Source organism: Euphorbia lathyris, chromosome 4 (genome assembly GCF_963576675.1).
Source record: "Euphorbia lathyris chromosome 4, ddEupLath1.1, whole genome shotgun sequence".
In the NCBI taxonomy this organism is placed as follows: domain Eukaryota; kingdom Viridiplantae; phylum Streptophyta; class Magnoliopsida; order Malpighiales; family Euphorbiaceae; genus Euphorbia; species Euphorbia lathyris.
In genome coordinates, this window is record NC_088913.1 from 39,084,895 (window position 1) to 39,156,983 (window position 72,089).

General features: G+C 38.6%; 1 protein-coding gene and 1 pseudogene across 2 annotated transcripts; one reads left to right on the plus strand and one right to left on the minus strand.

The window, feature by feature from the left end:
- Positions 1-23,350: 23,350 nt before the first annotated feature.
- On the plus strand, positions 23,351-25,516 carry LOC136225835 (pentatricopeptide repeat-containing protein At4g15720-like). 2 transcript variants are annotated; one of them, XM_066013954.1, is made up of 2 exons: positions 23,351-23,985; positions 24,094-25,516. In XM_066013954.1, the coding sequence occupies exons 1-2, from the start codon at positions 23,691-23,693 to the stop codon at positions 25,485-25,487; spliced, it is 1,689 nt and encodes a 562-aa protein (XP_065870026.1). In that variant the 5' UTR covers positions 23,351-23,690; the 3' UTR covers positions 25,488-25,516. The 2 variants fall into 2 exon arrangements, with proteins under 2 accessions (XP_065870026.1, XP_065870025.1); XM_066013953.1 differs by having other exon boundaries at positions 23,352-25,516.
- Positions 25,517-25,846: 330 nt separating this feature from the next.
- On the minus strand, positions 25,847-31,894 carry LOC136226688 (cysteine-tryptophan domain-containing zinc finger protein 3-like; annotated as a pseudogene).
- Between the last annotated feature and the right edge of the window lie 40,195 nt (positions 31,895-72,089).

Genomic DNA, 72,089 nt, shown 5'->3' on the forward strand with positions numbered 1-72,089 from the left:
TCACTCTAGCTTTTACACAGAAATGGAAATTTGGTGTAAGATCTTTTTCTTGTTTTGGTGTGCCTTTGTATGTATGCTTTTTTTTTCTTTTTGTATTTCGGCCAAGGATCCAATGCATCTCGAAATTAACTCTTTGCGTAATTCCAAGGTTTCTATTATTGATGCAGACAGTTGTCGGATCTTGTCTTTTAGCAAACGGATCATTGGTGTTGTCCTTAAAATCATTCAGCATGACTTTGATAGCCGTTGTCTTTGATTGTTGCCAATACCGATACTGAGTTGCCTTTCACTCAGCTTCCACGGTTAGCTTCGTTCTGTAAGCTTCGATCCTGAAGAAGATTTTCCTTCTTTTGTACTGAGTCATTCTTTACTCAGCCCGTGCTATGTTATCATGCTGACTACGTTCTGTCTTATTTTGATTCCTGTTCTTAAATATTTTTATACTCAACATTGAACAAACGCATTAGTACAATGAAATCAAAGCACTTAAATTTAATTGTCTTAATCATGGATTAACTTAAATAATTTTGTCAAATCAAAATCATGTTGGAAAGGTGTTTCAATAACAAGTATCTACTGAAGTTCTATTATAAACATTCTTTGTCATAAAAGAATCAAACTTCTGATACCATTGCCTTGGTGCCTGTTTGAGCCCATAAAAACTCTTCTTCAACTTACAAACAAGCTTTTCTTTTCCCTTCTCTTCAAACCCTTCAGGTTGCTCTATATATATCTCTTCATGCTAGTCACCATGTAAAAAAGCAGTTTTCACATCAAGCTGCTCTACCTCCAAATTAAGACTTGCAGCTAAACTCAAAACAGTTCTTATAGATGTCATCTTGACAACAGGAGAAAATATCTCATCAAAATCAATGCCCTTCTTCTGATTGCAACCCTTTACCACCAATCTGGCTTTGCGCTTCACTATCTTATCACCATCTTTCTTGTTCTTGAAAACCCATCTGTTTTTCAAGACCTTCTTGCCTTTAGGAGGTTTCACAAGCACATATGTTTCATTCCTTTTCAAGGAATCCATCTCTTCCTTCATAGCATCAAGCCAAAGATTTTTGTCTTTACTAGACAACACTTCTTCAAAGTTCTCTGGCTCCCCCTCATCAGTGACAAGAATAAACTCCGAGCTTGGATATTTTTTAGAAGGTTTTCTTTCTCTTGTTGACCTTTGAACCGGTGCTTCTTCCACCAAAGGAGCTGGCTGCTCCCCCTGCTCATGAACATCTTCTACATTATTTCGATCATCATGTGGAACAACATCGAATTCAAGTACACCACCACCATCATTATCAAATTCTGGTGCATCACCATCTTCATTTGGTTGTACCTCCTCAACACCATCAAGTGTTGCTTCAACATTCTCATTTGTTGGCTACTCAACAGATATAGGAATAGAAACATAAGACACATCAGTAGTATCAAATGACAACGTATGAGTAGAATTGTATCTTGTACTTAGAAGTTCTTAGCCCATCTCGTGCTCAAAGAATACTACATCTATGCTTCTCACCACTTTCTTCTGCTCTGGATCATAGAGTCTAAAACCATACTCCTCATCACCATAGCCAACAAATACACAAGGATTAGTCTTGGAATCAAGCTTTGATCTTTGTTCTTTTGGCACATGCATGTATGTCTTGCATCCAAAGACTCTCAAATGTGAATAAGAATGATCTCTACCCTTCCATGCTCTCTCGGGTATCTCAAGGCCAAGAGGAATTGCTGGTGAACGATTGATCAAGTACACTGAAATATTAACAGCTTCAGCCCAAAATGTCTTTGGAAGATTAGACATTCTAAGCATACATCTCACTTTCTCCACAATTGTTCTATTCATTCTCTCTGCTACACCATTGTGTTGAGGGGTGTCGGGCACAGTTTTTACATGTCTAATTCCATGGTGTGAACAATAGTTCTCAAATTCTTTAGAAGTGTACTCACCACCATTGTCAGATCGAAGACACTTCAACTTTCTTTCTGTCTCCCTTTCTACCATGACATGAAACTTCTTGAAAGTTTCAAACACTTCACTCTTTGTCTTCAACATATAAACCCAAGTTCTCCGAGTAGCATCATCAATAAAACTGACAAAATATTTACTGCCACCAAGAGACTCCACCTCTAAAGGACCACGGACATCAGAGTGTATCAACTCTAACTTTCCTTCCTTCTTTGTAGACTTCTTAAAAAAGGAAGCTCTATGTTGCTTTCCTGCTAAACAATAATCACAAGGGTCAAAAGAAACAGATTTATCAACAGGAATAAGAGATTTACTGCCAAAAGCTTTAACCCTTTATCTGTCATGTGTCCCAATCTTCTATGCCACAAATTTGGAGAGTTCTTTTTGTCTACTGCATTTAGCTCACCAGAACATACATTAAAGTATATTTTATACAAAGAACAACACACAAATCACCTCGAGCAACTGCCAATGAACCCTTGGACAATCTCCATTTGCCATCTCCAAAGGTATGTCTAAATCCTTCTTATTCAAGAACATTTGCAGACAACAAGTTAAGGCGTAAATCAGGAATATGGTGCACATTCTTCAATATGGTTGAAAATGCTAATGTCAACCCATTGTCTAATAGTCCCTAAAGTCTTTCTTTTCAACTTTTCCCATTCTCTATCTTCCATCTTTTCAGGTTTGACCGGTTTAGACACACTACCATCCTCTTTAATTTTTGTATCAATTGGGTCATACAAGTCTTTGCAAAATAACAAATCTTCCATCATAGGTCTCCATACAAAATAGTTGGTTGATGTCAATTTAACCATGGAACTATTACTGTTATTAGACTCCATAGCTAACTTCAAAAATTAACCTTGCTCTGATACCAATTGAAGGACCCAAAAGATGGGTTACCAATAACACGCGGAATACCAATAACAACACCACAAGGATCTATCTCACAAACAATCAACCAAAGCATAACCCAAGTTCCAAATCAAAACAGCAAATATAACCACAAGAATGGAAATTTAAACCACAATCAACAACATAAGATTTATACGTGGAAAACCTCTTCGGTGTGAAGAGTAAAAACCACGGGACGTTAAGGAGTTCACCCTTCTTCTCTTATTATGATAAAATTGAGGGCAAAACAAACCCAACAAAGTCTTACAAATGTTTATAACCCACCAACAACAATTATAAACAATAAGAAATCATAAGAAGAAAACAAATACCACAAAGAAAAGAAACTATCTACAATCTGCCCGAGATCTGAACAGCTTTTCTAGACCTCCGAATGAGATGTCAAGAAGCTCCTGTCCAAAAATCGTGATGATCCGATGGTTCAATCTTCGGGAATCGATAAAAACGTGAACTGGCCTAAAGAGAAAAAGGCCAAAACCAAAAATCTTCTTTTGTGTGTCTTTTCTTCTTCCTTCACTTGTCTCAATAATGACAATTCATTCACTTAAATACATCTTAACCTAAGCTTCTCAAAGAAGCCAAAATTAATAATAAATAGACCTTAAATATGGGCTGGACCCATAACAGTTCTTGCTAAGTATCTTCTTTATATTTACTAATGGCTCCATCTTTTTAAAATGGTGAGGAAAATGAGGTCTTTTTTTTCTCTGAGTTGGCATTGGATTTCCATTACAACCTACACCATTTTCATTATCTCTTCCATGGAAATGGATTGATGATCTCCTTTTGTTACATTACGTGAGAATTGTGAAGGAAAATTATGATTAAGTTGATGAAACTAGGCTTGAGGAGCATTGTTAAAATGTTATACTTTTTACCGAAAAGTATCTAAATTTTAGCAAATTTGGAGGCTTCAAATAGTGCATAAAAGGTCAAGTCAGAACCGCCATCATCTAATAGGTAAACGTCCAGTTTTGAGGTGGATAATTATATGACAACCGATAAAACTATGTATATCACCATTGTTGGCCGCTCTATCATTGGGTCTGATGTGCATATGAATATATCTACTTTGGGTATATTTTCTCCACATCTATAATTAACATCAAGAATTAATAGAAATGATATATTTCAATATAATTTCCGGGTTCTAACTTAGTTTGTTGGTATTTCAGTGAAAAATTAAGTTTAGAAAAATTAGACAATATATATAAAAAAAATATATGTATAAAGGCATTTTGTTGTTATTAATTATTGGCTTGTTTCTATTTGTTTAAACACATTAATTGCCTTTTAGCATTTGTTGGTACATGTGCTAATTGAAGATGGATCTGGTTCTAAAAAAACATGGTTACTTCAGAGGCTTTAGGCCAAGTGTACTAGTGACAGCGTCTGTAAGCCACAACGAAAGTCCAGAAAAATTCATTCGTATGAATTTTAAGACTTGGTTATAAAAGAATATATGTTTTCTTTAGAGATGGTGATGATGATGATGATGATATGCAAAAATTCTATTTTTTGATATTCTCATACGTACAGATTGATTTACATTAGAAATGTGAAATGTTACAAATTGAAAAATTGGAGCAATGACGTTATCTAGCCGAGCTAGACAATGGTAGATGAAAATTAGTTGGATAGAAAATTTAATTTGTGAAGATCACTGAAAATGTAGAAATCAAATTGTCTTTAAACGAATATGTCACAATGAGGAAGTGAAACAAAAATATCATATATATTGGAGAAGTAAAATCATAAAAGGTTTGAAACAAACATAGAGGAATAATTGGTAAACATGAGGTATAAAAAGCTTCGAAATGATGAAATGCAGGTAGAAAATCTTCCATATTATAATATCATTAGACAATTGATCTCAACATGTATAAGCTTAATTACTTTTGTAGAATCAAATGATAATATCGCGGACGCGGCTTAATGTAATACTAATGTTGTCTTGTCTTTTACTTACCTCTATCTTTTTTATGGTTTCTCTCCAACCCATTACGCTATTTTCATCTCCATTTTCTATTTTCTAAACATCAAATTTTATTTTTTTTCCAACCCACTACACCATTTATTACACTAAAATTAGTATTCTCCACTTTATTCCATTTTACATAATACTTTTATTAATATTTTATTATTTTTTACGTATATTATTATTATCATCAATAATCTATAATAAAAAATTAATTAGAAAATAAAAAACAATTTTATTTAATTTTAAATAATTAATAATATATTTAAGGGTAATTAATTTATTAGTCCCTATATTTTGACAAAATACACTGTTTAGTCCTTGTATTTTCAAAAACACATGGTAAAGTCCCTAACATTTTTCTCGGTGAACTCTTTGGTCCTTGCCGTTAGACTCTCATGAAGATTCTATTAGTCAATTTGGATTTGCGTTCTTTTTTTCATTTATTTCCCTTTCCTTTAAACTCTAATGCATCTGAAATCAAATTTGAGTGTTTTTCTTCTTAATCGTTCAAATTCGTAAACATTGGGTCTGTTCTTTTTCTTGTTCTCTATACAAATAGCTTCTTCTTCTAAATTGGATTTCCTTTTCTGAAGTTTGAAGGTAAATAGTAAAGAATAATTTAGTCATTTCCAAAGTCATAAACGGTAAAAAAATCTAACAAATAGATGTAAGGACTAAACAGTTCACTGAGAAAAAGGTTAGGGACCTTACCATGTGTTTTTGAAAATACAGGGACTAAACAGTATGTTTTATCAAAATATAGAGACTAATAAATTAATTACCCTATATTTAACTACAAAATATAAAAAGAAAAAAGAAACCTTTAAATAATATTTATCTAAATTAAATAATTTAAAAAACATAATTTGAATTATTTTAAAATAATAAATAAATATATATATTAAAATATTGGTTCCACTAAAATAAATTTTAATGGAAACCAAAATCAACTAAAATTGGTTTATTTTAAAATTCTATGCCGTAATGGTATAGAAATTTGATGGTTGTTTGAAAAGCCCACTACCAAAATGGCAGGGTTGGAGATGCTTACCTTATCTAATCTCTTCACCCACAAATCAAACACCATCTTGTTTAGATTTTATTGGGTATTCCTATTCACCGCATCCAAATTCTGGTCCGCCGCCCCCTCTTTTACCATATTGCCCTTCTCATCTTATTTCATCCAAAACCTTAAAATCTCTCTCTCCCTTTCCCTCCCGAGCAAAAATCCCGGATTTTACAAAAATGGACCCAAGCATTTCCGAAGATAATGATTTCGAACACGAGATAATATTACGATTCTTAAATACGTGTCTGTTTAATTTTTTACTTTTTTTTTTTGTTTTTGCCTGAACAGGTAGCGCGTACTCCCGTTCCGTAGGCCGAACGAATGAACTACCCGTTCGGCCTAGGGAACGGGCAGCATGCGCCACCCATTCCACCGATGGAACGGGTGGTACGCGCCACCCGTTCCACCAACGGAACGACAGTACACTCTGCCCGTTCCCACTAATGGTGAAACGAGCAAGCTACTCGTTCAGGCAAAAAAGGGTAGAAATTGCCCCGAACTATTTTTTTTAATTTTTAATGTAAATTATGATAACCTATTATGCATTTTTTGTATATTCAGGTACCGTTAGAAGATTGGAAACCCGATGACATTGATTATAGTTTTCGTTTCATAACGGATACTGTTTTCCCTTCGTGTCAATATTTTATTGATTGGGCAAAAAAGATAACTATTCAGAATGGGTTCGAGATTGTAATATCTTCGCACAAACATGGGGGAAACAGAGGCTGTTGAGATGTTCACGGGGGTGAACGCTATAGAGGTGTTGTGAGAATTGATGAAGATCCTGCAGTAAGAAAAAGTAAAACTAAAGCGTGCCGCTGTAAATTTCAGATTAAAGCCTATCAACATGCAAACCTTTCTGGATGGGGGATACAGGCTAAGGGTGGGTTAACTGGAATGCATAACAATACAATGCGTGTGTATCCAGAGGGAGTCGGCAGATGAGCGGACTCAGTATCGCATCTAAACAAATTATGCGTGATATGACTTCAGCTCAAGCAAAGCCCTGTGCTATTTTAGCAGCAGTTAAAGAAAAACACCCAGAAGACAACCCAATAATTAAACACATATATAATTACAGGGAAAAAATGAGGAAGGACGGGTTTGAAGGTAGAGACTTGGCTAGTCAATTCTACCATATTGCCGTGGAGAACAAATATGTAAATTACACACAGGCTGATTCTTGTGTGATAACGCATGTGTTTATGGCACATCCAGATTCAATTGATATGTTCAGGACTTACCACTGCTATATCGGCATTGATTCAACGTACAAAACAAACAAGTACAAAATGCCGTTTGTTGAGATTGTGGGGATGACGCCATGCAATAACAACTTCAAGATAGCGTATGCTATAGTTAAAGACGAGACTGAAGGGAGCTATCGTTGGATTTTGCAAAGGCTGAGGATTTTGATTGGGTTTGATCTTAACCCGACCGTTATTGTTAGTGATAGGGATCTTGGGTTATTAAAGCCGATCAAAGAAGTTTTTCCACAAGCAGCGCACTTGCTATGCACTAGGCATATAAATAAGGATGTGGAAAATCGGGTGTATAGAATTTTGGGAGATAAAGGACATGCCTCTAAATTCAAGAATAGCAAATGGAAAACAATATTACAATCATTAAGCATTGAGGAGTACGAGACCAATCTTAGCATGATGAAGGATGGGATGAGTGGGTACAAAAATCTTATCTCGTATGTTGAGGAGACATGGTTGGTGAATAAAGAGAAGTTTGTTGTTGCTTGGACAAAGGAGTTCCTACATTTTGGCAACACAACTTCTTATCGAGTGGAGAGAGAACACGCTAGTCTAAAGCAATGGCTCAATACCGCAATTGGCTCCCTCGAAACGGTATGGCAGAAGGTTCACAAGCAGATTGAATCACAAGCAACTAATATAAGGTATTTGCAATTTGTTCTACTGCAATTTAGGAATTTGCATTTATGAATGTATCATTTCACTAACTAATAGTAATTTTGTCTTCATCTCAGGCACATGCTTGAGCAGTCCCGGCTTTGTCAATGAGTCACTTTCACCGGATTCCCATTAAACCACCTGGTATTCAATGTCTCTCACCACTGTATGAAGTTGCTAAATGAAGAGTTAGAGCGCATGAGATGGTTGAGCCATGAAGTGGACGTGCGTTGCGATTGTGTATTGAGAACCTCGCATCAGATACCATGTGCATGCGAGCTCAAACGAGCTTGTGATCTGAACCAAATGATCAGTATTGAGAGTGTTCATGTGTTCTGGAGAACACTTTTAATCAATTATGGTCACACTGATGAAAATGCAGGGTGTAATGATCTGAACGAGGATCAACGATATTTTCAGTCCTTAGTGGACCAGGTCTCTAAAGGCGACCCAACCCTAATACGTAATATTTCAATGCTTATCCATGATCAACTACATCCTGATCAAGCTCAATACACCGAACCCGATGTTAAAATTCATGTTCGAGGACGACCTAAGGCAAGCAAATCCACAAAACGTATGTCGAGTTCTTGGGAATACAATGAAACTCGTCGTGGATGTGCTCATTCTACTAGTTCATCTAGGAGTCGTGGTAGGAGTGGCAGAATTCGCTCTTCATCATCGGTACATAATGCTGCCTCATCAGTTAATGTTTATTTGATAAACCTAACTTCTTTTTGTAAATGTTTGGCAATATATAGTTCATTTACACTAAAATACATGAATGCAGATGGAAATACGTATTATGGTTCTGACTTCGTACATGCCGATAAAATAGTTGGCATAATTAAGCCATATGTCGAATCATACTACGACATTGTAGGTGATGGAAATTGTGGTTTCCGTACGGTTTCAACTTACATTTTTGGTAGCGAAGAAGCGTGGCAAACAGTTAGGCATAACATTCGAAATGAAGTAATTGCTAACCGTTGTCTGTATGAAAGAGTGTTTGTTGATAGTGTTGATGCAGCTATTCATAGGATAGGTTAGGACGGTGCGGGTTGTACGCCGGAGTATTGGATGCTCGTTTGGGATGACTTGTGGCCGGTTGCTACAATATATAATGCTGTTGTCATGTTATTCGGCTTCACGGGTGGGGAAACATTGGAGTTGTGTGGTACTATCTTACCCTTGTATGCCACATCCACTGCTACAAGACCAGCACGTGAGATATGTATAGCTCATTTAGGGAATCACTGCCATCACTACATACGTTTAAATTTATCGCCTAATTTTCCGGTGCCCCCTATAATACGTTGGTGGTTTCGGCACCGTGCTCAAAGCGTTGTAGGATGGGAGCGCTTCTATGAGGATAGGGTGGCATAGTGGACCAGATTGGCCAAACTTAGGGGATATTAGTAATTATTGGTATTGTGTAATGTTACAATTTAGTTACAGGTTTGTTATAGATGAATTCTGTAGGGTTCTGTAAGGTTCTGTAATGTTACAATTTAGTTACAATTTTGTTACAGGTTTGTTACAGGTTTGTTACAGGTTTGTTACAGGTTTGTTACAGGTTTGTTACAGGTTCTGTAATGTTACATTTTAGTTACAGGTTTGTTACACGTGAATTCTGATGAATTTTGTAAGATTATATTGTTGGAAATTAGGCTAAGGTATAGCAGCGGAAATATAAAAATTTTAACATATTTCCATTTAACCACAAGATCCGTTAACCGTTATTTCATATAAAGAAGGATAAGAAGAAATACCTTTTAGAAGTTCTATCTACCGTTGCAAACGAAGTGCCCACAACTTCAAAAGAGATAGAAACTGTCTACCAATCTGCCCCTATCCGAAACAGACCTTCCAGACCTCCGAACGACAATCCCTTCAGTGGAAACGTGGAAGAATATGTCTAGAAGCTTCTGTCCAAAAATCGCGACGATCCGACGGTTCAATCTCCGGTAATCCGCGAAATCGTGAACTGACCTGATGTAGGAGTAGTAAAACGAATTTCTCCCTTTTGTTTGTTTTTCTTCTTCGAGTTCCCAAACACGAAATAAAACACGGGAAGATTAATTTAATATCAACCGTTGAATAGCAACCAAAGTAGATTGCCTCTAACTAATCAACACAAGATCAAGAATAAAAAAAATAGATGAAAATAATTGATCAAACGAAGCCGTAGAGAAATCTCGTCCTCGAACTAGGGGTGTCGAATTTTCTCTCTCTTGGACTAGGTGAATTTCGAAAATCACAAGTAGGGTATGGCTTGCTTGGATTTCGAAAATCTCAAGGGAAGAGGTATTTATAATCTCTTGTATTTAATCCCTAGTTAGATAGAATTAGGTTACTGAATAGGAATTCCATTCGGAATAGAATTCCTAATTATTATCTCACTATATATCTAATATATTAAGGATAATAATAATAACCTTATTGGATAATAATAGGAGTATATTAATCTAATTAAAACTCCTAACTTAATTATCTCTTAATTAATTTAATTCATATTCCTAATCTAATTAGGATTAACAAAATCAAATTAATTATTCATGTATGTCACTACATGAATTTCGACCCCCTTATGTCCATGGGCCTTATTGGGCTCAATTGGGCTTCTATCAATTAATTAACATCTCTCTCTTTTTTAGGTTCCAAGTCTTATGTGTGATCCATTAGGTTCTTATTGGTTCTAACCGTATGCAACGTTATTAAATTAATTTTCAAAGAATTATATTTAATCTTTGCATAACGGAATGATGTACAGAGTATGTGATTAGCAAGTCCGTAATCATTCCCCCAGAGCTATAAGAAGACAGGTTGATTCTGTCGTTAACCTTTCCGTATTAGTTACAGTATAATTTGATCCTTTATCAACTACATCCTTGAACTGAATCTTATGACTATGGGTGATGTCAAGTCACATATAGCGAGACGTTCGTTTTACTTGTACAGGCCGAGTCAACTCAAAAAGATAGGTTAAGTGAAATCTGTATTTCTTACTCTTAAGCTATCACCTTGCAAGGATTTAGAGTCGAGTCTTCCACAAGCGATCCATGGATGTATCTCCCATTTATCGGGAGTGATAAATGCTCAATCCAATATATAACGACTCCGCAATTACTTCCTGTGATACCAACGTCTACTGTTCACACCCCAGAGTCATCTCTGTAAAGGATCGTGTTACACCAGAGTCAAAGCATCACATTCCGTAATCCAAAATACCAATTAATATTCCTTTGAGTCTGAGGATTAGTTATACCTATTAATAACAATGAGATGAACAGGTGACAAGGATGAATCTACCCATCCTGTTATCTCAAATCGGATCCCCAATCCTAATGAACAACGTTTCATTGGATCTATGTAACTGTCCAGATATCTGTATATATGAAGCTTGTGAGATTAGCTTTCTGTCGGACAGAAGACATTGTTACATACAAGTCTCAACAGTGATATGTCAATCCCAAACATATCACTTGACTTGGGGTGGTTTTAAGTTTATCAGTTTACTATAAAGTTTTGTCTCACTTCATGCTTGTATGAACACTTTATAATCACTTTAAATAAACTTACGGATTTCCTTTTATTAGACTTTATTTAGTGCTTAAAAGGGATTGCCTTTATATAGTTATAAAACATATATCTCATTAAACAAATGATATAAAGAACAATTCATTTACATTAAGTTTGTATCCTAGAACAATTGTCTATAGGACACTAAACCCCAACATACTCCCACTTGGACTAAAGCCAATTGTTTCTAAAACTTATCCCAGTAGAAGTTAAATGACGATCATGTATTCTCTGGGTTAAAGGCTTTATCAACGGATCTGCAACGTTGTCCTTTGTAGGTACTCTTTCTATTCTCACATCTCCTCTAGCCACAATCTCTCTAATGATGTGGTATCGCTTAAGGTAATGCTTGGATGCATTATGAGACCGTGGTTCCTTTGCTTGCGCAATGGCTCCATTGTTATCACAGTACAGTGTAATGGGATTGACAATGTCAGGCACCACACCTAGTTCTGTAATAAACTTTCTAATCCAAACCGCTTCCTTTGCTGCTTCCGCAGCTGCGATATACTCTGACTCGGTCGTAGAGAAAGCTACGCTTCCCTGCTTGGAACTCTTCCAACTGACTGCGCCCCCATTCAAGATAAACATTTATCCTGATTGGGATTTATAATCATTCTCATCTGTAAGATGACTTGCATCTGAAAATCCTTCTATTTTCAGATCACCTTCTCCGTACACTAGGAACATATCTTTAGTTCTTCTCAAGTACTTAAGAATGTTCTTGACGGCAATCCAATGCTCGTCTCCCGAATTCCCTTAGCAACGACTCGTTACAGATAACGCGAATGCTATGTCAGGTCCAGTGCATAGCATAGCATACATAATCGAACCGATTGCGCTGGCGTACGGGACTACAGCCATGCGTCGTTTATCATCATCGGTTTTAGGACATTGATGATTGTATAACTTTACTCCATATAACATGGGTAAGTTACCTCGTTTCGATTCAAGCATGCTAAACCGATTTAGCACCTTTTCAATGTATGTAGCCTGTGAAAGACCAAGCAGTCTTCTCGATCTATCTCTATAGATCTTTATACCAAGTATATAAGTTGCTTCACCAAGGTCTTTCATTGAGAAGTTACCAGATAACCATACTTTCACTTACTGTAAGAGAGCAACGTCATTTCCCATTAATAATATATCGTCCACATATAGTATGAGAAATGCTATAGAGCTCCCACTTGCTTTCTTGTAAATGCAAGCTTCTTTGCAATTTTGTTCAAAACCAAATTGTTTTATGGTTTCGTCAAAACGCTTATTCCAGCTTCTAGATGCTTGCTTGAGTCCATAAATGGATCTCTGAAGTTTGCAAACTTTATTTGCATCCTTCGATATGAAACCTTCAGGCTGCATCATATATACATCCTCAAGCAGGTTTCCATTTAGGAAAGATGTTTTCACATCCATTTGCCAAATCTCATAATCGTAGTGAGCGGCAATTGCAAGCATGATTCTGATTGATTTGGACATAGCCACAGGAGAGAAAGTTTCGTCATAATCAATTCCTTGCTTCTGATGATATCCTTTCGCTACTAACCTAGCTTTGTAGGTGCTAACTTTTCCATCCATGTCTGTCTTCTTTTCGAAGATCCATCTGCACCCAATGGGTATTATCCCTTCGGGTGGATCAACCAAAGTCCACACTCGGTTAGTATACATAGAATCCATTTCAGAATCCATGGCCTCAAGCCATGCTTTAGAATCTGGACTAGTAAGAGCCTCTTCGTAGTTTTTGGGTTCGTCGTCTAACACGGGAACCTCATTATCATCTCCCACTAGAAAACCATATCTAACTGGGAGTTCACGAACTCTTTGTGATCTACGAATAGGTGGCACTGGAGTCTCATCTAATGGGACTCCTTCGGGTACCTCAACCGCCTCTGTTGTTTCAGTCGGTGTTTCTTCTTCTTGAACTTCGTGAAGTTCAATCATGCTTCCCTTTTGTGTTTCTTCGAGAAACTCTTTCTCTAAGAAGGTTGCGTGCTTGGATACGATTACTTTCTGATCATCTGGATGATAGAAGTAATATCCTATAGTTTCCTTAGGGTATCCAATGAAGAAACATTTATCAGATTTCGAATCTAGTTTGTCGGACGCAATGCGTTTGACAAAGGCTGAACAACCCCATATTCTCATAAATGAAAACACGGTTTCCTACCAATGAAAAATTCATATGGTGTGGAACTAGCGGATTTAGTTGGTACTCGATTTAGGGTGAAGAGGGCAGTTTCTAAGGCATAGCCCCAGAACATCTTTGGAAGTAAGGCCATGCTCATCATGGATCGTACCATATCTAATAGGGTACGGTTTCTCCTCTCGGACACACCATTGTGTTGTGGTGTATAGGGAGGTGTCCATTATGAGCATATCCCACATTTAGTTAGATAATTCAGAAAATCATCTGAAAGATATTCGCCACCTCGATCAGATCGAAGCGTCTTTATTTTCTTTCCTAATTGATTTTCTACTTCATTCTTGAAGCATTTGAATTTCTCAAAAGCTTCTGACTTGTGCTTCATCAAGTAGATGTAACCATATCGGGTATGGTCATTTATGAAGCTTATGAAGAATCTGAATCCTCCTCTTGCTTGGACTGACATAGGACCACATACATCTGAATGAATGAGTCCTAGAGTGTCTGATACACGCTCACCTTTATTGCTAAAGGGTGTCTTTGTCATTTTACCTTTTAAACATGATTCACATGTTTCCAATGATTCAGGATCAATTGGATCTATAAGCCCATCTGAATGTAGCTTTAGCATGCGTCTCTTGTTTATATGGCCTAAACGACAATGCCACAAGTAAGTTGAATTATCTAGCTTATGTCTTTTGGTATCAATTGCAAAACATGAATTATGTCACATAAATCCCATTTTGTGATATTCCTGAAAGATCGAATCTTTATAAAAATTGCAACGTTTGTCTTTTATTGAAATATGAAAAGCCGTCGTCAACAAGGCGGCTAATAGAAATAATATTTCTAGATATTCCTGGAATATCCTCAGGCTGCATCCGGTATCAAGTACCAAAAGATTCAGACTGTGAAATTTCAATATAAAACATACCAGATGTTGAAGTCCCAGCTTCTTCCCTTTTTTAGGAAGGCTAGGTACACCAACAGTTTCTTTTCCAATACCCATCTTTACCACAGAAGTGGCACTCTCCTTTGGGCTTCTTCACTTCCTTTCCTTTAGTTTTGTTGGGCACGGCTTTCTTACCTTTCTTGGGATGTTTAGGATTGGGAGAATTCCATTTCCTCTTCTTTGATCCCTCTATGACAAGAGCCGGTATGGCCTTGTCCTTTCTCATATTGGGCTTAACTAACTTGAGCATATTTGCAAGCCCTTCAACAGAGGTTTGCAAGTCATTCATCTGATAGTTCATAATGAACTGTGAATAACTCTCCGGGAGGGATTGAAGAATTAAGTCTACGCTTAATTCGTTATCCATCACAAATCCAATACTAGAAAGTTTGGTAATATAGCTAATCATTTTGACACAATGTGTTATGACAGATGTGCCCACTTGCATCCTGCAACGATATAGAAACTTGGATATCTCGTAGCGTTCTCACCTGGTCTGTTTCCCAAACAATTCCTTTAGGTGCATGATGATGGAATAGGCATCCATTTCCTCATGTTGCCTTTGTAATTCCGGTGTCATCGATGCAAGTATGATGCATTCGGCATGATCATCATCATCCTTGTGCTTCTGGTAAGCATTAATTTCCTCAATGGGAGCATCATCAGCAGGGACAGTGGGTATCGATGTATCAAGTACATACCCTATTTTATCGAACTTCAAAACGATTTTGAGGTTACGAAACCAGTCGGTGAAGTTTGAACCATTCAATTTGTTATCAGTAAGAATGTTTTGCAGATCGGTGTTAGTCATGATTATAAGAGTGGGTTTAATTTAAACCTGAGAGTGAGAAAGAGTAAACGTATGTCATTCATTTGCTTAAAGTATATCAATCTAAAATTATAGGCCTTTTAGTTTATTTTAGATTGCTCCCACTATTTTGCCAAATTAATAGCCCTCCATATTAATTCGAAGAATTTCACAAATCCTTTAGTGAGCTAGGATCCTAACTCCTGAGATTTCGCCTTAAGTTTACTCAACAAGCTAGTCTCATTCATTAGGTAGATTCATGTAATCAATCACATCTTTAATGTGATTCCTAGGTTATTGGGTTACTAACCACATTAGTAACTAATATGCTATTCATATTAATCCCAACCGTCTTGCCCATTAGTTTATGACAACATGAGTTTACTCATCCAATTATCATAATCTAATTTAAGTATTACCTCATATTCATGAAAAATGATTTTCGATAATCCAGGTGTTACCGAAAGGACCCCGAGCTTGAGTTTACTGAACAACCCAAAGGCCCTCAGCACTGCCGGCTGAATTATAATATTAGAGAGGGGCAACCGATTTTAATAACTTGTTTATTTACTTAACTTTTTAATGAGGGATTTTATTTTAGGTCTCATAATCTAACTTAGTCTTGATTTGCTTTAGCATACATCAGACACATATATTCACATACATTGGCGTTATGGACATATCATCTAAATTATTCCGTCGAGCCAGAGACGGAATAAAAGGGCAAACCTAAGGAAATACTAACTATTACATATTTCTCTTTAGGTCCTCCGTCTTCTCCATGGCGCCTTGAAATTACATATTAATTTCTATACTACTAAAGAAAACTTCAATTGAATTGAAGGGAATCAGATGAGAGGAGAAATTACAATAGATAGTAGAAAGGCAGGACTCGCAGACCCTATTTCAAAAATACCAAAAGACTAAAGAGGGTCCAAATATGTCCATAACTCCAAACATGCATAGACTCAATTAAATAAATTTAATTGGTTGATTACATAACTATCTTATGTAATATTTATGTTAATCACATTAACATATCAAATTAACTTTCATCCAATTTTACTTCTAATAGTTTCGTATCTTTTATATTAATCTTTAGATTAATATAACTATACAAAACTTTAATTATGCACGTCCCAATTATTTTGATTTTAATTCATTTAACATTTTGATTTACAAATTGGTAAAACAAACTTTTAAACAAATTTTCATTCGATAATCAAAACAGAAAACTATCAATTTCTGAAACATATATATTTAAATATAAAAACGATTTTAAATATATATATATATATATATATATATATATATATATATATATATATATATCAGTTCTAAAACGGTTTTAAAACGATTTTCAGAAAATAGGAAAAACTACTATAGATTTCCGTTTTATCTTTAGAATTAATAAAACTGATTTTATCAATCTAACTATAAAACTAATAGATTTCGTTATAATGATTATCAACCAAAATAATTAGGAACATATGTATAATCTATTTTAATTAACAATTAATTAAAACTTATTTATCTTTAGAATCAATTAATCAAAAAAATTTGTTAATTAATTCTAACTATAAATATTTATTCAATCCTATTGAAAAACTTCTAAATTTTCATATATGAAATAACGGATTTAACGATGGCTCTAATACCACTGTTGGAAATTAGGCTAAGGTATAGCAGCGGAAATATAAAAATTTTAACCTATTTCCATTTAACCACAAGATCCATTAACCGTTATTTCATATAAAGAAGGATAAGAAGAAATACCCTTTAGAAATTCTATCTACCGTTGCAAACGAAGTGCCCACAACTTCAAAAGAGATAGAAACTGTCTACCAATCTGCCCCTATCCGAAACAGACCTTCCAGACCTCCGAATGACAATCCCTTTGGTGGAAACATGGAAGAATATGTCTAGAAGCTCCTGTCCAAACATCGCGACGATCCGACGGTTCAATCTCCGGAAATCCGCGAAATCATGAACTGGCCTGATGTAGGAGTAGTAAAACGAATTTCTCCCTTTGTTTGTTTTTCTTCTTCGAGTTTCCAAACACGAAATAAAACACGGGAAGATTAATTTAGTATCAACCGTTGAATAGCAACCAAAGTAGATTGCCTCTAACTAATCAACACAAGATCAAGGATAAAAGAAATAGATGAAAATCAATTGATCAAACGAAGCCGTAGAGAAATCTCGTCCTCGAACTAGGGGTGTCGAATTTTCTCTCTCTTGGACTAGGTGAATTTCGAAAATCACAAGTAGGGTATGGCTTGATTGGATTTCGAAAATCTCAAGGGAAGGGGTATTTATAATCTCTTGTATCTAATCCCTAGTTAGATAAAATTAGGTTACTGAATAGGAATTCCATTCGGAATAGAATTCCTAATTATTATCTCACTATATATCTAATATATTAAGGATAATAATAATAACCTTATTGGATAATAATATGAGTATATTAATCTAATTAAAACTCCTAACTTAATTATCTCTTAATTAATTTAATTCATATTCCTAATCTAATTAGGATTAACAAAATCAAATTAATTATTCATGTATGTCACTACATGAATTTCGACCCCCTTATGTCCATGGGCCTTATTGGGCTCAATTGGGCTTCTATCAATTAATTAACATCTATCTCTCTTTTAGGTTCCAAGTCTTATGTGTGATCCATTAGGTTCTTATTGCTTCTAGCCGTATGCAACGTTATTAAATTAATTTTCAAAGAATTATATTTAATCTTTGCATAACGGAATGATGTACAGAGTATGTGATTGGCAAGTCCGTAATCATTCCCCCAAAGCTATAAGAAGACAGGTTGATTCTGTCGTTAACCTTTCCGTATTAGTTACAGTATAATTCGATCCTTTATCAACTACATCCTTGAACTGAATCTTATGACTATGGGTGATGTCAAGTCACATATAGCGAGACGTTCGTTTTACTTGTACAGGCCGAGTCAACTCAAAAAGATAGGTTAAGTGAAATCTGTATTTCTTACTCTTAAGCTATCACCTTGCAAGGATTTAGAGTCGAGTCTTCCACAAGTGATCCATGGATGTATCTCCCATTTATCGGGAGTGATAAATGCTCAATCCAATATATAACGACTCCGCAATTACTTCCTGTGATACCCAACGTCTACTGTTCACACCCCAGAGTCATCTCTGTTAAGGATCGTGTTACACCAGAGTCAAAGCATCACATTCTGTAATCCAAAATACCAATTAATATTCCTTTGAGTCTGAGGATTAGTTATACCTATTAATAACAATGAGATGAACATGTGACAAGGATGAATCTACCCATCCTGTTATCTCAAATCGGATCCCCAATGCTAATGAACAACGTTTCATTGGATCTATGTAACTGTCCAGATATCTGTATATATGAAGCTTGTGAGATCAGCTTTCTATCAGACAGAAGACATTGTTACATACAAGTCTCAACAGTGATATGTCAATCCCAAACATATCACTTGACTTGGGGTGGTTTTAAGTTTATCAGTTTACTATAAAGTTTTGTCTCACTTCATGCTTGTATGAACACTTTATAATCACTTTAAATAAACTTACGGATTTCCTTTTATTAGACTTTATTTAGTGCTTAAAATGGATTGCCTTTATATAGTTATAAAACATATATCTCATTAAACAAATGATATAAAGAACAATTCATTTACATTAAGTTTGTATCCTAGAACAATTCACTATAGGACACTAAACCCCAACATCTATAATGTTCTGTAATGTTACAGTTTAGTTACAGGTTTGTTATAGGTGAATTCTATAGGGTTCTGTAAGGTTCTGTAATGTTACAGTTTAGTTACAGGTTTGTTACAGGTGAATTCTGATGAATTCTGTAAGGTTCTGTAATGTTATAGGTTTATTAAAGGTTTGTTATAGGTGAATTCTGATGAATTCTGTAAGATTCTATAATGTTCTGTAATGTTATGTAATGTTACATTTTATTTACAGGTTTGTTACAGATGAATTTTGTAGGATTCTATAAGGTTATGTAATGTTACAGTTTAGTTACAGGTTTGTTACAGGTGAATTCTGATGAATTCTGTAAGGTTCTGTAAAGTTCTGTAATGTTTTGTAATGTTACAGGTTTATTAAAGGTTTGTTACAGTTTAGTTACAGGTGAATTCTGATGAATTTTGTAAGGTTTTGTAAGGTTTTGTAAAGTTTTGTAAAGTTCTATAATGTCCTGTAATGTTACAGGTTTATTAAAGGTTTGTTACAGTTTAGTTACATGTTTGTTACAGGTGAATTCTGGTGAATTCTGTAATGTTCTATAATGTTACAGTTTAGTTACAGGTTCTGTAATCTGTACAACTAATAATAAAAACACCAAAATAATAATAAAGCGTACAACTAAAAATAAAAATACCAAAATACCAATTCTGTAATCCGTACAACTAATAATAGTACTAAAAATCGTACAACCAGTATACAATCATAAATCACTTGGCCAAATGCCAAGCACCCATAATCTGCTCCAACGACTGTCTATACACATTCGCATCATCCTCGTCAAGATGACTCATATGATCCAAAACACCTTCACCCTAGGTAGATAAACGACTAACCCACTGTCAAAAGAAACGAACTAAAAACAGAGTAAATATCACTTCACACTTCAGTAAATATCATTTCATATTTATAGATCAGTAGAGAAAAACCAAAAATGACTTACAATCTCACTGTTCGAGCGAGTATAAACAGTCGGTCCGGGTGCAACAATCTCCAGAAGTAGACGAGGGTGTGAGTGACGGGTGTACCAATGCATGTACTGATCCTCACAGGCCGATGGAGTACGTGCTGGAGTGAATATAGACAATCTAAGCACGGCCGACTCGGGAAAAGAGTCCCAAATATCCTGCACCATCATAACTGGCACATCTACTCGATACTTCAAACTGGCCCAGGGACGCACAGCCTTGGAAGGCCGCAATATCAGTCTGGGGATGCTCTGCTCATATCCAAGCTGTCGAAGGCATCTCCCCGGCATGTATGGCTCGATCACATCCCGATATCGTATCCATCCAGCATATACCATCCTCGGGGTTCCCGTAACGGCATCAGGACCATACGGCATCCACATCACCTACAGATGTATAAAACTACATTAACACATACAAGTAATACAAATTTGTTTAGATTGAACATTATTTATAATTATATAGCAATTGCACCTCATCTGCCGTCAATCTATCAATCCGAGCACGAAATGCTCTCAGCCGCTCATCGCTCTTCTCAAGCAATATAGATGGCCACATGGAAGCCCTAGGAAGATCCGAGTCAACTGTAACTGCCTCTCGATGAGGCCTGAAGCAAGGAAAGTACTCATAAATCCATGAATGGAGCAATGTCAGACAACCCGTGATCTGCCCGCAATCTCTTCTGCTAGCAATACCAAGATGACGGTATAGATATGCTAGTGCAGCCGATCCCCAAGAGAGTCCAGCGGCTCCAGCTGCCGAGTCCTGCACCTCCAGCAGGCAAGAAGGTCGGATGCGGTCACCACTCTTATCTACGAATAAGGTGGAACCGAGCATCAGCCACGTCCAAACGATAGCCTGGGTCTCGGGAATCCGATCACCTCTACAATAATCCATGACGGAAGCGGCTCGTATACCGCTAGAGGAGTAGTGACCGGCATCTAACTCAGCCCGAGTCATCCCAAACAAATCCATCACGCAAACCTTAAGCTCGTCAATACTCGCATCAGCAGTCACTATGGCACCATCTACGGGGATGCGCAATATCTCCTACACATCATGCATCAAAATGCTCATCTCGCCGAACGACATGTGAAATGATGACGTGTCTGGCTGCCACCGCTCTACAAATGTCATGATCAGAGCAGCATCTATGTGACTGTGCATTATACCAGGTAGATGGAATATGCCAGATGACTCCATATGCAACTGAATCGTCCTGGAAGAACCACTGTACCATAATCTCAGCTTCGAGCAATACCCTGATCTGGTATGACACCTAAGGACGCCCCTATCCTGACCGCCCCAAATAGCACATGCAACATGTCCCAGAAAGCTTGGGATCACAGCACCATCAAATGGACCCCTGGGGACGGGGTCCTTCACAACCTAGTTATCATCTGTAGCACTCCTCGAGCGCTTGCTGCTACCTGAAATTACAGTAAACGATTTACATTAAATTTTTGGTATATTTTTTAATAATCACGAATAAAACAAATAAAAATAAGCACATTTAAATTTCTCTTACCAGAAGACGATCATGCGGTAGAAGAAAATCGTCCGTCTCGACCCCTCGTCACGACGCCACGAGGTACGGGGATAGTATCAGAACTAGGACGAGGCATAGAGTCATCTCCGTCCATCTCTACATCAGCCGCCACATCCTGACCTCCGACACGCTCCTCCTCTGCTGCATATGCCCTCTGGGTGTCCGCCATGAACCGCTGCTGCTCCGTCCGCTGCCGCCGAGCAGAGGCAGTAACAACACGTGAAGATGTATGCCTGCGGCCAGAACCCGCCTCAACAACATCATCCTGTAAAATATCGAAAAATTCAATTATTTATTTATTATATTCAATTTACCGTTTTTCTTATTTTTTGTGTTCGGGTCTGCCAACCACCGGCCCGAAATAATTTTTTTTTAAAAAAATCACAAACCGGCCCGTTTTTGGCCTGGGCGGGTGGTTTACACCACCTGGCCGCAGGCCAAATGGGTGTGGCGCACCAGTCGGCCCTAGGGCTGACTGGTGCGCCGCAAACGTTTGGCCCCTTGGTCAAACGGAAGGGGCATCCGTTTGACCGCGGGGCCAAACGGGTGCGCCGTGCGTTCCACCAGATGGTGGAACGCGCGGCGCACCCGTTCCACCATAAGGTGGAACGGGTAGCGATCTCGTTCCACCTTATGGTGGAACGGGTGCGCCTGGTGTAACGCGCGGCGATTCCTGTCTCCACCATAGGTGGAACAGACAGTTCGTCCGTTCCACCTATGGTGGAAACGGAAATCGCACCCGTTTAGTGCGATTTCTGTGTTTTTTGCCTCCGATTTCGGAGGCAAAAATCATGATTTCGCTAAGTTTTTTAAACAAAAACACTTGTCGGGACACCCATGAAGCCTTTGCCCTTGCCTACCCTTGGTGCCATGTCGTTTTAGCTCGGTTTTTTGAAAATGCAAAGAATGTAGAGAGGATTTGAGAGAATTTCACTTTTTTGTTAGAAAAAGTGAGGAGGGCAAATATGTCACAAATGGGCGGTGGACCGGAATTTCGGTGCGGTATATAGCAGCTCACATTCTATTTCACTTGATCTCGAATTCTCCCAATCAATATCACGGTTAGGCTATGTTTATTTTGTTGTTGACAAAGTAAGTTTTATTTTATTTTTTTCAAACAAAATACTTACTCTGTCGAAAACAAAGTAAACATAGCCAAATTGATCTCAATTTGGGGTTGTTTTATAGTTAAAATCCTAAACGATTGAACTACATTAAAATGAATGTTTATGAAAAAATATTTACGGAAACAAAATGAGACTATCTACAATAAAATGATTTACGAGACAAGACAATTCGCTTGTATAAAATTAAATTCCCCATAATGCAATTCATGGAGGTCAATCTCAAATTGAGCAATGAAGCAATCAGTGAACTGTTGGGAATTTTTCTTGATTGCGACAATTTAGCGGAAGCGATAAATCTCAAACATAAGAATTTTATTGAATTTATGAGGTTTACAAGAGGGTGTTCTCTAGAAACTTTCTAGAGTTACAATGAGATAAAATAAAATAGTAAACTCGGGTGTTTCCCAAAAATACCCAAAATAATTATCTTTACTATTTTTATCTCTCCCCAAAATAATTAGACCACCAATTGGTCAATCTTTGCCAGCAAAATTATTGCTGACAATGTCACTCTTTGTCTTATAAAAGTCAAAGAGGAGATAAGCATTTGAAAAGAATGAAAAAAGAAAAATGTAAGGGAGTTGAGAGCTTTGAGAAAGGGGCAAATATAATGTTTATATTTGCTTGTGAATTTTCGAGAGTTTATTTTAGAGGGTAGTCTAATTATTTTGGGGAGAGATAAAAATAGTAAAGGTAATTATTTTGGGTATTTGCGGGAAACACCCGAGTGCTACTATTTTTGTTTTATTTCATTGTAACTCTAGAAAGTTTCTAGAGAACACCTATTGTAAACCTCATAAATTCAATAAAATTGTTTTATCGCTTCCGCTAAATTGTTGCAATCGAAGAAAAATTCCCAACATGAACCCGCAGAAGAGAAGTAATCAATAGAAGAAGGAAAGGAGTTGGCGTACAGAGCATCTCGGAAGAAGATGAGACATTGGACCGGAAAAACTAAACAAACTTCTATTGGAAAACGTCTTCTCTCCTCAACTGCCTTTCATCTTTCGCGCCAAAACAGAAATTCCATCAATTTCACTTCTGCAACTTCAACCCACGCCTCTTTACTCAAATGTGGCCTTTTACTCGACAATTTCACTACCAACAATCTCATCAACAGCTACATAAAACTCCAACTAACCAGCCATGCGCATATCCTGTTCGATGAAATGCCTGAACCAGACGTGGTCTCCTGGACTTCGCTCATTGCTGGCTACGTCCACGCGGGTAATCCCAATTTCGCTCTTTCTCTCTACAGAACAATGCCTAAGAATTGGGTACCACCAAATGAATTCACTTTCGCTACATTAATCAAGGCCTGTTCCATGATTGCAGACCTCCAAACTGGTAAGAAAATCCATACCCATGTTGAGATTTTGGGGTTTCAACAAAACCTCGTCTTGTGTTCTTCACTAGTTCACATGTATGGGAAATGCAATGATGTCGATGGAGCAAGACGGGTTTTTGATTCCATGGAGTTCAGAAATGTTGTATCTTGGACTTCAATTATCACAGCTTATGCACAGAATGGAAGAGGAAATGAAGCACTTGAAGTTTTTAGAGAATTCACTTGTTTGACTGCTGAAAGGCCTAATCACTATATGTTAGCTAGTCTGATCAATGCTTGTTCTACCTTGGGGAAGCTGATTTCGGGGAAAGTTGCACATGGGGCAGTTATTCGCGGTGGCCATGAGTCGAATGATGTTGCTGCTACCGCGCTTGTAGACATGTATGCCAAATGCGGGTGTTTTGGTTACTCGGATAAGGTTTTTAAGCGAATCCCACATCTTTCTGTCATTCCATACACATCAATGATTGTTGCTGCGGCAAAGTACGGACTCGGACAACGATCGCTCGATCTCTTTGAAGAGATGATCCATAAAGGAATTAAACCGAACCATGTAACATTTCTAGGAGTTTTGCATGCTTGTAGCCACTCAGGACTCGTAGATGAAGGACTAAAACACCTAAATTCAATGTCTAGTAGACACGGAGTGACGCCATTGACAAAGCATTATACTTGTGTTGTCGACATGCTCAGTCGAATTGGCCGTTTAGACGAGGCTTACAGTTTAGCTAAATCGATTAATGTCAACCCCAACGAAGGCGCTCTGCTTTGGGGCACATTGCTCTCTGCGAGTAGGCTTCAAGGGCGAGTAGATATAGCTGTTGAAGCTAGTAAACGATTAATCGAATCTAATCAACAAGTAGCAGGTGCATATGTCACATTATCAAACACTTATGCATTAGCAGGGGAATGGGATAATGCTCAAACTCTTCGATCTGAGATGAAGCAAATCGGAGTTTATAAGGAACCAGGCTGCAGCTGGGTTGAGATTAAGGACTCGACATACGTGTTCTATGCAGGCGATTTATCGTGTGAACGAGGGGAAGAAGTGCTGAGTTTGCTTAAGGAATTGGAGAGGAGAATGAAAGAGAAGGGTTATGTTGGAGGAAGCAAAGGTTTGGTGTTTATTGATGTTGAAGAAGAAGCTAAAGAGGAGATTGTGAGTTTGCATAGTGAGAGAATAGCATTGGCATTTGGGTTGATAGGCATACCTAAAGGAATAAGAATCATCAGAGTGATGAAGAATTTGAGAATGTGCAAAGATTGTCATGAGGCTTTTAAGCTAATTAGTGAGATTGTAGAAAGAGAATTTGTTGTGCGAGATATTAACAGATTTCATCATTTTAAGGATGGATTTTGTTCTTGCAAGGATTTTTGGTAATTAGTATATATTATGGATTGCCTCCCAAACCCATTTAAGTCCATCTATTTTTAGACCGGATTTAGAATTGATATAAATAGAACGAACTAAACTAGCTATTAATATTTATTTTTGTATATATATTTAGATATTATAATTTTAAAAATAAAAAATATAATTTTAATTTGAAATGTCAAAGACTAAATTCTTAGTTTGGACAATTAAAACCAAAATCAATCAACTAAAGCCTAAAAATGCTCTTTGCTATTTCCAACTCATTGATGGACAGTATATCTGTAACAAAACTTTTGAAAGTTAATAACAAAAGAAAATTCAAAAGGAACCAGCCTTCAATGCAGACCAAATAATATTATCTGTGAGCCAAACAAATTACAGGCGGTAGCCAATATATACATTGCACGACAATTATACATGACAGCGAAGTAAATGCTAAAGTTTGATATCCAAATGGTAAAATTGGCACGTGGTTCAGCCTTTCCAGATTTTGATGCTTTGCCCTCATAGGCCACTGATTTACCCCAAGTAGTAGCAACATCTTTATAAATAAGAGGCAAACAGCAAAAGAAAATAAACTCAGGTGAATAGTAGATTCACCAATTGTTTTTGAAAGACGAAAATAAATGAAAAGTCTACCATTTTACCTTAAGAATCAGCTGCTTGTGTTCAATAGGTTGAATATGGCCCCTACTGTCAATAATGATCAGAAAATTAATAAATGTGCAACTGCTGTCTATAATGTAACTTTTGCATACCTTTCTGCAGCGACTAACGAGCAACTGGAAATTCTCCTTAATTTGACAATTGAAGATACATAAGAATTCCATTAATGTTCACATAAATGGTATGCTCTTGACAAAAATTGATCAGTCATCATTGTATTAGTATAATAGTATCCACCTCCTCAAAATGATTTTACATTCTCTATATGTGTTTTCTTTCCTCGGACAACCATCCTTTGACTTGGACCATCCTGGAAACTGACTCAATGTTTGGATAATACATTACAAATCTCACTTTATACACATGTACAAGCTGTTGGCGACCAGCGTTTATGCAGGCAGCAGGTTTCCAATTGCATCTTTAAGTGGGTGGCTATACCAATAGGCACGGACTTTCACTATCACCCGTCTAAAGACCGAAGCGTATGATGTTGATGGCCCGAGGTAGAGCACCTCTCCTGACTTGGAAGAACGATAGTCGATAGAGACTCAAGTAGCAGCGATAGACTAAGCAGTTCCCCATGCGCTCACCTATCCATCAACCAAGAGAGAAGACGACTTAGCCAATTGAGGCTGAAAATGCTTAGCCTTTCTTTTCCCAATGCCACTTTCCAAATGAAACATAAAAATGCTCAGTTGACTTATTCTCTTGCATTAACCAATCCTGCAGGGGTTACGGCCTCCGTTGCCTGCTGAACCAGATGTAAGAGCTCCTCTACATCTTGGAAGCCAAAATCAATGACTTTCTTCACCAATATAATACAATCTTTATTTTGTGCCTCTTCTAAAGCTTTAGCAGCTGAATAAGCATCCTGGGATTTCCTTGAAGCCTCCCCTGCAGAATTTACATCCTGTGTCTGCAAGAATCAAATAATCACAATTTCACCTCTTCTGTAGCAAAAGATAAGAATAGACATGACATGAGAGCTTCAAGGTATATTCTTCTAAGATACACAGTAGCAATTGCTCACAAACAGAACATAACCTCTGGACTACCATATATCAAAAAATACCACAATGTGACTGACTTAGCATAAACCTGATGATTGGATTGGATATACTATTCTCCCAAAAAATTTATAATAACTGACTGCTACACCAATATGCAAGAATCAGAAATAGAAAGAACTTGTCAAACAACCAAAATTAACTAAAGAAAAGATGCAGAGATTGCACACTCATTATAAATTAACTTACAAAGTCAAGCAGCCGAAGAAAATTTGAGTAGTTTCCTGCAACATTGATGGAATTCCCAGCAATATCTGATGCGGATGATGACGCCGATTCACCTGTATTAATAATCCAAGACATTGTCATACAATCATATTCTAGCCTGGCTTGTGATTGTGTGAGCAGTCATACAAATAGTTATTTCAAACGATAATCTATAAATTTAGTTTGCAGAAGAGGTTTTGATGAAAAGGAAGGATCAAAATAAGCCCATGCCAAACAATATTAAATGTATGTTTTAATACTTAGTCATTATAGCAAGTAAAAATGTCATTTAAAAAAATCTTTAGTGCCCTATTTCAATTGGCACACGTTCCACTGTAAAATGAAAAGGGGAAAATTTTTCTTTTTATATTTGAAGCTATCATTTCCTTAAGGAAGCTATGCCAGATATTATAAGCTACAAACATTTTGACTGCACCTTAGCTCAAGTGTGGATCGAATTAAGAGGTAAGACCAAAGTGTAAAAAGTTGACAGATGCACACTTTAGAAAGAAAGACTGATCAAAAGGCAACTCCACTTATCTCAAGATAGCAATATAAGTGGTATTTAGGACTAATTGTAAAATTAGAGATAACCCTCCATGATCACATAATTGTATGATTCACGCTGTTCATTTTATTACCTTGGGAGGAAGTTTGTAAACATGCTTGCAACTCATTCCGATCTCTGCTTAAGTTAGAATTTTTGCAGTAAACTATCCTCCAATGTGCAACTTCCAAGCATTTATAGGCCAATGCAGCAGAAGCCATTTCGCATCGTCTTTCATATTCCACAGCAGAACATCTGCCGATTACAGAGGTCAAACAGGAGCCAGACACTGATGGTGTAACACATATCTTGTGCAGTAAAAGAAATAATATATAATAGCCTCAAAAGCAAACAGAATTATCTACAGATGCATAAGAAACATATGATACCTTAATCAACAGACATACAAGAAATGCTCAAATCACTACCTATAATTTGATGCACATCAGTAACATTCATATATAGAATCAGGAGAGAGAGCAACACCAGGAGAGAAGCAGAATTCATCTATACAAGTTTGTTATGTTTACTCACTTGCAAAGTTTAGCTGTTATACTATATGCTTGAATCTGAGTCATCTCCCCCTGTCTGCCAACCTCATTGCTAGTTTCTAGGAGAGAAGCACCATGAAGAAACTTCCGAGCAGCTTGGAAGTTTGTTTCATTACTTTCAAAACCAAACCCCGACTCCTGAAAAGTAATCAAACCACAACAAGGGTGAGGACAACAAGGATATAGCTTTTTTTTCCAATTGATAGGACAACATAGGTATAACAAATCATTAAAATAAGATTAAAAAAATCAAAAGGAAACATAAGAAACCTTAAGAGTATCTGCATAATCTCTCAACTTTTTGGCCTCTTCAAGAATTTTTGTAGCAATTTGGCTGGAGGCAGGACCTGGAGAGACACTTTTTGCATCAAGCATGGTTTGAACGCCATTCATTTTCTCACAACTTCCAGGGCATATTGATGCCTTTGACACATCATCATTGCCAGGAGCATGAGCAAAATGCCCATCAGATGCTCTTTCCCGCTGAGAACCTCGTGCTAATTGGTGAACATGTCTTTCAGCATTCACTCCATCTACAGCATGATCATGACTTCCCGATGACAAAATTTGAGCCACCACCTCCTTTTTGTCTAATTTCTCTCTGCTGTTATTCATAATGGGAACCCCACTTCTTAAAATCTTGAGTTTCTTTACCTTCTTCAATCCACTACGGCTATTATCCTCATCATTCCCAATGCTGCTGTCAAGGCCATTCCCATCATCTTGGGACTCTTTCAATTTTCTTTTCTTCATAGAAATATTCCTTGTATCACTGGTTCCCACATTCAACGACCCACCACCTAATGAAATCTGAGATTGGTTGCAGAGCTTCTTCACAGAGACTAGTAATTTTTCCTTCGTATCACATTTAACATCCTCTGGAAAGGAGCAGTCATTTGGTTTCAGTATGTCTGTTCCATGTACCTTAATGGACAAACCACTTTTTGATTTGAGACCCATTCTTCCAAGAGCAGCTTCTGATAAATCTATTTTGATTTTCTTAGGATTCCCATATCCATAGTGATCAGCCTCCCTCTTGTTTTTCATCTTTACTTGCTTGGTGTTTCCTGCTGATAAACATTATAAAACAAGCGCACAAAGATTAGGTTTGGATTCTGACAAGTAAATGGAATGTCCAGTTATAAAAATGAACTTTTTACCTCCACCCAGAGGATTTCGTTTCACTTCTGCAACCAAGTTTTGAGATTTACTCAAAGTAAAAAGTCTAGATTTGTTCACTAGATTTGCTTCTGCGGGAGGCTGGTTCATATTGCTCAGGCTTCTGCTTTTCACAGATACCTGCCTTTGCTATTTCCTTCAAGCCATGTTTCTTCTTTGCCTGTGTAGGCCCTGTAAGGGAATTAAGACTCTGAAGGGTGTGCTCAACATGTTGGACATTCACTCCTGATGTAGTTCTGCTGGTATCATTTTGCATATTATTTTGACCCGTAGCAAGAGGAACTTGATACAAAGCATTGAGAGCTTTTGTTGTCTCTTCCTCAGTGATATCACACCGGTTCTTTCCAGGCCTATATGACAATGCCAAAAAACTTATGAATCAGCACAAAGATTTCTGTATTGCAGGAGATATCTTCTACACATCAACTTTTCTTTCAAAAAATAATTTAATCTCAGACTTTTGCCAGCCCTTTTGATCTATTTATAAGAATCCAAGTCAAGCAACATAGCTTTTCCATCTAAAAAGAACATAAACCCATCCGAAGATCTTACCTTTTTACAAATTTACAAGGTAAGACTTTAGTAAAACAAATTAACATTTACAAACCAACCCAATTAAGAGGATCTAGACTTAGTGAATTAATTCAATTATACAGATACATATTCAAAAAAGAAAGGGACAAAGTTATCATCTTCTATGGAGGCATTATTATAGCTGGAGGAGTTTCAAACGAAAACAATCCACTGTTTATAAAATTGCATCTCATGTTTATACGTGAAGCAAAGTAATAAATAAACTTACAGCCAGTTAAGCATACTGCACAGCCACTTCTCAGGGAGGTGCTCAGGCAATGTATCATAGGGTAACAACCGCCATTTCTGACAACTGTCACAGCAGACCCAATTTTCTACAGGATCTGGATTTGGAGCTGGTGGTGTCACTTTAGAAGCAAGTGCATTTCCAGCCGGAGAAATGTCTAAATTTGCAACATCCTTGACTGATGAATGTATGCGTTGTTTATCAACTGGTTTACCACTAAATCCTTGCTTGGAATTATGAAAAGATGCATTGTGTACCATCCCAAAACCACCAATGGTAGAATCCTTCCGCTTATTACCAGAAGGTCTCTCCAAGAAACGCATTTGACTGTTCTTTTTCTCTATTTCGGTATGATTTTTGACATTCTCTCTAAATTTACTAGTATCTCGAAATCTCAGGTTTTGCACCTTATCTTGAGTTTTGGAAACAGCATGAGTAGCCTTTGTGAAATCCCTAGATTGTCGATTGACGCCAATCTCCACAGTTCCATGAGCAACTGTCGTTTTGCTATTCTTGGAGGTATGCAACTTCTTGCCCTCTGACAATGGCTTTTCCTTAGCAGAAGACATCAAGAATTGTGTTAGAGTTTTTCGACGGTTAACTCTGATAATGGCTTTTCCTTAGCAAAAGTTGCAAGGTTGATTGGTAAATCAATCTAGGGTTAACTCTGCGTCGTCAGTCAGGGCAACGAGGTTATATGGGTTCTAGAAATTTAAACTTGTGTCTCTCGCTCTATCGGTCAAATTAATCTTAGTGTTTTGGTAATTATTTATTTTTGTAAATTGAAACGTTTTCAAAGTCTTAATTGTGGGTATTGACCCAATGCAATGGAAGGGAAGTCGAACGTTATTAGGGGTAATGAGATTAATAGTTTACCTTATTTGACAATCATAATGAATGTGGACGCATTGAGGATCAAATTTGACAGAAAACGTTGATTATGCCGAATGCAAGTCATAAAGAAGCTCAATCCATTGCTTATGCCCATTCCTCTCCACCCCTAACTGGAGCAGCAGTGCAAAATTCCAGGCTTGAGATCCAAAATTCTGGTACTCCATCTGTGTTCTTAGTTGCTTGCGAGACAAGAAACAAGTGGAAGTAGCCTTTCGAGTGCCAGAATTCCCCATATTGTCGTAGGCTTGGATTTTAGATGAGCCAATTTATATGGTTGCAGTGCAGTCGTCGATTTATGGCTCCTCCTGTGATTATGATTATGTGTTCATATATGCTTTTGAAACTTCCGTCGTTTGTAACCCTTAGCGGAAGAATGAGAGTGAGCCCTTAGATTACCTCCAGGTGCGTCATTAGGGTTTAGAGGTGTGGAAGCATCAATTTCAAAACTCATGTTCATTTCCAGAAAAAGATTCATAGCACACCAAGAAGATGAGGAAGACAATATCAGAAAAGAGAGAAGAGATATATATTAAGATTGTATGATTACAATTTCTTCCAACAGGACTTTTGTAGGTAGACTTTTCAGCTGCCCAATTACAAATTTCTTCCAACAAAATGAAAATCTAATTTTATATTATTGCAAATTTATCAATTAAAAAATGGAATTTCAATATGTAAATATTTTAAATGAACAAATAACCTAAATTACTAAATGTAGATTTTTTTTTAGAAAATTAACTATTAATTTAAAACAATTAAATAAAGAAGAAATTGTTGTGAAGTCTCAATTAATAAGAGACTATTTTTATAATTTGTAGTGATGAAAGATTGGTTTTGTAATATGTAATTTAAAAAAAAAAGTTAACCACCGAATTCAGTGGTCAAGTGAATTAATTGTGCCAGCAAATTGCTGACACACTTAATTGATAAGTTGGATCCTTGGCTTTTATAAGCCAAGGATTGATGCATTATATGATAAAAGAATAGATTGTGAAAAAAGGGAGAAAGAGAGTGGAATAATGTAGAGTGAGAGAGGCACAATTGTGCCTTGAGAGTTTATGAGAATTTATTTTAGAGGGTAGTCTAATTATTTTGGGGAGAGATAAAAAAAAAATAGTAAAGATAATTATTTTGGATATTTTTGGAAAACACCCGAGTGCTACTATTTTTGTTTTATCTCATTGTAACTCTAGAAGATTTCTAAAGAACACCCTCTTGTAAACCTCATAAATTCAATAAAATTGTATTATTGCTTCCGCTAAATTGTCGCAATCCAAAAAAAATTCCAACAGTGGTATCAGAGCTATGGTTCAATGTAGCGTCACGCACCAAATCAATTGGGCGTGAGAAAATGGAGAAAATGAGCAATCAGTTGAGGGAAGGACTGCTGGCAAGGAGAATCCTCAAATGTTTTATGTAAGAAGTTTGGGCACGTGCAATGGAATTGCATGAACAAGAGGAAAGAAAGCGTCAATGTGGCAAATCATGTTGACGAAGAAGAATTTACTTAATTTGGAGAGAAGTGCTCCAACAGTTGAATGTTGATGAGAAGTGCATCAACAAATCGATTCGGTGAGAAGTGCTCCGAGAAGTCGTTTGCGGAGAGAAGTGCTCCGTTTACAATGTGATAATGGGAAAGTACATCATAAATATATTACAAAAAAAAATGAAAGCTTTAAATTAATAGTTAAGGGGAAGATTGTTGAGAAAATTAACTATTAATTTAAAACAAGGGTTAAGGTGCAAAAATACCCCTAACGTTTTGGACCAGGAGCAATTTTTTTCCTAACGTCTAAAATGGTGCAATTTTACCCCTAACGTTGGAAGCCAAGAGCTTTTACCCCTAACGTTAATAAATTGGGTCAATTTGAGAAATAATTCATCAAACTATCTTCTCGGTCATGAATCTTGTTATCTACACTTCATACTTGTGTCATTTTATCAGTAACAAATCACAAATATTCGTTGGGATGTGAAAAAAAATAATAAAAAAATATATTGTCTTTTTTTTGTAAGGATTAGACAAAAAAAATTCAAAAAATCCACCGAATTTATAAATATTAATCTCAAATTCTATTATTAAATTATAAAAAACATAAAATCCTTTTTTTAGAATGAATTATTATGCAATTGGTGCTGAATAATGAATAAAAATATATGTGTTTTATAATAGTGTTTGAAATTGACCAAATTTATCAACGTTAGGGGTAAAATTGCTCTTGGCTTCCAACGTTAGGGGTAAAATTGCACCATTTTAGACGTTAAGGGTAAAATTGCTCCTGACCCAAAACGTTAGGGATAAAACAATTAAATAAAGAAGGAATTGTTGTGAAGTCTCAATTAAAATGGACTATTTTTATAATTTATAGTGATGAAAGATTGGTTTTGTAATATGTAATTTTTTTTAAAAAAAGTTGACCACCGAATTTGGTGGTCAAGTGAATTAATTGTGCCAACAAATTGCTGGCACAATTAATTGATAAGTTGGATCCTTGGCTTATAAAAGCCAAGGATGGATGCATTATATGATACAAGAATATTGTGAAAAAAGGGAGAAAGGGAGTGGAATAATGTAGAGTGAGAGATACACAATTGTGCCTTAGAGTGTTTATGAGAATTTATTTCAGAGGGTAGTCTAATTACTTTGGAGAGAGATAAAAAAAAATAGTAAAGATAATTATTTTGGGTATTTTTGGAAAACACCCGAGTGCTACTATTTTTGTTTTATCTTATTGTAACTCTAGAAAGTTTCTAGAGAACACCCTCTTATAAACCTCATAAATTCAATAAAATTGTATTATTGCTTCCGCTAAATTATCGTAATCCAGAAAAATTCCCAACAGTGGTATCAGAGCCATGGTTCAATGTAGCGTCACGCACCAAATCAATTGGGCGTGAGAAAATGGAGAAAATGAGCAAGAAGTTGAGGGAAGGACTGCTGGCAAGGAGAATCCTCAAATGTTTCATGTAAGAAGTTTGGGCACGTGCAATGGAATTGCATAAACAAGAGGAAAGAAAGTGTCAATGTGGCAAATCATGTTGACGAAGAAGAATTTACTTAATTTGGAGAGAAGTGCTCCAACAGTTGAATGTTGATGAGAAATGCATCAACAAATCGATTCGGTGAGAAGTGCTCCAAGAAGTCGTTTGCGGAGAGAAGTGCTCCGTTTACAAGGTGATAATGGGAAAGTACATCATAAATATATTACAAAAAAAAATGAAAGTTTAAAATTAATAGTTAAGGGGAAGATTGTTGAGAAAATTAACTATTAATTTAAAACAAGGGTTAAGGTGCAAAAATACCTCTAACGTTTTGGGCCAGGAGCAATTTTTTTCCTAACGTCTAAAATGGTGCAATTTTACCCCTAACGTTGGAAGCCAAGAGCAATTTTACCCCCAACGTTAATAAATTGGGTCAATTTCAAACACTATTATAAAACACATATATTTTTATTCATTATTCAGCACCAATTGCATAATAATTCATTCTAAAAAAAAGGTTTTTATGTTTTTTATAATTTAATAATAGAATTTGAGATTAATATTTATAAATTCGGTGGATTTTTTGAAATTGCTATTGGCTTCCAACGTTAGGGGTAAAATTGAGCTCATCGGATCTCTGCTGACCCATGAGATCTCCATGAAAAACTTTGAGGCCAAAGAAAAGTCTGAGGACAAGAAGCAAAAATCTCTTGTCATGAAAGCTGACTCAACGAAAGCTGATTCATCAGATGATGTGGAGATGGCTATGTTTACCAGGAAGATGAAGAAGCTGTTTAAGAAAAATGACAAAAACAGCAAAAGGCTATTCAAAAGAAGTGATAAATATAGAGCTGAGTCAAGCGACAGTATAAGAAGGACAGCTCCAAGCCTGTTACTTGTTTTGAATGCCATCAAGCTGGGAACATCAAATCAAGCTGTCCTACTCTGAAGAAAGAAAAGAAAGGTAGTAGAAAGGTAATGGTGGCCACATGGAGTGACAGTGGTGAGTCAACCTCATAAGAAGCTGATGCCACTGAGTCAGCAAACATCTGTTTTATGGCTGATGAAGCTGCTGACAATTGCCGATCTGAGCAAGTTGACCTCTCTAATGGATCTGATCATGAGGAACACTCTAATGAGGTGAGCTTGAGGTGCGTGGAGAAATCAAAGCTATGGTACATTGATAGCGCATGCTCGAGGCATATGACTGGTGATGAAACTCAGTTCATCACACTTGTGCATAAACGAGGTGGAAATGTAAGTTTTGGAGACAACAAAAAGGGTAAGATAGTGGGATCAGGTACTATTGGAGGAAATCTTACTATTGAGTCAGTCTCCCTAGTCAGGGGTCTTAAATATAACTTATTGAGCGTAGCTCAGCTGTGTGACAGCGGTATAAAGGTTGTATTTGATGCCACTAATGTCGGATACTCGAGGGTAAAACAAATGATTTGATTTTAACTGCCCCTCGTGTTGACAACGTTTTCATGATGAGTTTAGAAAAGAAGTTTTCAAAAAATATATGCTTAGTGTCAAAGGAAGATAATTCCTGGCTATGGCATAGGAGACTTGGTCATGTAAGCATGGACCTCCTAGCCAAATTAGCAAGAAAGCAACTAGTTGAGGGATTACCCAAACTCAGGTTTGAGAAGGATCAACTGTGTAATGCTTATCAGCAAGGTAAACAAACCAAAAAGTCTTTTCAAAATAAAAATATAGTCTCAACCAAGCGTCCATTAGAGTTACTACACTTGGATCTTTTCGGACCAGTCAATCCGCTGAGCTTGGGTGGTAAGAGATTTTCCTTGGTTATTGTAGATGACTTTTCTCGGTGCACTTGGGTTATCCTGCTGAGTAGCAAGGATGAAGCTTTTGAAATGTTCTCAACACTGATTAGAAAGCTTGAAAATGACAAAGAGCTAAAATTAGCTCACATCCGAAGTGATAATGGCGGAGAATTCAAAAACCAACAGTTTGATGAATTCTTTGAAGTTAGTGGCATTGACCATAATTTTTCTGCACCTAGAACTCCTCAACAAAATAGGGTAGTTGAGAGGAAGAACAGAACCTTAGTCGAAATAGCTAGGACAATGCTGAGTGAGAATAGGCTTCCAAAGTATTTCTAGGGTGAAGCTATCAACACAGCTTGCTATATACTCAATAGGGCTCTAGTTAGACCTATCCTTAAGAAAACCCCCTATGAACTTTGGAAAGGACGAAAACCCAACATTGGATATTTTCATGCCTTTGGTTGTAAATGTTTTATTCTTAATACAAAAGATAACCTTGCTAAATTTGATTCTAAAGCTGACGAAGCTATCTTCTTAGGGTACTCAACAAACAGCAAAGCATATAGGGTGTTTAATAAACGAACTCAGGTCGTAGAAGAGTATGTATATATTGAGTTCGATGAAACTGACCCTGTAGGGAAGATAAGTCAGCCTACCGAAGTTGACCCATGCTCAGCTTCCGCTGACCAAAATAGAGCCGCTGAGTCATTACCTCAAGGACTGACCGAAGGTAAAAACGAACCTCATATTACCTTTACTGACCAATATGAGCCTGCAGAGATTGTTGAAACACCAGTTCATGAAGACCCTACACTGCCAAAAGAGATCAAGGTTCCAAGAGGACACTCAGAGAAGTCCATTCTTGATGCTGCTGAGAACACCCTGATGACCAGAAATCAACTCAGGAGATATCTCAGTAATGTTGCGTTCGTCTCAGTTCATGAACCGAAAAACTTCTCAGAAGCTGAGCACGATGAATTCTGGATCAATGCTATGCAAGAGGAACTTGATCAATTCAAGAGAAACGAAGTATGGGATTTAGTGCCTAAACCAAAGAATCAAAAGACCATAGGAACAAAGTGGGTATTTCGCAATAAGCTAGACAAACAAGGTAACGTAGTCAGGAACAAAACCAGACTTGTAGCTCAAGGTTACAGTCAGCAAGAAGGTATTGACTATGGTGAGACCTTTGCACCCGTAGCTAGATTAGAAGCAATAAGAATCTTGTGTGCATATGCTAGCTTTATGAACTTTAAATTGTTCCAAATGGATGTTAAAAGTGCATTCCTTAATGGAGTTATAAATGGGGAGGTTTATGTTAGTCAGCCTCCAGGGTTTGAGAATTCAAAATTTTCAAACCATGTTTATAAACTGAAAAAGGCTCTATACGGCCTGAAGCAAGCACCACGTGCTTGGTACGAAAGGGTGACCAGCTTCCTGCTGACCAGGAACTATGTCAGAGGAAAAGCTGAAACAACCTTATTCATTAAGAAAAAGGGTAAAGATACCCTGTTGGCACAAATATATGTAGATGATATTATCTTTGGTGCTACTAATGAGTCTATGTGCAAGGAATTTAGCAAACAGATGCAAACTGAGTTTGAAATGTCAATGATGGGAGAACTTAACTTCTTCCTTGGACTTCAAATCAAACAAGGCAAGAATGACATCTTCATTAGTCAGACTAAGTATGCTAAGGAGATATTGAATAAATTTGATATGGAAAATAGTAAGCCAATATCTACCCCAATGGGTACTGACACGGTGCTCTGTGCTGATGAAAAAGGTAAGTCAGTAGATAGCAAATTGTATCGAGGTATGATCGGCTCTCTACTCTATCTAACGGCAAGTAGACAAGATATTCAGTACTCAGTATGTTACTGCACAAGATATGAAGCTGACCCTAAGGAATCTCATTACATAGCTGTAAAAAGAATCCTTAGATATTTGCAAAGCTCAGTGAATGCAGGTGTTAGACGAGGTGTCGCGGCCTAATCTCCCGGGAGGACCGGGGGGTGGACACCTCATGGCGATGTAAGCGGTGATTGGCGCCGAAAGCAACCAATCGTGGAATCAAGCTGCTCGGCAGGACCGGAGCTCGGAGTATGGAAGAGTCGCCACCCACGAATGGGAAAATGAACACCGATCCCTTACGGGAGACCGGTGGGGGTTCGGGAAACTTAGGTACGAGCCAAGAAGGCTAGCTCCTTTCCGGAGAAAGGCTACTAGGCACCCCGACATCGCCCGGTTATGAACCACCGGCCTCCTACTCAGCGTGTTAGGCGATAACGGATTAATCGCATATTTCTTTAAGTTTAAAATTCATTTGAAACCTTTTCTTTCTCGTTTTGGAAACCGTCTTGAGCATATATTATTGAAAGCCATTTTGGTAAAGAATCACCCATTTACATCAGTTCAAAATACATAGGAGAGAGAGGGGGGAAGAAAGAATTGATTTGTTTACAATGTGATTTATGCTTCGTATTACACACTAACTCTAAACTAAACTCACTTCCCAAAAATGAGTTTATTTACATGGTTCGTACCTTAATCGCCGTTGGAACGATTTAGGTACGTTTCAAAACCCCGTTTAATGACGTTCACTCGAATCGCCGTTGGAACGACTCGAGCGTTTGAAAATGTTGAGATGAAAGTTTTAAAAAGAAAACGTGATTAAGCATACAAGTCAATTTATTTTGTTCAAAAACCATTGAGTTAGGAAAACAATTCAAAAACTCTATTATTTACAATTAAAAGCAATTTTAATTACAATGTTCGCTTAATCCGTCGTTGGAACGAATTAAGGTTTTAAAACGTGATGTTTTGAAAAATGGTTTGAAAATGTCAAGAAAACGTTATTTACACTTTTAGGAATATCTAGAAAACTTTAAGTTTAAATAAGCGAATTAAACTCTCTTTTTGTGATTTTACTTTCCCCTTTTCACTCAAATAACCTTTAACATTATCATAATTATAACAATAAACCAACTAAACCAAAATTTACCCAACCAAATGCATTTGAAAGAATATACATATAAGTAGAAAATAGAGTGAATATATATAGATATACATGTGTACAAAAATAAGTAATAAAACCCATTAAAATATAATAGAGAAAATAATATACATTAATAAATAAAAATGGTGATGAAAATACTAATAAGTATAATAAATTTTTATTCTAATCAAAAGCACAAAAAATGAATAAGATTCATGAATAAGAAATTAGTATTTAATCCCTCCCAAAATGATGTATGATAAGTATGTATAGAAAATAATCCCAAATACTCCCAAAATAACCAATATGTATAATTTAAAACGAATTAAAGAGAAAATCTATAAATCTACATATAACCTTATTAAGTCAAATTAATGAAAAACAATATATAAATATGTTGATTAAATAGATACTATATAATTGAAAATGATTTGAAAGTATATGTTACATAACTATAAACATATATGTATAAAGGACCAAAAGTCTAAAAGTTGAGAAAGAGGGACCAAAACAGCATTTTTTACATTTCAGCAGCTTTACCGACGGAAACTCCGTCGGTAAACAGCCTTTAGTGACAGAAAACGGAAAATTACAGAACTGCTCCAACTGTTTCCAGATTTATTCAAAAGCTTTAAATTAAATCTATTCTATCGTTTTGGACCTCCGAACTACCGAGAACAGATCCTAGTCTATAACGGAGGTTCCTAAACAATGTTTTTTTATTTAAAACGTTATTTAGAAAAATTTTGAAAACTTATAATTACAACGTCTTTATTAATCCCGAACTACTTTTGAATCGGATCACGGTTCGTATTGGGATATTAAAACGAGGTTTTTATTTTAAAACAAAACCGAACGTTTATCTAATACGAGACGAAAATTAAATAAATACGAAAAATTAAATAAAACGTGATAAATAAATAAATAACTAAATAAATAAAATTATAACATAAAAATAAATAAATAAAGGAAATAAAATAAAACGAGTCTAGTCCTCGGATAATACCTCAAGATCGGTATCTGACAGTCGAAGTCGGTCGATTCCACGAGTTGTGATTTTCCGGTGTTTTTTGTGTTTTTCGTCTTTTTAGTAAAAATTTTAACTTTTGGAAAATTCGGACTTTTTGAGAAAAAAAATATTTTTCTCAAAAAATTTCACTTTCTCTCTCTAAAAATGTCTAGAGTGAGAAAGCTATCCAAAAAATCCTTCCCCATAAATGCATGGGGATCCGTGCCTTATATAGGCATGGATCCCCGGAAACTTTGGGCGACGTCCGATTAAAATTGGGCATCGCCCGAAGTAGGTTGGGCTATCACCTAACACTAGTTGGGCGAACGCCCAACCACGTTGGGCGTCCGCCCAACGAAGGTTGGGCGTTCGCCCACCGCTGTTGGGCGTTCGTCCAACGCCCGTTGGGCGTTTGCCCAACATCGTGGGGCGCCCGCCCAGAGGCTGCCGGACGCGTGCGCCCAGCGGCCGTCGGACGTACGTTCCGCGCTGTCGGGCGCGCGTGCCCAGCGGCCGTCGGGCGTGCACCCGCCGCTGTCGGGCGTGTGTCCAATTGTCGTCGGGGCACGCGACGACTGCCGCTAGGCGCTCGCACCACGTTGCTGAGCACTCGCGAGCCGTCCACTCGGCGATCGCGACTCCTACTGACCTCTCGTTTTCGTTTTTTTTATTATACATTTTTTCCCGCGTTAAAACTCTCGGAATCAACCGCTTCAACCGTCTTGTTTCAGGTTTTCGTCACAGGTCCTCCGACTCGGTGTCTACAGTTGCCCCTACTTTTCTATTTTGACAGTGATGTGTGTGTTTTGGAAAACGTTTTTTGCTAACGCAACACATGCAATGTAAATATATTAAAGTAAAAGACACGTAAAGAGTTGGAGGAGAAATACCTGATCTCCATGTCGCAAGTTCCTTCTTCGTCTTCAATCTCTACCTTGGATGTCCTGTTATTGCCTTTGAATCAGCTATCGACGGACGCTCCTTCTAGGGACCCTAGTCTCTAAATCGACTACATGTAAAATGGCTCAATAGCAACCCTGGTCCATGACCGTGGGTAAAATGGCTCAAAAGCAACCCTGGTCTCTAAATCGACCGTAGGCAAAATGGCTCAAAAGCAACCCTGGTCTCTAAATCGACCGCAGCCAAAATGGCTCAATAGCAACCCTGGTCCACGACCGCGGGTAAAATGGCTCAAAAGCAACCCTGGTCTCTAAATCGACCGCAGGCAAAATGGCTCAAAAGCAACTCTGGTCCACGACCGCTGGTAAAATGGCTCAAAAGCAACCCTGGTCTCTAAATCGACCGCAGGCAAAATGGCTCAAAAGCAACCCTGGTCCACGACCGTGGGTAAAATGGCTCAAAAGCAACCCTGGTCTCTAAATCGACCGTAGGCAAAATGGCTCAAAAGCAACCCTGGTCTCTAAATCGACCGCAGGCAAAATGGCTCAATAGCAACCCTGGTCCACGACCGCGGGTAAAATGGCTCAAAAGCAACCCTGGTCTCTAAATCGGCCGTGGGTAAAAAGGCTCAATAGCAACCCTGGCCTCTAAATTGACCGCAGGTGTGTAGTGATGCATATGGATGGGTGAATGTAGCCTAGTTTATGGATGCGTGTAACCACCTATGTGTGTGTGTGCAGGTGACCGTGCGTGCGTTTGAATGTGCATAAGTGAGGCCTGTGCGTTTCGCTTTATGCGGATGTATGGACATGTGTGTATGCAAACTATGTATGTGTGGATGAGATGGTCGAATGGATTCCCTTTTCATAGGCTGGAGGATTTCGGTAGCTTTAGATCGAGAAATGATGCTTCAGGCCATCCCCAAAGTGTGCAAGGATGAGGGTGAGGATAAGTTTGAAACCAAAGGTTGTAAGGATGAGGATTTGGTTTTGATGATCTTGTGTCAAGGGGAGGTATGTAGTGATGCATATAGATGGGCGGATGTAGCCTAATCTATGGATGCATGTAAACACTTATATGTGCATATGCAGGTGACTGTGCGCGTGTTTGAATGTGCATACATGTGGCCTATGTGTTTTGCTTTATATGGATGTATGGACATGTGGGAATGCAAACTATGTACATGTGGATGAGATGCTCGGATGGATTCCCTTTTCATAGGCTTGGAGGATTTTCGTAGCTTCAGATCGAGAAATGATGTTTCGGGCCGTCCCCAAGGAGTGCGAGGATGAGGGCGAGGTTAAGTTTGAAACCAAGGGGTGTAAGGATGAGGATTTGGTCTTGATGAGCTCGTGTCAAAGGGGCTCTCGCTTTTAACCAGAGTTTGACGTATTCATTTTTTCCCTAATTTTTGCCTGAGCTGCCCTTTTCGGGTTTTCAACTCAACGGGATCTCTCCGCTATTCTCTATCTCTCCTTTTGCATGAACTGCCCCTAGGCGTTTTCAATTCATCTTTTCTATATCTCACTGATTTTCTCTATCTCTCCTTTTGCTTGGATCGCCTCTTTTGAGGTTTTCAACCCAACCTTTTTGTTCAATTTTTCTTCTCCTTTTCTTTCTTTCTTGATTGTGAATGATACCGGATAGCATAGGGGGTTTATATCCACGAGCCATTTCTATGCTAATCATTTGACGATGAGTTCATGCTCGATGCCTTCGTTAATGGAGAAGCTTCCGGAGTGAGATGGACGTTGATCTGATTGTAGGGCCGTGCCCCCGATTAAAGTTACCGTCTTGGTGTAGGTTAGAAGTTGATGCGGGCGTATGCCCCTGCCAACTCGAGGTGAGATTTCATGTGCGCCAAACTAGAGATACTGCCGTTGGGAGTAGCTATGGAGGAGATACGCTTTGGTCAAAATTTGACCCTTGAGAGGACCACATAGGAGCAGAGGAACCAGACTTCATGGAGCATGAGAGAGAGGAATAGTCTTTTTTTTAGTTTTTCTTTTTTTATAGATTTTGGATCGGTTTATGGGTGTTGGGGTGATTTCAGTTGAGATGGGGTGTCTATTGATGCGGGTGTTTTCATTACAAATGCAACCGTCTAGCTTAAATAAAGCACCTGGCAAAGATACATTGAATTGTTTACTGCTCAGTTTATTAACCACTGTCACCAAAGCATGCCCTTTCGGGTTTTCACACTTCAGTTATTTTAACTCTCTCCTTTTACCCCGGAATTTTCAAACAAGCGCCCCGTGGGGTTTTCACTTATTGGGGTGTCCCTTATTGTTGCATAGGCCGCCCTTTGCGGATTTTCAACCTATCCGGATTTTCTTTCTTTATTTTTTTTTTTAATTTTCATGAGAAGGATTCCTCGGTTCCCTCGAGATTGATTAAAGTTCTGAACTTTGTCGCCGCCTTCGGCTTCACTTGACTACGCATTTGATCTTTCTTCATTACAGTGAGCTTCTCTCGTACATTTGATTACACATTTGTTGGACAATGTCAACCGCTCTTGCCACTTTGACGCCTCTTGGCTGATCACGTCAGCTTTTGATTTATTTTCTTTTACTTCCGATTGACTTGACTTTGCCCCTGGGCCTTTTTAGCATCATTTTTTTCTTTTTTTTTCTTCTTCTTCCCTTGTTTATCTTTGAGTCATCATAGGTCTAAACCCTTTCGTTGATCCTGGAACAAAATACTTTATCGCTGATAGGTTAGTTGCCCCTGCCTCGTTCTGAATGGCGCACTCCTGTACTTGTGTCCCCCTTTGGGGGGGAAGAAATCTTTGTTGGTGCCTCATTGTAAGTATGGCTCTGAGGGCTCGTTGCTTGCTCCTTCTTTCCTCTTCTTTTTCTCTCTTTTCGGACTTTGTTGATTGTCGCTGAGTCTTCTTTTTGGTACAAGCCGGTGAGGACCCCTCATTTGATGGGTCTATGCCCGACTTATCATTGTAGAGCCAGGGAATCGTTTCTCATGATTTTTTTTTTACTCTCTTAATTTTCTCTCTTCAGTGGTTAGGTACTGAGTAATAAGTATATTCTAGAGCTTACGTCTGTGCCATGATAGAAGCGGGAATATCTCAATTGAGTAGATATCAAATGTAAGTACGTATGTTTAGGATAAATTTGCGGAAACAAAATTTCATTGAATTCAAAAGGAGGTTAATAACATCTTGTGGAATAGAAGATAAAATAAAAGACAAGGATAAAGACTACAAGTGCACTCCTCTCTCTCATGCTACTTCAAGAAGCTTCAGATTCTCCCACTTCATAAGTGTCCTCAATCTCGGGAACTTCTTCTTTAGATTATCTTGATCCGTTGTAGACTTCGCCATTCAAGGAACAAGTCGAAGGCTTCATCTGTTGAGAAGGATCTGGATCACTTATCTTTCCAGCTTCGATGAGATCTTGGATTTCATGCTTTAACCTCATGCAAGTGCTTGTTTCGTGACCATATTTCTGGTGGAAGTGGCAGTAGCCCATGCGTTTGACTAATTTAGTGGTTTGACCTCCCGTGGCTGGTAGAGGGTGAAGTATGTCATGCATTCGTAGACCCTCCAACACTTCAAACAAGGGTTGAGTGAAAGTGGAGAATTCCCTTCCTTCCCTTCTATACTGAGTGGGCGACGGAGGGCGAACAACCCTGGTAATCTCATGTCCCCGATGGTGTGGATCTTGTTGTGTTCGTGAAATATGGTGTGAGACTACCCTTGGTGGAGTGAATGTTTGTGGATTAACTTGTGGCGCGAGCTGGAACATAGGTTTCTCCACAGCAGCTTTCGGGATCTCCGCAACCAGTGACTCGCTCAGGACCTCCCTGACCAACCTTTTCAGCTCTATCTTGAATTCATCTGAAGCAAGGATATCGGGAAGAACTCGCTCGATTTCTGCTCTGAGATTGAAATCTCCTATCATCTCTTGGGAATTTTCAACCCCCTCATGCTTAGTATTCTCCGGATCATTAAGAGCACGTTTGAACTCATCAGAAAAGATGTATTTGGCTAAAGCCCCTTGCACACGGCTCTCAAGATTGTGGTTTGAATTGCTGGACTGGGCCATGAGTTGGGTTTCTAACAAGGAAAGAGAAAGGATCGGTGAGTGGAGCTTTTTAGGCATTATGAATTTTGATGATGCAATGCACGTGCGATTCGAATGCTAAAGCTATCTACTTGTGCCTCCTATAGATGGATGTATGATTTATGCATGATTCGTGGTCTACGCTTTATTTCTTACAACATAAACACGATTTGACTGGAGCTAAACCCCTTCTTTTTTTCTTTTTCTTTTTTACCAGAGTCGTCGGTAGCACTTCGGTCGTCTGTGCTAACTTACCTGTTTGGAAGTGCGAATGCCTGAAACCATTTCAACTGTTATGCACACATTAGTACGAACCCTGCAAGTTTACCTTGCAATGCTTTACAAGATGTACAATGTAGAATGACGCTTGACACGACTGACACTTGTGAGATTGAGACGACCCTCATGATGAGTAAAATTCCCTAGGACGCTAGGTAGATGAGAGTGTACCCCGATGATATCCGTGACGTGTAGATATATTCAAGGGGTAGCGACATGAGTGGGGGGAATGACATACTTGGTACATCGATATGGCTCACGATCTAAAAAAACAACATAAGCGACTATGCATGAGGCGTATGTGAGGGATTGTCATCATCGGTTGTAATGACGTACTTCGAACATACATGGCGTTATCGGGCTGAGGTGACGCTCATGGTACATCTGAGGCTTAAACGGACCATGATGAAGACGTGCGGGGCATGGGTCCATAGTTTACTTAGTATCGATACTGATAGCATGGAACCGCATTTGTGGGAAACACAAGCTTCCTAAAATAGGCCGACATAAAGGATGTGTCCCAAACTAGAAGCAAGCAGGATGTGACCACCACATATGGGGCGTGGGTCAATGGTTAGTTTAAACCCAAGATACAAATACGTAGATGTACCAACGGAACCTTGGCGTGCTATGCAGAAAATGGTAACACACGGGGTGTGCCTCAAACAGGTTAAGGCATAAGGAAGACGCGAGTGACTATTACAATGATGGGTATTATCTGACGGGATAACGAACACGGAATTCCCGACACTCGAGGTACGAATAGGATGCATACGTCAACGCACGAGGTATGTGCCAATTATTAACTCCTACTTGGCTCACTAGTGCCTGGGCAGAGTGGTTTGAAACATGGTGCATTTAGGAAATACGGTGACGTACGTGGTATGCCTTAGAGGTAGCCAAACGGCATGATGGGAGTCCCACTTGATGTGCCCCCACGATTGATTTATACGCAACTCACGAACGATGTGATGGCTTGATTTTGGGATTTCGACCATCGTGGGGGAAATCCAACATGCTAGGTACGAGACACGAATAGGGTACGCATACGACACACGTATTATCTGACCAACTTTGGGCATAGATGAAGCACAGAGATGACTCAAGAGGTACCTCCTACAACATTGGAGGTGTCAGCTAGACACGACACCGACACGCGGGGTGCAGTCTAAGGATTAACCCACGCTAGAGACACACATACCTCGATGAATTCACGGACATCGGTGCGTCTGGTAGGACGAGAGGTGTCCTAAACCTATCAAGGTACCAACGAGATGGAAATGACGACTTACCTGGTATTCGTCAAAGGTCAATTTGTTTCATAGCGCAAACCCGACGATGGTATTTTTTATGAGAATCCCTAAAGATCTTACGTGGATATTTATGACATATTTGGTCCATCACTCATATTTGAGACACCAGCAATGACACACAGGGTAGACGTCGATAGTTTGACTAGAACCTATCACTATGAACGATTTGAGGAGCAACGAAGGTGCAAACCAAGACCTTAGAGGTAAGTGCCAAACATTGGACTTAGACGCGGTACGAACAACTCGATACTACTGATACGAGCGAGACCCAAATAGCGACACATAGGGCATATGTCTCAGACTCGTGAATAAGGAAATTCGGAGTTTGGGGGCACATGGATAACGGTACCAATGATATAGGGGGAGCGTGTCGAGGATTTGACAATATAAACAAACCGCTGTTTGAGGTGTACTCAAGACATGAGTGATGATTTATAGGGCGTACGTCAAGAGTTTGATAGGAACCTCACGACATGAACGACTCAGCGTGTCAAGGTATGAGCGGGACGCTAGAGACGGCCCATAGGGTACGTGCCTAAGGGTATGATTTAGACTCGACGACATAGATCCCTCTATATGACAGGTACGTACCAAAAGTTCAACTCGAACTTGACGATACAAATGACTCGAAATTGGAGATGTAAGCGAGGTGCACGTGATGACATATATGAACTTGCCCCAGATTCGACTTGAACTCAATGACATGAATGACTCGACATTTGACCTGCGAACAGGACGTACCAAACCGCGTATGGGGGTGTGTGCCACAAGCTTAACCCTGACTGGATGGTATAAACGACTCAGTCTTTGATATGTGAGTAAGGTGCGAGGGATGACACACAGAACGTGCGTCAAAGGTTGGTCCAGAATTGGATAGCCTAATGACATATTCGTGTGTTACAAATACTGCCGATGACAAGGCGACATGTGGGGCACGTTTTGACAAGGCCCAACGTATGATTAAAGCGCAAGCGGTGACATACGGGATATGTGCCAAAAGCTGATACGCGTTCGAAGCACTAGTGTCACATGTGTTACGATATACGGTGACACACCTGTTACGTCTCATATCGATTTGGCTATTTTGAAAATGTGACGGGGTGTCTCAAGAAGACCAAGGATGCGCGGGTTACCCTAGTACAATGACATGTTGACATACAAGGTACGACCGAGGGTACCAATGGGGTGTGACGATGACCTACTAGCCAAGAGGTTAGTACAATAACGCATAGATACATTAGATGTGACGAGGCGATATATAAGGCGCCCGTTAAAGCACGGATGTGACGTCGTGACTTCGTGTGAAGCGTGCGTCAGAGGGTCAATGTGAACCTGGGGTCCGGACAGTGGGATGATGTAAATACGAGGGGGCACTATGACGACCCATGTGGCGCACCTAAAGGTACAAATGGGAAGTGTGGACAACACACCAGTCAAGGGTTCGTTTCGAAGCTCAGGGTATTGCCCATACTTCTGAAATACGGAGGTGCTATGTATGGACTACCTCCCCAGATGCGAATGACGACAGATAAGTGAGATTTGCGTGAAACAGTTCACTCGACCCTAAGGTACCGATCGTATAACGACGTAACTTTGGAGTATAGGTGTATGGTGCGCCGACATGCGTGGCATGTCTTACAGTACGGGGGTCATGATGACAACTTACGAGATGAGGGGCACAGATAATAAAACAACGTAATTTGGAATCACCTGGGCATTGTGTATAGCGTGGCGACATCCGTGGGTATGTCGTGAGGCGTAAGTAGGACGCGTATGAGACATGTGACGAATGGTTAATTCGAGCCTCGGGGGAACCGATGCCGTGACATTTTTTTTTGAGCAACTGATATGTTTTCGGTGACGTGGCGACACACCTAGTATGTCTTGAGTTGACCGTGCGGACAGTATACGGGACCTGCCCCACGATGCGAATGTCAGGATAAGCGGGGTATGACCACCAAACAAGCCTAACCATGATAGAGGGATACTGGATACATCACGACATATGGGATATGTCTCCGGATGACGTAAACACCATGGTGAAGGCGCATGTGACATGTCACGATGCACCAGGTACATTCTCTAATGGTATGAACAGGATGATAAAGATATGTGCGGTGTATCCCCCACAAAGTATAACATGGTGAAGACATAGGGAATACCTTAGGGTCTAAAGGTGCTCCCCCGGACTAATATATGAGACACATCATAACATGCGGGGTAGACCTTTTGATGGGCATGCGAGATATGGTAAAGACGCGCGAGATACATTGAGATATATGGGGTATGTCTTCCGTTAGGCACCTAGCAAGGCAAGAACTCAAGTCATGATATACGGGGTATGGCTCTAGACTAGAGTATCCGACATGGAAAACGCATATGCGACTTATCGCGATGTACGACTTTGACAATACCCGGATGTACGCGGTGCACGGCGGCGCATCGAGTACACGTCTTGACTAGCGTATAGCTGATGTGATGGAGACGCATAGGACACTCCGCGATATGGAAGATGGGACGGGGTAAGGACGTATAGGCTACGTCACAGTCCAAATGGTATGCCTTTCGTCTAACGTACATAACATGGTGAACAAGCACCTGATATGCCCTGACATATGGGGCATGCAACTCATGCCCCTTGCTTGGCGCAAGGAATGAGGTGAAGATGTACATGATGCGTTATGACACACATGGTACCCCTTCTGACCGGTGTGTAATGACATGGTAGAGACACAAGGAATGGATCATAATATACGAGGCACAACAGGGAAAGGACATATGGTATACGTCATAGCATAACAGGTACGCCCCTCGATCGGTGTCTGAATGATTAATGGAAAATGCATGGGGGTGCGTTACGTCCTCAGGGGTACGACAAAGTAAAGATGCAAGGAATACATCACCACATGACATGTGGGACTCCTGACGGGTGGACGCGTGATGACACGACACAACAAGGACATAGGGGATACGTCACGAGAGAACAGTACGCCTCTTGACAGGGTAAGGACATATTGGAGGTGCCGTGACATACGGGGTATGCCAAAACAAAGGCGTATGGGATACGCCATGACATAAGGGTTGTACCTTCTGACTAGTGCCTGGGATACGAGAGAAATGTACGAGGTAAGCTACCATGCATACAGTATGCTAAGGCGAAGACGGATAGGATACGTCAGAACATAATGGACATGCCTCCTAGCTAGCATACAAATGACATGGTGAAGATGCACGAGACGTGCCAAGGACGCATAGGATGCGTCCCAACACCTAGGTATGACAAGGCAAAGACGTATGGGATACGTCACGACATAACTAGTATGCCTCCAGAATGACACGCGACGCTAGGATCGACTCTTTCTCACATTCCTAATAAACACGTCCTAAGTCTACAAAACTTAGAATGGCTGCACGCAATTTGGTTAGCATGCAACGCTCTATATGGTATGACTGCAATGATTCGTTAAGCATAGAATGCATTATAACTTAAATCTGACTCGACTGATATACAACAAGATATAAATCTATACAAACAAACTAGTTAGCGAAAATCGTACATAACGCGTAATTAGATCGCAATAAGAGAAAGAAAATGTTAGATATCAATCACAATTATCACGCCATCTCTCTTCCATCCTTATTCCTCCACACACTCATTGGTACAAGCCTCTTTCCTAGGATTTTGGCATGGGCTCACATCGTGGTCCAGAGGACGCGTGATGCCGTCGATTATTGCGGAAAAATAAATCATTCACCAAACAATACAATTTGTTTTTAACGCATCAGCGTTCAGTGACTAAGATATCGACCAAATCGGATTGTCCTTTCGAATAACTCGCCTTTCGTTATTTCGCGAGATGCATTAGTTCAGGTTTTGACTCCCTTTTAAGCGCATCTCGGATTTAGACGTAGTACGAGTTATTCTTTTGGTTCAATCGTTCGTTATTGACAATGACTCGTTCCCTTTTATTCGCGTGGGTTCATGTCTCGATTTTTGGATTACGACGGGATCTTTTGGATCTATCGAGAGACGTAACCACGTGTTTATTTAGTGATGAAATCACTTTTTATTTTAGGGAACGGACTCATCGCATAACGTGTTTGTTTTTAGTGTCAAGAATCCGTTTGCTCGTTTTGGCCACGTAAAAAGACGGCGAGTCTTATTTGAGCGCACGGTAGTCTTTCGGCTAACAACAACTCTTTATTACTTCCAATCTACGGGATATATCACCTTAGCGTGGTTATAGAAAATCAACGTTTCGTTGAATCGCATGTTTATTCGAAGCAGGGATATCACCGTTCTTTTTCAGTTAGGCACGATTAAGCAAACGCGCATATCGGGCCATATTTCTTGTAGTTTTGATAACGGTCGAAATGATCGAGTCGTTTAGTCAAACCCACAGTCTCGTCCATATGGCGCAATTATGTGGTTTAGCTTAATTCGGCTTTGTGATTTTAAACGGCATACATACCGGCTCGAGACACGTATTCAACGGTATTGGTTCATTTTCTTTAACTATCCTTGGGATGGGTATACATCGTAGATACGGAATGACTTTGGTCGTTTGTTTATTTTTGCTTTTCTTTTAGTCACTTTTACGGATACGCCCATTTCTCTTAAGAACGACACAAGGCATAACGTAAGAGCTCGTCTTTTATTCGGAAGGGGGCCATGTTTGCGAAACTCTTTACGTTACAACGGGGTCATTCAAAACAGAAATGTTCTTCGTTTTCGTTCTGTCATAATCTCGTTTTATCCCAACCTATTTAAAGAATGTGAATAACGGCTACCGTTAATATAGTCTTTTGAATCGAGATATAACTATCCTTAATATCAAAACGATTTGAACTAATACGTGCTTATGTCACAACGCATTTCCTGAACATGTGCCTTCTTCGGGACACGGAAAGGGACCAGGCGGGTCGCACAAGTTCATTCATACGAGATGACTAAATCGTCTTTAGTTCGAATCGTTTCGATGTTTTGGGGTAGTTTGTATATCGGTTTAAGAGTATATATTAACGTGTCGTTTCATTTTCTTTACATATTTTAGGATTAGACACGTATCATGGCAATTTGAAAACACGAACTGATTCATTTATCACATCAAAAATAGTAACGGGTAATCCTATGGCAACTTCTAAGGCTACTATATGCTGATACGGTTGATCGTGGGACCTCACAGGACCGCACAAATTCGCCCCTAACGAATGGATGGGGACCCTTTGGCGCCTTACTGTAAGGGGGAACTTACGCTAGCCTCTTTCGAGCGACGAATGGACTCTCGCTAGAGGTTTCGCGGAAATTACCCAAAAGGTTTGCAATAATGCTTATGAATGCATACGAAAAGAAATAATACGATCCGTCCCCGTTAAAGGCTTAATACACGCCTTCCGGAATCAAATTTCTCGCTTCCCCAGCAGAGTCGCCACTTGTTAGACGAGGTGCCGCGGCCTAATCTCCCGGGCGGACCGGGGGGTGGACACCTCATGGCGACGTAAGCGGTGATTGGCGCTGAAAGCAACCAATCGTGGAATCAAGCTGCTCGGCAGGACCGGAGCTCGGAGTATGGAAGAGTCGCCACCCACGAATGGGAAAATGAACACCGATCCCTTGCGGGAGACCGGTGGGGTTTCGGGAAACTTAGGTACGAGCCGAGAAGGCTAGCTCCTTTCCGGAGAAAGGCTACTAGGCACCCCGACATCGCCCGGTTATGAACCACCGGCCTCCTACTCAGCGTGTTAGGCGATAACGGACTAATCGCATATTTCTTTAAGTTTAAAATTCATTTGAAACCTTTTCTTTCTCGTTTTGGAAACCGTTTTGAGCATATATTATTGAAAGCCATTTTGGTAAAGAATCACCCATTTACATCAGTTCAAAATACATAGGAGAGAGAGGGGGAGGAAGAAAGAATTGATTTGTTTACAATGTGATTTATGCTTCGTATTACACACTAACTCTAAACTAAACTCACTTTCCAAAAATGAGTTTATTTACATGGTTCGTACCTTAATCGCCGTTGGAATGATTTAGGTACATTTCAAAACCCCGTTTAATGACGTTCACTCGAATCATCGTTGGAACGACTCGAGCGTTTGAAAATGTTGAGATGAAAGTTTTAAAAAGAAAACGTGATTAAGCATACATGTAACACCCCTTTTTAAAAACCGTCAATTTCTGGAACAATAATAAATTTCATTTAATATACTAACAAAACTCAAAAGTCTAATTCCATTACGTTTATAAATGCATTCCAATAGGTTCAAATAAATGAAACCAAACGTTTAAAATTTATCAAAAGTGCGGACAAGCTAGACTATTAGTAATATAAACCTAATAATGACGACCCTATATACTGGTCGATCCATACAAGCGTCGCTAGCATTTAATGACATTAACCTGAAAAGAAAACTGATGGAGAGTGGGGGTGAGCTTGGGAGGCCCAGTAAGATAGCCAATTAAATACATAGCACAACCACACACGCATACCATTCGGTTTACATGCATTCAACAATTATTAGTTATCAAGCAAGACATCCAATAAATAAATTTTATTATTAATTTGATTCAAAGGGCCCTGATTACTCTAGTCTAGTAATACCCAATGGTTGCTTGGCCAATAAAATCATATCCTGGGATACCCTGTCGTAACAAATACCCGGTATCCCGTCTCTTATCTTTAGGTACCCTGTCATAATAAATACCCGGTACCTTAACACCCTGTCGTAACAAATACCCGGTGTTTATATTTCACGTGATCACAATATTCTTTTTTTCTCATTTCAACCGCAACCATTGAATATACTATCCTAGAGAAGCTTTTATTCGTATAATTTTCTAGCCTTTCATATCATCCAAAGTTTATCAACCGTGACTTCCATTCTATCCTTAATAAGGATCAGTCTAAAGTCTATTCATGTTTTCACAGCCATCGATGTCAAATTCAATTCATTCACGTCATCATAAATATATCAAGTATACATGTCAAACATACCAATCAAATCGATAAGCAATTAATTCACCGAGTCAAATATAGCACCCAAACATACAAGCACACCTACTACATATTTAATTAACCACTTACTTGCATTTTGAACGATAGACTACCGAATACACGATCGTCGAACCATGAACCGCTTAACCATCGCATCCTATATAATTTATTTACTAACTCATTAAACAAACATCATAAACATGATGATTAAATAATATTTGTATCATTTTTACTTGTTTTATATATATATATATATATATATATATATTGGAATTAGCAGGTCCACAATCTATTTTATTTAAAAATAACGATTTTGATTATAAGTAAATGGATTAAAAATTCCAAAAACTTAAACTTCTCCACTGTTAACTCTCAAAAATAATAAAAAACCTATGGATGAAAAAAAACGATTTAAGGAAATAAAACCATTCAAAACGTCATAACAACAAAGCCAATCAATTAATTATTGTATGGTTCTTATATATATATACACACTTGCAAAATATTTAAAATATAACAAATGCTTGATAAAACCAAGAGAAATAGATAGATCTAAAACCTGGAAAAAAAAACTTGAGTTCTTGAGGTTCTTCAAAAAGATTTGCGGCTCCCATGAAATAGAATAGGGTTTTTCTCTTATTTTCTACAGTCTATAACCATCTATTTATATGGAGTCCATTTAAATTGAAAATTACTTTTACACCCCTAAATTATTATTAAAAAAAATATGTCATAAGAAGCTTATAAAGATTATGGGTCGAACACACCCAGGCTCATCAGCCCAACGACACACAACTAAGCCCAAGACTCATCAGCCCACAGCAGTTCTATAAGAAGACTCCTAAACACCCAATTGAGAGGTCCGCTACTTTCTCTCTACATTTAATTTCGTATCTCTCTAGACTTGGTTACTGACTTGGTCGTTAGAGTGCTTCCAGGGACCATTCCCAATGCAGGGATGAAAATAATAATAACAATAAAAACATTAAATTGATTTTAATTATTCTAGCTAATTAATTTTCTAGGATTTAAATTTTGAGGACGTTACAGTTCTTTCCCTCTAAAAGAAATTTCGTCCTCGAAATTTATAAGTGATGTATATTGAAATTGTATTGACTCTATATAAAAAGAAGTGCATAAAATAAAGTATCAACAAGAAAACATATATAAGAATGAAATTTTAGATATTGCAATTAAGGGATTAATTAACCGAAAAGAAAATAATTTTAAAAGTAAAATTAAGAAGAATAATGATCATCACCTTGCGTTTAAAACTCAATTTAAATGCAAACACTAGTTCATTAAATAATTCCATATATATATTTATATAATTTTGACAACACTATAAAATAAAATGAAAAGAGATCCTAAGAAACTAACAAAATATTATCAGGAACTAACCAAGTAAAATGAAAAGAGACCCTAAAAGAAATATTATTATTATTATCTTAATTCCTGAAAATATATGCAGTAAACATTTCTATTATTAAACTTGTAAGTATATAACTTATACATTCAAAAAGTTAAGACTCGGTAATTAATTATAAGCTGTAAGAACTACCTTGTTAAAAGACATGCAATAAACGAAAGTAAATAGTGACATCATATAAAAACAAATTATACACATGGTACAATTATAGGCATCAGATTAAACGCCATGCGTAATGAATAGGATCCTCGGATCAGTAAGAAACTTCCATGGAACGTTTTCCTTATAGGGGAAGCCGTAAGGAGCTAGGTCAAGAGTTCCACATTACAAAGGACTTTTCCTATGACTAGTCTCCGAACAGTAGAAGGAATATTAACACTGAAATGACTCCTACCAGACAAAAGATTCGGTCTAACCCTATATATAGACAGGTATAGCTACATCCTATGGTAGGTTAACTCAACAATTTACACTTAGTCCTTACTCTTCAACGCTTCTTAAGCACCTACTAACTTAGGCATTAGAGTGGTTTCACCGGACTCTAACTCTTCTCTAATCTTGGTTCTGTTTTACAGGTTGATACACAGAAGACTCGACGAGACATTCGGACCCTCCGTTCATAATTCATAAATACAGTTATCACATAGAACCCAAAACAAGATAATATTTCTTTTCAAATGTCATTAATTGCATTGCCAAATCACCTTCATCCCAAAGAAAATAAAATAAAAAAAATAAAAAAAAGTGAAATCTAATATTAGAAAACAAAATAAACAAGTTATCAAAATAACACGAGAATAAAAATTCTCTAATTTCCTACCATTAAACCTCAAATACTTTTTCATAATTCTAAAATATTTAATTAATAAATGTAATAAATGATTTTGGTGTAATGGAATCTAATATATAAAAACATGATATTGGCAGAGAAACACATCCTCTCCCTAGTTATAAAATATTCAAAGAATTTAAACTTTTTAAAATATCAATGCATATTCACTTCAGTACTAAATGTTTTTTTTAAAACTATTGATAGATATTTCCCTATACTCAATAAAAGGAAAAATTATATCAGAGACACTATGGAAGTATGTAAAATTGTAGTCTATGAAATTTGACAATTTAAGTTTTAAATGGAAGAACACGTATAGAACCTGAAACTTGAAATTCATTTTAAATTTACAAAAAAATATATAAAATATATAAATAAATAAAACATTCCACACAGTCCAAAAGAAAAAAAAACATCATACTTATTGTAACATTATCACCAAGACATAACATAATTCGATGGAAAGAGAAAAAAAAATCTGAAAATAAGAGACGATGAGACATCATATATTAGACTAGAAAATCATATCACTTGACTATGCAAATTTCAATTTCTGGTATTTCTCAACACTTAATTATTCAATCAATGTAAAAAGGCAAAACTATAACATTCACATTTAATTTAATTACAATTTATAACAAGAAAAATGTTAGAAAGCATAATCTAAAAAGTTTATGTTCAGATAAAAATTTTGTTTTCCAGCAAAATTCAATCAACATTGGCAAGGTAAACAACACTAAAAGACTAAAAGTTCAAATAATGACAATGTCCACAAATAGTATTCTTTAGCCCTTGGCCTCTTAAGTTAGTTTCAAAACTTGTAACTAAACAATTTAAAATTAAGATACGAGGTCCAATGCTTTACGAAATTTTCACTAGACGCTCGACCAGTATGTAGCACATCTCCGGATACTCTATCCTAGGAACGTAGACCCGCTCTGATACCATTAAATGTAACACCCCTTTTTAAAAACCGTCAATTTCTGGAACAATAATAAATTTCATTTAATATACTAACAAAACTCAAAAGTCTAATTCCATTACGTTTATAAATGCATTCCAATAGGTTCAAATAAATGAAACCAAACGTTTAAAATTTACCAAAAGTGCGGACAAGCTAGACTATTAGTAATATAAACCTAATAATGACGACCCTACATACTGGCCGATCCATACAAGCGTCGCTAGCATTTAATGAAACCATTTAGTTAGGAAAACAATTCAAAAACTCTATTATTTACAATTAAAAGCAATTTTAATTACAAGGTTCGCTTAATCCGTCGTTGGAACGAATTAAGGTTTTAAAACGTGATGTTTTGAAAAATGGTTTGAAAATGTCAAGAAAACGTTATTTACACTTTTAGGAATATCTAGAAAACTTTAAGTTTAAATAAGCGAATTAAACTCTCTTTTTGTGATTTTACTTTCCCCTTTTCACTCAATTAACCTTTAACATTATCATAATTACAACAATAAACCAACTAAACCAAAATTTACCCAACCAAATGCATTTGAAAGAATATACATATAAGTAGAAAAATAGAGTGAATATATATAGATATACATGTGTACAAAAATAAGTAATAAAACCCATTAAAATACAATAGAGAAAATAATATACATTAATAAATAAAAATGGTGATGAAAATACTAATAAGTATAATAAATTTTTATTCTAATCAAAAGCACAAAAAATGAATAAGATTCATGAATAAGAAATTAGTATTTAATCCCTCCCAAAATGATGTATGATAAGTATGTATAGAAAATAATCCCAAATACTCCCAAAATAACCAATATGTATAATTTAAAACGAATTAAAGAGAAAATCTATAAATCTACATATAACCTTATTAAGTCAAATTAATGAAAAACAATATATAAATATGTTGATTAAATAGATACTATATAATTGAAAATGATTTGAAAGTATATGTTACATAACTATAAACATATATGTATAAAGGACCAAAAGTCTAAAAGTTGAGAAAGAGGGACCAAAACAGCATTTTTTACATTTCAGCAGCTTTACCGACGGAAAATCCGTCGGTAAACAGCCTTTAGTGACAGAAAACGGAAAATTACAGAACTGCTCCAACTGTTTCCAGATTTATTCAAAAGCTTTAAATTAAATCTATTCTATCGTTTTGGACCTCCGAACTACCGAGAACGGATCATAGTCTATAACGGAGGTTCCTAAACGATGTTTTTTTATTTAAAACGTTATTTAGAAAAAATTTAAAAACTTATAATTACAACGTCTTTATTAATCCCGAACTACCTTTGAATCGGATCACGGTTCGTATTGGGATATTAAAACGAGGTTTTTATTTTAAAACAAAACCGAACGTTTATCTAATACGAGACGAAAATTAAATAAATACGAAAAATTAAATAAAACGTGATAAATAAATAAATAAATAAATAAATAAAATTATAACATAAAAATAAATAAATAAAGGAAATAAATTAAATAAAATAAAACGAGTCTAGTCCTCGGATAATACCTCAAGATCGGTATCTGCCAGTCGAAGTCGGTCGATTCCACGAGTTGTGATTTTCCGGTGTTTTTTGTGTTTTTCGTCTTTTTAGTAAAAATTTTAACTTTTGGGAAATTCGGACTTTTTGAGAAAAAAAATATTTTTCTCAAAAAATTTCACTTTCTCTCTCTAAAAATGTCTAGAGTGAGAAAGCTATCCAAAAAATCCTTCCCCATAAATGCATGGGGATCCGTGCCTTATATAGGCATGGATCCCCGGAAACTTTGGGCGACGCCCGATTAAAATTGGGCGTCGCCCGAAGTAGGTTGGGCTATCACCTAACACTAGTTGGGCGAACGCCCAACTATGTTGGGCGTTCGCCCAATCACGTTGGGCGTCCGCCCAACGAAGGTTGGGCGTTCGCCCACCGCTGTTGGGCGTTCGTCCAACACCCGTTGGGCGTTCGTCCAACATCGTGGGGCGCCCGCCCAGAGGCTGCCGGGCGCGTGCGCCCAGCGGCCATCGGACGTACGTTCCGCGCTGTCGGGCGCACGTGCCCAGCGGCCGTCGGGCGTGCACCCCGCGCTGTCGGACGTGCGTCCAACTATCGTCGGGCACGCGACGACTGCCGCTAGGCGCTCGCACCACGTTGCTGAGCACTCGCGAGCCGTCCACTCGGCGATCGCGACTCCTACTGACCTCTCGTTTTTATTTTTTTTATTTATTTTTTTATTATACCTTTTTTTCTGCGTTAAAACTCTCGGAACCAACCGCTTCAACCGTCTTGTTTCAGGTTTTCGTCACAGGTCCTCCGACTCGGTGTCTATAGTTGCCCCTACTTTTCTATTTTGACAGTGATGTGTGTGTTTTGGAAAACGTTTTTTGCTAACGCAACACATGCAATGTAAATATATTAAAGTAAAAGACACGTAAAGAGTGGGAGGAGAAATACCTGATCTCCATGTCGCAAGTTCCTTCTTCGTCTTCAATCTCTACCTTGGCTGTCCTGTCATTGCCTTTGAATCAGCTATTGACGGACACTCCTTCAAGGGACCCTAGTCTCTAAATCGACTGCATGTAAAATGGCTCAATAGCAACCCTGGTCCATGACTGTGGGTAAAATGGCTCAAAAGCAACCCTGGTCTCTAAATCGACCGCAGGCAAAATGGCTCAAAAGCAACCCTGGTCTCTAAATCGACCGTAGGCAAAATGGCTCAATAGCAACCCTGGTCCACGATCGCGGGTAAAATGGCTCAAAAGCAACCCTGGTCTCTAAATTGACCGCAGGCAAAATGGCTCAAAAGCAACCCTGGTCCACGACCGCGGGTAAAATGGCTCAAAAGCAACCCTGGTCTCTAAATCGACCGCAGGCAAAATGGCTCAAAAGCAACCCTGGTCCACGACCGTGGGTAAAATGGCTCAAAAGCAACCCTGGTCTCTAAATCGACCGCAGGCAAAATGGCTCAAAAGCAACCATGGTCTCTAAATCGACCGCAGGCAAAATGGCTCAATAGCAACCCTGGTCCACGACCGCGGGTAAAATGGCTCAAAAGCAACCCTGGTCTCTAAATCGACCGTGGGTAAAAAGGCTCAATAGCAACCCTGGCCTCTAAATCGACCGCAGGTGTGTAGTGATGCATATAGATGGGTGAATGTAGCCTAGTTTATGGATGCGTATAACCACCTATGTGTGTGTGTGCAGGTGACCGTGCGTGCGTTTGAATGTGCATAAGTGAGGCCTGTGCGTTTCGCTTTATGCGGATGTATGGACATGTGTGTATGCAAACTATGTATGTGTGGATGAGATGGTCAAATGGATTCCCTTTTCATAGGCTGGAGGATTTCGGTAGCTTTAGATCGAGAAATGATGCTTCAGGCCATCCCCAAAGTGTGCAAGGATGAGGGTGAGGATAAGTTTGAAACCAAAGGTTGTAAGGATGAGGATTTGGTTTTGATGATCTTGTGTCAAGGGGAGGTATGTAGTGATGCATATAGATGGGCGGATGTAGCCTAATCTATGGATGCATGTAAACAGTTATATGTGCGTATGCAGGTGACTGTGCGCGTGTTTGAATGTGCATACATGTGGCCTATGTGTTTTGCTTTATATGGATGTATGGACATGTGGGAATGCAAACTATGTACATGTGGATGAGATGCTTCCGTTTGAGGATTCGGCGCTTGATCTTTCCTACGCGCTTCAGCCTCTAAGAACTTCCTACGCTTCTCTGCAATAGCGTGATTGGCCTTAGATAAACCTCTGCCAAGGAAAACATTGAAGTAATCAAAGTTCAAGAAGGAATAAAAGTTACCTTGGTCAAATTGTGTAGTCTTGGACTAAATAAATTGCTCCCCCTCTCGGCGAATCAACGGGATATCGCTCATCATGAAGGCTAAAGCGTCTGCGTATGTCCATGCATCCGCCTTGATCTTCTTCATGAGCTCCGCCACCACTTCATCACTATCGGTCAATATTCGCATATCGCCCGCCATATGTAAAGGCTTGGGAAACGCCCTGCGGGAACAGTGGTCGAGCCACCCCTAAAAAGGAGGAAGCCTATAACCACGGGAGGCCCTAAGCTTATGGCGGATGCCATGAGGTCCGCCAAGCCTGTTGGGGAAATAGAACAGGTAAGTGTTGGTCCCTTGTAAGGTTGCAAATATAGTTCCAAGGGGGGGTTAGGAACTATTTTACTTTTTTTTAAATGATTAGGGAAGATTTCTTTCCTTTGAGAAAAGATTATATAACAGCGGCACTTAGCAATCAGCAAGACACTGGCTTAGTCAACTAGTGACTAGGTCAGCTTCGTTGCTTAGGTCAGGAAATAGCACTTAGAGTCTATTCCTGAACTAACTCGTTGGTAGCGCACAACTCAGCTTGACCTCTTTTACTTGGTCAGTTTTAGTTTGTTTTAAGCAAGCAATATATTAAGGAGTTAAGGGTTAGAAATACTTCACTCAGCGGAGTTATCCAGGTTCGGCTTCTTCTAAGCCTACGTCCTGTCCCCGGAACACGTTCCGAGATTTCCAATTCACTACTGAGCTCTTTAAAGGTAGAGACTCGAAAACCCTTTACAAGTCAGAAGCTGAGTATAACAAGAGTACCTTCCTCTATACCTCTACTCACTTCTATTCTAATTCACTAAGTACTAAAACCGAGTACTTAGCTTCTCCTTTCTATTCCTAGAAATGATTAAGATTTGTCCTAAACAACAATTGCTAGAACACCTTAGATGATTGAGGATCAATCACTCTAGACTTTTACACAAATGAATAAGCTTGTAGTGTAAGAATTTGCTTTGCTTTTGATGGAGAACTTTTATACACGTTTGGTCAGCGTAACGGCTTTAGCTCAAAGTTCTCTATGGAATGTGGATTCTGAATGCTCTATTTATAGAGAGCTGTGAGAGCTTCTGGTTATTTCGAATTTCGAAATAACCGTTGGAGGGAAACGGCTACAGGTCGTTTTCACTCAGTCTGTCAGCAGTTCTCTTGGCCAATCAGATTCCAGCATCTTCTGTTCTTCGGTCAGTGTGACAGTATGTTCCTCCATTTTAGGTAACGTCAACCAGACAGCTTACTGCGTCTTCTGATCTTTACTAAAAGAGGAAATACTTTGTCTGGAAGCTGTCTTGTGGTCAGCGGCTGTCTTGTACGTTTTGTCGAGACAGCTCAGCAGCTTCTAGCCGAAGTTGTCTACGTGGATCTTCTGGATCCTTCTTTGCTCAGCATGCGTTTCATCACTTCAACGGCAGCGTTTTGAAATAGGCGGGCTGAGTGATCTTGGGTTTGACTTGGGCCTTGACTTCCATATAGGGCTTGAGCCTTATGATCTTTATGTCTTATAATAAATTATAAACTCAACATTGAACAAACACATTAGTAACAATAAATCAAAGCATTTAAACTTAGTGTGTTGTAGAATATTTAATTTCACTTAATTAATTTTGTCAAATCAAAATCCTGTGGAAAGGTGTTTCAACAAACTCCCCCATTTTGATGTTGGCAAAACTAATCAGCAAGGAACTCAGCGTTGAGCTCCCCCATGATAGTTGACCTTTTTGATTAAGTGAACTCCCCCGTCAGGGCTGAGCTACTGACTTAGTTTTATTCTAAACATTCTAAGGTTTAATTGAATAAGTCTAAGATCAGTTTTCAGGTATAGGTCAGCTTATGGGACATATTCTATTTTACTCAGTATTCAGCGGAAGTAATGTGTAGTGACAGAGCGCTGAGTAATTTATTTGTTCAATGGTTTAGTTTAGACAGGTTCAAACATTAATTTCTACGCAGCATGCATTCAGATAATACTTAGCATTTGAAAGGATGAATAACAAAAGAAGTTAGGCATATTGAATTGCTTGAATAAAAATAAAAATAAAAAGACATACATAGGGAATTCCTAACTTCTAAATTCTTCCCTAACTTCTAACTTTGAGTTCCTTCTCCTGAATTGCCACTTTTCTCCCCCATTTTGCCAGCATCAACAGTAGGCAAATTCCCGGTAGGGGCAGTGGACTTGGTGAGTTCTTGCAGCAGACGAATTTGACCCTCCAAAGAATTCATGTGATTGACCATAGTCAACATGAGTGCGGTCATTTTGGTCATTTGAGTTTGGGTTGGTTGCTGCGCCTGAACCGAAGAGAAGTGGTTGATCAGGTCATGGATTTCACGCAGAATTTGGTGAGTTACAGATGGATGAGAGGACTGATCTTGAGTGGACTGGTTATGGTTTGGTGGAGGATGAACTTGTTCTTTAAGCAGAGTGTGAGCTGAGGCAATGACACGCCGTCCTGATTCAGTAGCACCTAGGTGTGCAAATTGGGTAGGAGTGGGCTCGCACTGAGTGCCTTGAGTAGCAATAGGACTACGGGGTGTGTTGACTTCAGGTGCTGAGTTGCTCTGGTATTGAGTTGGAGGTGGAATTTGAGCTTCTTTTGGACTAGCAGGGTTTTTGGCTTGTTTCTCATTTGGAGTAACAGAGGCTTGTTTTTGTGGAGAATCCTCTTGAGTGATGTTGGGCTCAAGAACAGTTTCTTCTTCCTTATCCATATCTCCTGCTGTTCTCATTTTCTTCTGAGCTGACTCAGCTATTTCCTGATCAGCTTTCTTCTTGTTTCTTTGCATTAGCCTTACTTTTCTTGGGACAGTATGAATATCCTTCGAGCAGGTTCCCTTTTTCTTCTCCTTCTTAGCTTGAGCAATCTCAGATGGCACAGTAGAAGTATACTCAGTTTTAGGTTCATTTGTTGGTTCTGTACCCTCATCAGATTGAGCAGTTTCAGAAGACTGCTCCAGATCTGTTAGATTTTCCATTTCTCCAATGGCTTGCTCAATCTCAGCCATAATATCCTCCTTCTCGGTGTTTCCATTTCCGTCATATCCTTTCAAGGGTTGACTATGTGATAGTCCATTCAACAGACTTGCAGTGATAACATTTCCTGATGAACTTATTTCACCTATAGTCTCTATATTCTTGTCCTGTATTATCTTTGTGATGAGATAACCCAAACGGAGCTTCCTTCCACTTCGTTGAAAAGCTCCGACCAAAAAGACAGGAAGATTGAATGGAGTGCTGGTCAGCATATGCCAGATGAAACATTGTTCAAAGTTGGAGGCGGATAAGGGTGAGCTGAGTTTAGGAAAGATGAAGTTGGTCAGCATGAAGTGGACCATCTTCTGATTTTTGCCCATGCAGGTGCTGGGTACTTCTCCTTTGTGGTCTCTGGGTTTACAGAACCCCTTCATCTTTTCTACGATGGCTTTTGGTATTGGCTCCTTTGTTGTCCTGAACTGGATCCCTGTGTTTGGTATATCTAGCAGTGTTGCTAGATAATCAGGAGTTATCACTATCTTTTGACCTTTAACTGTGGTCTCTAAGTAGTCAGAGTCATCTGCATCAACGTGCAGGTTGGAGTAGAATTCTCTCACTATCGTGGGATAGGTTTGTCCGGAAAGAGAGAAGAGACCTTTCCATTTGTTCTTTTCGATCCATTCACATAATGGTTTCTCAGAAGAGACGAAACCAGAAGGAAAGTATCGGCTCCTTAGTACTTCTTGATTCTTGGTCCAAGAGTGTACCTTAATCATCCTTCTTATCATGCTAGTTGAAGGACCAGCCTGATTAGTGGTTTTGAGGGTTGGAGAGAAGGTACTTTTGCTATAGGACATTTTTGAAGTTCTGAAGTTCTTAAGTGCTTAAGGAAAATTCTGAAGCTTTCTAAAGTTCAGTACGCGTAGAGAGAAGGTAGTGGGGAAATACCCACTATTTATAGATTTTTTAACTTAGGTTTCCGTTTGAATTTAGGTCGATTTTGCCCTTGGGTTGTCCAATCGGCAGAAACCCTGACATTTATGACACTTTAAGACGTATTCGGCGCATGCGCAGTATAGGTGTCATTACGCGTGTGGTGGCATTAAATGCTAATAATTACTTTTACTGAGCGTGTGTTGTTATAAACGTTTCATATTCTGAGTAGTCAGTTTTGTTCAATGGATAGTTATAGAGATTAGTTACTCGGCATGAGATAACTCACTCAGTGTGCATTTATTTCTGGGCATGTGATTTTGAATGAAAATCTTTAGGCACTCAGCATGGTATCACTCATTCAACATGCATCATATCACATTTTTACTTAGGAATTTTAAGACAGTGGATTAAACATACCAATGGCTTCTCTCAGTATGCTGAATTGCTCTCGTGCTAGAGGCTTTGTAAAGATATCAGCAAGCTGCTCATCTGTTGGCACATAAGTCAGCTTAATTTCTTTCTTGAGTACATGATCTCTGATGAAGTGATGTCTTATGCTGACATGCTTCATCCTGCTGTGCTGAATTGGGTTCTTTGAGAGGTCAATTGCACTTTTGTTGTCGCATTTGACTTCAATTGTCTTTGTTTGAACACCATAATCTTCAAGCTATTGCTTAATCCATAGGACTTGAGCAACACAGCTTCCAGCAGCAATGTACTCAGCTTCAGTTGTGGATAGGGCTACTGACGCCTGCTTCTTGCTGAACCAAGATACAAGACAGCTTCCTAGGAAATGGCATCCTCTAGAGGTGCTTTTTCTTTCGAGCTTGTCCCGTCCATAGTCAGCGTCAGTGTATCCAATGAGTGTAAAGTCATGAGTATTTGGATACCACAAACCTGCATTTTACTGAGCTTTGCAAATATCTAAGGATCCTTTTTACAGCTATGTAATGGGATTCCTTAGGGTTAGCCTGATATCTAGCACAATAACATACTGAGAACTGAATGTCCGGCCTACTTGCTGTTAAGTAAAGTAAAGAGCCAATCATACCTCTGTACAACTTGCTGTCTACTGACTTACCATTCTCATCAGCACAGAGGACAGTGTCAGTGCCCATAGGAGTGGATATTGGCTTACAATGTTCTAGCTCATATTTCTTCAATATCTCCTTGGCATATTTAGCTTGACTGATGAATATGCCATTCTTTCCTTGTTTAATTTGAAGTCCAAGGAAGAAGTTGAGTTCTCCCATCATTGACATTTCGAATTCAGTCTGCATTTGCTTGCTAAATTCCTTGCACATAGATTCATTAGTAGCACCAAATATGATGTCATCTACATATATTTGTGCCAGCAGGGTATCTTTACCCTTTCTCTTAATGAATAAGGTTGTATCAGCTTGACCTCTGACATAATTTCTAGTCAGTAAGAAGTTGGTCAGCCTCTCATACCAAGCACGTGGTGCTTGCTTGAGACCATACAGAGCCTTTTTGAGTTTGTAAACGTGGTTTGGGAACTTAGAATCCTCAAACCCTGGAGGCTGATTGACATAGACCTACTCGTTTATTACTCCATTAAGAAATGCACTTTTAACATCCATTTGAAACAGTTTAAAATTCATATAAGATGCATATGCACATAAAATCCTAATTGCTTCTAGCCTTGCCACTAGGGCAAAGGTCTCACCGTAGTCAATACCTTCTTGCTGACTGTAGCCCTGAGCTACAAGTCTTGCCTTGTTTCTGACTACGTTTCCTTGTTCATCCAGCTTGTTCCTGAAGACCCATCTCGTTCCAATGGTCTTTTGGCTCCTTGGATGTGGCACTAGCTCCCATACATTATTCCTCCTGAATTGGTTGAGTTCCTCTTGCATGGCATTCATCCAGAATTCGTCATGCTCAGCTTCGGTAAAGTTCTTCGGCTCCTGAACTGAGACGAAAGCTACATTGCCGAGATACTTCCTTAGTTGATTCCTTGTCATCAGCGTATTTCTAGCTGAGTCAAGAATTGCATTTTCTGAATGCCCTCTTGGGACTCTTATCTCCTTGGGTAGATTCGTGTCTTGTTCTATTTGTGTTTCAACATTCTCTGCAGAAGTAGATGGGTTAGTGAAAGTAATCTTAGGTTCACTCTTACTCTTGGTCAGCCGTTTTGTGAAGGACTCAGTAGCTGGTTCTTGATCAGCAGGTGCTGAGTTTGGTTCATCTTCTATCAGCGGCTGGTATCTTCCTGCAGGGTCAGTTTCATCGAATTGCACATGTATTGATTCTTCTAATACTTGAGTTCTCTTATTAAAAACTCTGTATGCTTTGCTGTTTGTTGAGTAGCCTAGAAAGATAGCATCATCAGCTTTTGAATCAAATTTGGCTAAGCTATATTTGGTATTTAAAATAAAACATCTACAGCCAAAGGCACGAAAGTATCCAATGTTGGGCTTTCGTCCTTTCCAAAGTTCATAGGGGGTTTTCTTAAGTATAGGTCTAACTAGAGCCCTATTCAGAATATAGCATGCTGTGTTAACAGCTTCTCCCCAAAAATACTTTGGAAGCCTATGCTCATCCAGCATTGTCCTGGCAATCTCAACCAGAGTTCTGTTCTTCCTTTCAACAACCCCATTTTGCTGAGGCGTTCTAGGAGCAGAGAAGTTGTGGTCAATGCCGCTGGCTTCACAGAATTCAACAAACTTTTGGTTTTTGAATTCTCCACCGTTATCACTACGGATATGAGCTAATTTTAGGTCTTTCTCATTTTCAATTTTTCTAACCAAGTTTGAAAATGTCTCAAAGGTCTCATCCTTGCTGGTCAGCAAGATAACCCACGTATACCGAGAGAAGTCATCTACAATGACCAAGGAAAATCTTCTTCCACCCAGACTCAGCGGCTGGACTGGACCAAAGAGATCCAAGTGTAGTAACTCTAACGGACGTTTAGTTGAGACAATGTTTTTACTATGAAAAGATTGTTTGGTTTGTTTTCCAGCTTGGCAAGCATGGCATAGTTGATCTTTTTGAAATTTAAGTTCAGGCAGTCCCTCAACCAATTGCTTTCTTGCTAATTTGGCCAGGAGGTCCATGCTTACATGACCAAGTCTCCTGTGCCATAGCCAGGAATTTTCTTCCTTTGTGACTAAGCATACATTTTTTGAAAACTTCTTTTCTAGGTTCAGCATGAAGATATTGTCTATCCGAGGGGCAGTTAAGATTAACTCATTTGTTTTTCCCTCATATATTTTACATCCAGTATCATCAAATATAACTTTTCTCCCATTATCACATAGCTGAGCTACGCTGAGTAAGTTATATTTGAGTCCGCTGACTAGGGAGACAGATTCAATAGTGGGATTACCTCCAACGGTGCCTGATCCTACTATCTTACCCTTTCTGTTGTCTCCAAAACTTACGCTTCCTCCTCGTTTACGTTCAAACGTGATGAATTGAGTTTCATCACCCGTCATATGCCTTGAGCATGTGCTGTCAATATACCACATTTTTGACTTCTCGGCACATCTCAGGCTTACCTGCATTGTGATCAGTTTCCTTTAGGTACCCAATTCTTTTTGGGTCCTGACTTGTTAGGTTCAACAGGTAAAACATCATATTTTATTTTGTGGCGACATATATAGATAGTATGGCCACTTTTTCCACAGAAGTCACAACTGACTTTCTGTTTAGGATTCTTTACTGACTTGTCAGCACCCCAGTGCTGAGCGTGCCAGCACACCTTAGTGGTGTGTCCTAACTTCCCATAAAAGTCACACTGGACTCTTCGCTGGGGATTTCGACTCTGCTGAGTACCTTGGTACTGAGTACCTTGATACTGAGTTCTCAAAGGAAAATTGTTTTTGTTTGGAACCTTTAATTGGTTCTGAATGGTTGTGACATCCTTCCTTAGTTTCTTTGAAACTAACTGGACTTCAGACACATACTCATGCATGATCTTCATGTTATCATGCAAAGTCGAATTATCCTGAAGAAGATATCTGAGGTCACTTAGTTTGACCTCTTCCACTTCGTCACAGCGCCTGCTGAGTGCTCTAACCTTTTTATTACACTTCTTAACAAGTGTATAGAGATCACTCAGGGCATTAACCATATCGTTTCTGAGTTGGGGAAGAGAAATTACCTCATTTGATTGCTCTTCATCATCTGATGTGATGGATGGGTCAGCATGCTCAGAGACGCATGGCTCAGCAAGTTCGTCAGCCATAAAGCATATCTTTGCTGACTCGGTGGCCTCAGTTTCTGTTGATGAAGATTCATCACTGTCACTCCAAGTAGCCACCATTGCCTTCTTCCCACTCTTCTTGTCTTTCCTCAGCGTGGGGCAGTTCGACTTAATATGGCCAGCTTGATGGCACTCAAAGCATGTAATGGGCTTTGAGCTGTCCTTTCTGTATTTGTTGTCGCTTGAGTCAGCCTTATACTTATCAAACCTTTTGTAAGGCTTTTTAGAATATTTATCGTTCTTCCTGAACATCCTCTTCATCTTTCTTGTGAACATGGCCATCTCCTCATCATCAGTTGAACTCCCGTCAGTGGAGTCAGCCTTCATGACAAGTGACTTCTGCTTCTTGTCATCAGATTTTTCCTTCACCTCAAAGTTTTTCATGGATATCTCATGGGTCAGCAATGAACCGATGAGTTCGTCATATTTATAGGTGGTTAAATCATGAGCTTCCTCAACTGCTGTCTTCTTTGCTTGCCAGTCTTTTGGAAGACTCCTGAGTATCTTTTTGACTTGTTCTTTCTCAGTGAAGATTTTCCCAAGTCTCTTGAGCTCATTAATGATGTTGGTGAACCTTGCGTTCATTTCTGAAATGCCCTCATCATTGTTCATCTCGAACAGCTCGTACAGTCTCATCTGCTGATTCACCTTGGATTCTTTTACTTTGTTTGTTCCATCGTAGGTGACTTCCAGCTTCTTCCAGATCTCTTGTGCCGACTCACAACCTGAGATTTTGTTATATTCTGCAGCATCGAGCGCACAGTGAAGCATATTGATAGCCGAAGCATGGTTTTGAAGCTTCTTGAGATCATCCTCTGTCCATTCAATCTCAGCTTTAACAACTGACTGGCCAGCAACAACTTTCACAGGTACAAACGGGCCTTAGACTATAGATAGCCAGGCACTCATGTTTGTAGCTTGAATGAAGTTCTTCATCCTATTCTTCCAAAAGGTATAGTTTCACCCGAAGAATAAGGGAGGCCTAGTAATGGACAGCCCCTCAGGTAATATCTGAGTTGTCTAGTTTCCAGGGAGAAACCGAGTGCTGTTTTCACCCATGGTCTGGATCAACTCAAGGTTGTTAGACCTTTAGTAATGAGCTTTTAAGCTTTGATACCACTTGTTGGTCCCTTGTAAGGTTGCAAATATAGTTCCAAGGGGGGGTTAGGAACTATTTTACTTTTTTTTAAATGATTAGGGCAGATTTCTTTCCTTTGAGAAAAGATTATATAATAGCGGCACTTAGCAATCAACAAGACACTGGCTTAGTCAACTAGTGACTAGGTCAGCTTCGTTGCTTAGGTCAGGAAATAGCACTTAGAGTCTATTCCTGAACTAACTCGTTGGTAGCGCACAACTCAGCTTGACCTCTTTTACTTGGTCAGTTTTAGTTTGTTTTAAGCAAGCAATATATTAAGGAGTTAAGGGTTAGAAATACTTCACTCAGCGGAGTTATCCAGGTTCGGCTTCTTCTAAGCCTACGTCCTGTCCCCGGAACACGTTCCAAGATTTCCAATTCACTACTGAGCTCTTTAAAGGTAGAGACTCGAAAACCCTTTACAAGTCAGAAGCTGAGTATAACAAGAGTACCTTCCTCTATACCTCTACTCACTTCTATTCTAATTCACTAAGTACTAAAACCGAGTACTTAGCTTCTCCTTTCTATTCCTAGAAATGATTAAGATTTGTCCTAAACAACAATTGCTAGAACACCTTAGATGATTGAGGATCAATCACTCTAGACTTTTACACAAATGAATAAGCTTGTAGTGTAAGAATTTGCTTTGCTTTTGATGGAGAACTTTTATACACGTTTGGTCAGCGTAACGGTTTTAGCTCAAAGTTCTCTATGGAATGTGGATTCTGAATGCTCTATTTATAGAGAGCTGTGAGAGCTTCTGGTTATTTTGAATTTCGAAATAACCGTTGGAGGGAAACGGCTACAGGTCGTTTTCACTCAGTCTGTCAGTAGTTCTCTTGGCCAATCAGATTCCAGCATCTTCTGTTCTTCGGTCAGTGTGACAGTATGTTCCTCCATTTTAGGTAACGTCAACCAGACAGCTTGCTGCGTCTTCTGATCTTTACTAAAAGAGGAAATACTTTGTCTGGAAGCTGTCTTGTGGTCAGCGGCTGTCTTGTACATTTTGTCGAGACAGCTCAGCAGCTTCTAGCCGAAGTTGTCTACGTGGATCTTCTGGATCCTTCTTTGCTCAGCATGCGTTTCATCACTTCAACGGCAGCGTTTTGAAATAGGCGGGCTGAGTGATCTTGGGTTTGACTTGGGCCTTGACTTCCATATAGGGCTTGAGCCTTATGATCTTTATGTCTTATAATAAATTATAAACTCAACATTGAACAAACACATTAGTAACAATAAATCAAAGCATTTAAACTTAGTGTGTTGTAGAATATTTAATTTCACTTAATTAATTTTGTCAAATCAAAATCCTGTGGAAAGGTGTTTCAACAAACTCCCCCATTTTGATGTTGGCAAAACTAATCAGCAAGGAACTCAGCGTTGAGCTCCCCCATGATAGTTGACATTTTTGATTAAGTGAACTCCCCCGTCAGGGCTGAGCTACTGACTTAGTTTTATTCTAAACATTCTAAGGTTTAATTGAATAAGTCTAAGATCAGTTTTCAGGTATAGGTCAGCTTATGGGACATATTCTATTTTACTCAGTATTCAGCGGAAGTAATGTGTAGTGACAGAGCGCTGAGTAATTTATTTGTTCAATGGTTTAGTTTAGACAGGTTTAAACATTTATTTGTTCAATGAGTCCATCATAAATGACTTGGATGAAGCCCTTGGTCAGGTGGGCGAAGTGCAAAGGAGTCAGAATCAAATTCCTGGTTCCATTCATGCGCAAAAGGGGAAAACAGAGCTCCTTATGGTGAGTCCCCTAGAAAGGATTTCTTTTTATGAAAAAGTTGCTCCTTGCTCTTTTCTCTTAATGATATTGTTTGTTTTTGACAGATGTATACTCGTATACGTGCTATGGAGGCCGAACTCCTTCAAAATGTGGCGGACAAGGCAACCATTGAAAAGCTAGAAAAAGATGTAGCGGATGCCAATGCGCACATTGCTTCTGTTAACGCGAACCTTGCCTCTG

Coding starts and splice junctions, on each gene's coding strand:
- LOC136225835 (XM_066013953.1), top strand. CDS start 23,691: ATGAGACATTGGACCGGAAAAACTAAACAAACTTCTATTGGAAAACGT.